Source organism: Schistocerca cancellata, chromosome 10 (genome assembly GCF_023864275.1).
Source record: "Schistocerca cancellata isolate TAMUIC-IGC-003103 chromosome 10, iqSchCanc2.1, whole genome shotgun sequence".
In the NCBI taxonomy this organism is placed as follows: Eukaryota; Metazoa; Arthropoda; class Insecta; order Orthoptera; family Acrididae; genus Schistocerca; species Schistocerca cancellata.
In genome coordinates, this window is record NC_064635.1 from 61245568 (window position 1) to 61317656 (window position 72089).

Genomic DNA, 72089 nt, shown 5'->3' on the forward strand with positions numbered 1-72089 from the left:
AATTCCAGCAGGACAATGCGACACCACACACGTCCATAATTGCTACAGAGTGGCTAAAAATACATCTACATCCATACTCCGCAAGACACCTGACGGTGTGTGGCGGAGGGTACCTTGAGTACCTCTATCGGTTCTCCCTTCTATTCCAGTCTCGTACTGTTCGTGGGAAGAAGGATTGTCGGTACGCCTCTGTGTGGGCTCTAATCTCTCTGATTTTATCCTCATGGTCTCTTCGCGAGATATACGTAGGAGGGAGCAATATACTGCTTGGCTCCTCGGTGAAGGTATGTTCTCGAAACTTCAGCAAAAGCCCGTACCGAGCTACTGAGCGTCTCTCCTGCAGAGTCTTCCACTGGAGTTTATCTATCATCTCCGTAACGCTTTTGCGATTACTAAATGATCCTGTAACGAAGCGCGCTGCTCTCCGTTGGATCTTCTCTATCTCTTCTATCAACCCTATCTGGTACGGATCCCACACTGCTGAGCGGTATTCGAGCAGTGGGCGAACAAGCGTACTGTAACCTACTTTCTTTGTTTTCGGATTGCATTTCCTTAGGATTCTTCCAATGAATCTCAGTCTGGCATCTGCTTTACCCACGATCAACTTGATATGATCATTCCATTTTAAATCACTCCTAATGCGTACTCCCAGATAATTTATGGAATTACCTGCTTCCAGTTGCTGACCTGTTATTTTGTAGCTAAATGGTAAGGGATCATTCTTTCTATATATTCGCAGCACATTACACTTGTCTACATTGAGATTCAATTGCCATTCCCTGCACCATGCGTCAATTCGCTGCAGATCCTCCTGCATTTCAGTACAATTTTCCATTGTTACAACCTCTCGATATACTACAGCATCATCCGCAAAAAGCCTCAGTGAACTTCCGATGTCATCCACAAGGTCATTTATGCATATTGTCAATAGCAACGGTCCTACGGCACTCCCCTGCGGCACACCGGAAATCACTCTTACTTCGGAAGACTTCTCTCCATTGAGAATGAGATGCTGCGTTCTGTTATCTAGGAACTCTTCAATTCAATCACACAATTGGTTTGATAGTCCATATGCTCTTACTTTGTACATTAAACAACTGTGGGGAACTGTATCGAACGCCTTGCGGAAATCAAGAAACACGGCATCTACCTGGGACCCGTGTCTATGGCCCTCTGAGTCTCGTGGACGAATAGCGCGAGCTGGGTTTCACACGATCGTCTTTTTCGAAACCTATGCTGTTTCCTACAGAGTAGATTTCTAGTCTCCAGAAAAGTCATTATGCTCGAACATAATAGGTGTTCCAAAATTCTACAACTAATCGACGTTAGAGGTATAGGTCTATAGTTCGACGTCCCTTCTTGAAAACGGGGATGACCTGTGCCCTTTTCCAATTCTTTGGAACGCTACGCTCTTCTAGAGACCTACGGTACAGCGCTGCAAGAAGGGGGCAAGTTCCTTCGCGTACTCTGTGTAAAATCAAACTGGTATCCCATCAGGTCCAGCGGCCTTTCCTCTTTTGAGCGATTTTAATTGTTTCTCTATCCCTCTGTCGTCTATTTAGATATCTAGCATTTTGTCATCTGTGCGACAATCTAGAGAAGGAACTACAGTGCAGTCTTCCTCTGTGAAACAGCTTTGGAAAAATACGTTTAGTATTTCGGCCTTTAGTCTGTCATCCTCTGTTTCAGTACCATTTTGGTCACAGAGTGTCTGGACAGTTTGTTTTGATCCACCTACCGCTTTGACAAAAGACCAACTCGAGGAACACTTTTCTGACTTTAAATACTTTCGGTGGCCACCAAATTCCCCAGACACGAACATTATTGAGCATATCTGGGATGCCTTGCAACGTGCTGTGCAGAAGAGATCTCTACCACCTCGTACTCTTACGGATTTATGGACAGCCCTACAGGATTCAAGATGTTAGTTCCCTCGAGCACTATTTCAGATGTTAGTAGAGTCCATGTCACGTCGTGTTGTGGCATTTCTGTGTGCTCGCAGGTTGGGGGGGGGGGGGGGGGGGTGTACACAATATTGGACAGGTGTATCAGTTTCTTTGGCCCTTCAGTGTAGAAGCTGTATAGTTGCGTGGTGTGGCAGGTGAGTGACGAGTATGCGGAAACAGCGGATCGGACTTGGTCGTGACGTCAGACACAGGGGAGGCAGGTTTTATAACGACGTACCCGAGGCGGCCGGAGTGTTTACCGGTCAGCGGGTGCAGCGAGATGGCGGCTCCAGGAACGTGGCTGGTGCTGGTGGTGGTCGCAGTTTCCGCCGCGAGCGCTGAGGTCGTCAGCTTCGGCCACTGCCCCGAGTACAGTCAGTATACGCCACGGCCGCTAACATTAGTTCTGTCGTTGTTATCATTGTTTTGTTTCTCGAATTACCACCGTTTTCTCGGCCTTAACTCGATTCCACGCCTTCTTAAATTCCGGTACGAGTCCGCGAGCTTCATGAATATTATGCCAGTGAACCAGCTTAGAACGCTAAATAAAATGTGTTTATTTATTACGACGTTTCGGTATATCTGCAACTAAGATGAAAAAAAAAAAATGGTTCAAATGGCTCTGAGCACTATGGGACTTCTGAGGTCATCAGACCCCTAGAACTTAGAACTACTTAAACCTAACTAAACCTAACTGAACCAGCCTATAACACTAAATAAAATGTGTTTATTTATTACGACGTTTCGGCATATATGGAAAAAAATGGTTGAAATGGCTCTGAGCACTATGGGACTTAACTTCTGAGGTCATCAGTCCCCTAGAACTTAGAACTACTTAAACCTAACTAACCTAAGGACATCACACACATCCATGCCCGAGGCAGGATTCGAACCTGCGACCGTAGTGGTCGCGCGGTTCCAGTCTGTAGCGCCTAGAACCGTTCGGCCACTTCGGCCAGCTAAGATGAAAGGACGCAGTTTTCGCATCATACAGATATCTCGCCTAAATCAAATTGCTAACTAGTTGTTAGATTTTAATACTGACACTGAATCTTGTTTCGAATTCAAAGTCTTCTGATGAGTGAATGTTGTAAAACATTTTTTAACTTTTTAAATATTTGTAGCCTGATGTATAACAAACCGCCTGTCGCTCTTTACGTTCCTTTTATCCTAACTGCAGATATCTGTGGCTGGTAACTGTCGAAACGTCATAATAAATAAAGACATCTTATTTAGTGATCGAAGAGGTTTTATTCATTAAATATTGGTTGCACATCTATGCACAACCCTTTTTTCGTGTCACATAATGCACACGATTTAAACACATAAATTAGTGGGATATTTGTCCAAGGTAATAATGTCAATACTGAATTTCATACACAAAAATTCTTGAGGGTATTTTTGTTCTGTTGTTGCATGTACAAAAATGCATGATTTTTTTTTCACCAGACGCTTTTCGCTTTATTGAGGTAAAGCACCATCGCTGATCTATAATTCAGTTATATATATTTTGATTTGCTTTTAGATCCAAAAACAGTTCGTTAAGACTATGTTGATTTGTACTTACGGTGATAATCGCTTGATTTCCGCTTACATCAGGAAACACCGTCGTTGACGTTTTTCTGCATTAGACACTGATAATTTTTGCCTGATTTTCAGTTGTTCTGCAGCACTGTGCGTTTCTTATGTTTTTCAGGCCACACTTTTACGCACACCACTGTTTTTTGTTTGTTTTTGTACCACTAAGTATGTGTCATGGTTTGAGTTTTGTGGTGTCGTCCTCATAATCTTTCCACTAGTCTGTCTTTGCCCTACAACCTTTTTTTTATTAGGTTATTGTTTGTGTGTAACTCTATTTAATTATGTCGTTGTGTATTTATATATTATGTAAGAGTAAGGAAGGAATGGTGATGGAAGGTGCTTATTTATTCATTCATTTTTATTTCTTTGTTTGGGGGAAGGAGAAACCATGATGAGTCGACATAAGTGTCATAAGTGTATAGTAGTGTGATGGAGTGTGAGTTAGAGGAGAAGGTGAGTAGCAAGAAGTTAAATGAAATTGGGTGGTGGTGGGGGGGGGGGGGGTGAAGGATGGTAAACGGTCTTTTCTTTTTCATGTAATTTCATCAGTTATTTTATATAGAGTCTGGTTTCGAATATTTATTTGGTCATTGAGCAACTGTGTTAATGCTTTCTGTACGTGGAAATTTTCTTGGAAAGGGAGGAGGTATCTCTCTTTACTGATTTTTGTGATATTCATATCTTTCTTTAATATTGCTTGGTCTATGGTGCTCTTGTTTTAGATGATCTGGAAATGTTGAATGGTTTGTACGGTATTTAAATGCACTGACGTGTTCTTTATATCTTGTGTCGAATGTCCTGCCAACCATTCCAATGCATATCTTTTGACAATCTCTGCAACTGAGTTTATAGATACCAGATTGTTGGTATCTGTCTGGTTTTGACTATTGTAGTGAGTTGTTTCTTTTATAAGCAATGGTAGTGCCTTGTTTTTTTGAATCTGTTAGCTATTTTAGGTGTGAATTTGTTGTGGTCGGTCATTGTATGCAATTTTTTTTTGTAGTAGTACAAGTCGTATATGGCCACACAAATGAAGAATACAATAAAAAGCACAGAGTCCGCATATATCGATGTCTGATCCGCTTTAATAGAATGCCTTCCTCAGTGCCAACCAGCACATCGATCATGTGAAACCCAACTCGCAGGGTGTACTGAAAACTTTGGATCAGGCACTCAAGTAGGTGCAGTATGCCTCGATTTCCGAAAAGCATTTGACTCTGTACCACATCTACGATCATTATCAAAACTACAGTCGCATGGGGTATCAAGCGAAATTTGTGACTGGACTGAGGATTTCTTGGTAGGGACGATGCAGTATATTATCTTGGATAAAGAGTCATCCGCAGATGTAGAAGTGATTTCAGGTGTGCCCCAGGGGAATGTATTGGAAACCTTGCTTTTCACATGGTACATCAGACCAGGCAGGCAATGTTAACAGTAACTTCAGAATTTTCGCAGATGGTGCAGTTATCTATAACGAAGTGTCATATGAAAAAATATGGACAAATATTCAAATAGGTCTCGGTAAAATTTCCAAGTGTTGCAATATGGGCAACACACTTTAAACGTTCAGGAAAGTAAAACTGATCACTTCACAAAACGAAAAAGCCGAGTATCCTCTGACTACAGGCTCAGTGAGTCTTAGATGGAATCACCAACTAACAGAAATACCTCAGTGGAACAATTTGTAGGGATACGAAATTGAACGAACACACATAGGCTGACTCGTGGGTAAAGAGGGTGGAGGACTTCAGTTCACTGGTGGTACACTAGGAAAATGCAGTCAGAGGAGACTGTTTATAAAACACTAGGGCGAGCTATCCTGGAATACTGCTCGAGTGTGTGGGACCCGTAACAAATACAGGCGCATGGTACTCTGAAAGTATACAGAGGAGGGCAGCACGAATGGTCACATCTTTGTCTGGCCCATGGGAGAGCGTCACTGAGATGCTGAAGAAATTGAACTGGCCGACGATCGAAGAAAGACGCGGACTATGCAGAGAAACACATTGAATGAGTTCGTAATTGCGAATAAGGACAGTTGTAGAATGGAATGACTACAATGAAAATTTCTGCCCGACCGGGACTCGAACCCGGATTTCCCGCTTGTCACGAGCGGTCGCCTTACCATTCGGCTATCCGTGCATGACTCACGGCCAAACTCAAACTTCCATATGTCGTCAACCATACGTCTACTTTCTGTACTCGTACATCCATTATGTACAGGGTGTTTCAAAAATGACCGGTATATTTGAAACGGCAATAAAAACTAAACGAGCAGCGATAGAAATACACCGTTTTTTGCAATATGCTTGGGACAACAGTACATTTTCAGGCAGACAAACTTTCGAAATTACAGTAGTTACAATTTTCAACAACAGATGGCGCTGCGGTCTGGGAAACTCTATAGTACGATATTTTCCACATATCCACCATGCGTAGCAATAATATGGCGTAGTCTCTGAATGAAATTACCCGAAACCTTTGACAACGTGTCTGGCGGAATGGCTTCACATGCAGATGAGATGTACTGCTTCAGCTGTTCAATTGTTTCTGGATTCTGGCGGTACACCTGGTCTTTCAAGTGTCCCCACAGAAAGAAGTCACAGGGGTTCATGTCTGGCGAATAGGGAGGCCAATCCACGCCGCCTCCTGTATGTTTCGGATAGCCCAAAGCAATCACACGATCATCGAAATATTCATTCAGGAAATTAAAGACGTCGGCCGTGCGATGTGGCCGAGCACCATCTTGCATAAACCACGAGGTGTTCGCAGTTTCGTCTAAGGCAGTTTGTACCGCCAAAAATTCACGAAGAATGTCCAGATAGCGTGATGCAGTAATCGTTTCGGATCTGAAAAATGGGCCAATGATTCCTTTGGAAGAAATGGCGGCCCAGACCAGTACTTTTTGAGGATGCAGGGACGATGGGACTGCAACATGGGGCTTTTCGGTTCCCCATAGGCGCCAGTTCTGTTTATTGACGAAGCCGTCCAGGTAAAAATAAGCTTCGTCAGTAAACCAAATGCTGCCCACATGCATATCGCCGTCATCAATCCTGTGCACTATATCGTTAGCGAATGTCTCTCGTGCAGCAATGGTAGCGGCGCTGAGGGGTTGCCGCGTTTGAATTTTGTACGGATAGAGGTGTAAACTCTGGCGCATGAGACGATACGTGGACGTTGGCGTCATTTGGACCGCAGCTGCAACACGGCGAACAGAAACCCGAGGCCGCTGTCGGATCACCTGCTGCACTAGCTGCGCGTTGCCCTCTGTGGTTGCCGTACGCAGTCGCCCTACCTTTCCAGCACGTTCATCCGTCACGCTCCCAGTCCGTTGAAATTTTTCAAACAGATCCTTTATTGTATCGCTTTTCGGTCCTTTGGTTACATTAAACCTCCGTTGAAAACTTCGTCTTGTTGCAACAACACTGTGTTCTAGGCAGTGGAATTCCAACACCAGAAACATCCTCTGTTCTAAGGGATAAACCATGTTGTCTACAGCACACTTGCACGTTGTGAACAGCACACGCTTACAGCAGAAAGACGACGTACAGAATGGCGCACCCACAGACTGCGTTGTCTTCTATATCTTTCACATCACTTGCAGCGCCATCTGTTGTTGAAAATTGTAACTACTGTAATTTCGAAAGTTTGTCCGCCTGAAAATGTACTGTTGTCCCAAGCATATTGCAACAAACGGTGTATTTGTATCGCTGCTCGTTTAGTTTGTATCGCCGTTTCAAATATACCGGTCATTTTTGAAACGCCCTGTAATTACACCTACTTTCATTTAGCCGTCTTATGTACAAACAAAGTCGAAAGGAACTTCGCATCGTAATTACAATAACACAGGCACAGCACTATCGTATATCCCGAGACAGTCTATTCGGTAAGGTCGCAGAATCAGTATGAAGTGAGGGCTCTATCAATATACTGCAAGCCCCTTCGCATCATTCCTGCAAAGATTGCAATCACAAGTGTAAACTAATTACAGATCGCACCGAGACGACTAAACAGTAATTCTTCACGTGCTCCATACGCAAACGGAACGAAAATAAAGCCGTGATGACTGGCAAAACGGGGAATAACCCTGCCACGCAATACACAGTGCTTGTATAGACGTAAATGCAAGGGTTTCCTACGATGTAATAGTTCGTTGCTTTATTTGTACTTAAGACGGCTAAATGGAAGTAGGTATAATTTTGTTTGCTGTTTTCTGTATCTAAGTGTACTAATATTAAGTGGTTTGAACAGGCTTCTTCACCAATGTTGTGGCCCCACATGGGAACGTCTAAAGGACACGACCGGGCCAACACGTCCCAATGTCAGTCGTATTACGTAGCTCTGATCCAGTTTCACCACACTCCAGATATAAATGTGGATGTGGTATGGTTTCTAAACTGGTCCACTCTCTTCTCTAATCTTCTTCTTGTCACTAATGTCGATTTCCAGTACGATTCTGGAACATATGCTGTCTTCGAACATTATGAAGTTCCTCGAAGGTAACGGTCTGTTGCCACAGGGTCAGCATGGATTCAGAAAATATCGTTGCTGTGAAACACGACTATCTTTTTATCCTCGTGAAGTAATGAATGCTATCGACAGGGGATGTCGAATTGATTTCATATTTCCAAAAGGCTTTTGACACCGTTCCTCAGACGCTGCTTCTAATCAAACTGTGTGCCTATAGAGTGTCGTTTCAGTTGCGCGACTGGGTTCGTCTCAGTTGTAGTAACTGATCATCGAGTAATACAGAAGTCATATCTGGCGTTCCCTAGGGAAGTGTTATGCACCCTCTACTGTTCCTAATCCGTATAAACGATTTAGGTGACAGTCTGAGCAGCTATGTTAGACTTTTTGCAGATGGTTCTGTCACTAACTGTCTAGTAATGACACCAGAAGATCAAGATCAATTTTACAATTATTCGCCAATATATCTGTATTTTGCGAAAAGTGACAATTGACTCTAAATAATGAAAAGTTGAGGTCATTCACACGAGTTCTAAAAGCAACTGTCTACTAAGTAACTATGGAAAACAATTATGAACAAGTTAAATTGGAACGATCACATAGGTAAAGTTGTGGAGAAGACGAATCAAAGACTGCATTTCTTTGACAGAACACTTAGAAGATGCGACATATTCAGTAAACGGACTGCCTACTCTACACTTCTCCATCCTCTGCTAGAGTACTGTCGTACCGTATGGGATCCTTACCAGATGGGACTGACGCAGGACATCGAAAAATTTCAAAGAAGGGCAGCTCGTTTCGTACTATCGCGAAATGGGGAATGAGTTGGGGTGGCAACCATTAAAAGAAAGGCGTTTTTCGTTGCACCGAGAACTTTTCACGAAACTTCAGTCTCCAACTTTCTCCTCCGAATGCGAAAATATTTTGTCGGCGTCGACCTACATAGGGGACAAATGACCATCGTAATAAAATAAGAGAAATCAGACCTTCCACGGAAAGATGTAACTGTTGGTTTTCCCCGTGCGATGTTAGAGACTCGAACAGTAGAGAAATAGTGCGAAGTTGTTCGATGAACCTTCTACCCGGCACTTAATAAATTTTTGGAAATATGTGGTAAGTACTAAGGGACCAAACTGCTGAGGTCATCAGTCCCTAACCTTACACACTACATAATCTAATTTAAACTAGCTTATGCTAAGGAAAACAGACACCCCCATGCCCGAGGGAGGACTCGAACCTCCGACGGGGGCAGCTGCGCGAACCGTGACACGGTTCCCAAGACCGCACAGCTACCCCCGAACGGCCGGCACTTAATAGTGGATTGCAGAGATGTAGATGTAGATATTTCCAGACTGAATTAAATCACTACTTTGCTATCTAATTTCTTGGATTTATTATCTTGTAATGGTTTCTGTAGCTTTCATGTCCGCCGCATCGTTCACTATGGTTCCAATGTGTCATTTGACCCACACCAAGTTCACCCCAATGTTGATGACAGTTCATTTTCATTCATCCGGATCTCTATGCCAGAGCACGACGTATTCAGAATTAATAAAAGAAAAAAATTTTAAACAGTACAACATTTGTCTTCACCGGCAAAATAACTTTATCATCTCTTGACGCGTTTTGATAGAACCCCATCATTAGATATTTTACAATCAATACAGGATATGTTTAGGACATAGATGGCGTTACGGAGCGAAGTAGGCAGTGACAAGATACTCTGTACAGATTTTAATACAGCTGGCGATGGGATTTTTCCAGGAATGCGTCATTAGGTAATAAATAAAATTATTTTGCCGATCAAGATAAGTATTTTACCATTTAGTGACAATATGGTCCCAGATCTCTTCACACGTCTCTTATCTATAGTGCTAATAAAGTCCTAATAATAAAACGTTGATCTAAAAAATCGCAGTATTTAATGAATTGTGAACACACATTATTATACAGGGTGTATCAAAAAGAATCAACCGATTTCAAAAAGTCATAACTATTATGTTATTTGAGATATGTGAGTGAACAACGTACTGTTGGAAAGAGCAAACTCTGAGTTCTACGTGGTTCCCGCCAGGTAGCAGCAGTGTGCGCCTACTTCAGGTCTAGTAAAAATTAATGGTGTCGGGATAACAGAAAGCGTTTTGTGTTCTACGTTTTGCGCAGTGCGGGTCAGTTATAGCTGCTCAGTGTGACTTTCGCACTACGTGTGGTGTGGATCCTCCTACAGCACAAAGCATTAGACGGTGGCATGAACAGTTCCGAAAAATAGGTTGGTTGTCTCTGTAGAGGCAAATCGCCGGGCAGTCGCCGAGTGTCTGACGCAGACGTCGAACGCATCCGCCATAGTTTCACAAGCAGTCCGCAGAAATCCGTTCGCCGTGCACCTCGACAGCCCAACATGCCCCCGATGTCCGTCTGGCGTGTGGTGCGTCGACGTTTACACATGAAACTGTACAAAACTCAGCTACTGCAAGATCTTCGTGAAGGTGACAAACAACAACGTGTGGAGTTCTGTAATTTCATTCTTGGCAAACGCTTTGCGTTTAGTGACGAGGCAACATTCCATTCGAATGGAAAGGTGAACCGTCATAATGCGAGAATATGGGGTACGGAACAACCACATGAAGTTGTACAGCATGAGAGGAACTCTTCAAAAATTAATGTATTGTGTGCAGTTTCACGGGAAAATGTGTACAGTCCATTCCTCTTTGCCGAGAACACCGTTACAGGAAGCACACATCTCGATATGCTTGAGAACTTTCTTTTCCCACAGTAGCAGACTAAATCGAACGACTTCATTTACCAACGGAACGGGGCACCGCCACACTAGCATCTGGAAATAAGGGAATGAGGGAATTTTTAAATCAAAGGATTACTGAACGTTGGGTCGGTCGCACTGGACCAAATGATTGAGTCTTACATTACAGGCCTCCAAGGTCAGCTGATCTGACTGTGTGTGATTCTTGGGGGGGGGGGGGGGTTCATAAAAAGACTGTGTTTATGTGCCTCCGTTAGCAACATTAATGAATGAACTGAAACATCGCATAACAGCAGCTGTGGAAACAGTACTCAAGAGACCATTTGGGATTCGTGCCAAGCATTTGCTTGAGTCCCTTGGTGTGGAGCGTGTGGCACCCCAACTCCAGGGTTTTACCCGTCTGCCATCCTGGTTGCTCCAGAGGCCCAGCGTCCTTTTAGACGTGTCAGAGTACCGGAGGAGCTGCACTCCTGCGTTTGTTTTTACCTCCTTATTTTATGATATTTTAAACCAGCATCCCGACCATGTACCAGTATTTACGGATGGCTCTAAACAGGGGGACTCTGTTGGTTGTGCTGTTGTTTTCCCTGATCGAGTCGTCAAGTTACGGCTTCCTGCAGCGTTTACCATCTTTGATGCCGAATTGTTTGCGATCTTGCGTGCATTGGAGCAGATGAGATGTGTTCCCAGTCTTAAGTTTCTCATCTGTTCTGACTCCCTGAGTGCCCTTCAGACCATGCAACACTTGTACCCAGCGGATACGATCGTCCAGAACATCCACGATGCCCTACTCCACCTGCAACGGCAGGGGAAGGAGGTTTCTTTCTGCTGGGTGCCGGGGCACGTGGGTATTAGGGGAAACGAACTGGCGGATGTGGCTGCCAAAGATGCATGTTCCCTCCCTCACGGTGTTGAATGTGCCGTCCCCCTCCATGCTGTTACCTCCCTTTTGCGTTTTCGTGTTATGCGTCAATGGGAGGAGGAGTGGCTGGCAGTCGGCGAAAATAAGCTGCGTCTGGTCAAGGCCACCACGCGGCCATGGCGTACGTCCTACCAGTCATGCAGGCGGGATGAGGTTCTCCTCACTCGCCTCCGCATCGGGCACAGCCCCTTAACGCACGGTTTTTTACTCCGGCGGGAGGACCCCCCAATCTGCAGTGCTTGTGGCGTCCAGATTACTGTCCGCCACATTTTACTTGACTGTCCTTTATTCTCTGACCAGAGGGCGGTGGTTTCCTTGCCACCGGATTTGCCCTCTATTTTGCAAGACGACGCAACGACTGTGGTTAAGGTCTTACGGTTTTGTGTCCTGTCCAATTTGTTGCCTCGGATTTTAGGGAGAGGATTTTAATGTGCTGTTGGGTGACTGGCTCACCCAGGCTTTAGGTAAGAGGTCCGCCAGTCACGATTACCTACTTGTTTCACTTCGCTTTCTGTTCTCTTTTCCTTGTGTTTCCTTTCCTCTTTTAGTGCGTTTCTTCTCCTCTTGTTTTGCCTCTGTATGTGAGGATTTGGAACTGCGTCAGGTCTGTGTCTTTTAGCTGTTCTCCTTGTTCGCTGTCCGTCTTCGTCCCTTCACTGCATGTGCTCCTGTTTCTATGCGTTTGGGCGCTGATGACCACGCTGTTTAGCGCCCGAAAACCTCAAACCACACACACACACACACACAGTACTCAAGACACGCTCCCTGCAGTGTGGGAACAATCTCAATACCGCATTGACATATGCCGTGCATCTCAAGGGGGGCGTACTGACCACAAAACGCTTTGTTGTCCCGACACCATATTTACTAGAACTGAAGTGGGCGCATACTGCTGCTATCTAGCGGGAACCATGTAAAACTCAAAGAGTTTGCTCTTTCCAACAGTACATTGTTCAAGCACATATCTCAAATAACATAGTAGTTATGATAATATTTAAATCGGATGATTCTTTTTGATACACCCTGTATTTGCTATTCCTCCTGAAGCAAGCTGTGTGTTATGGTATCATATTTCGGATCGGTTCTGTGGTTTCGCAAAGAATATAATATCTCGGCGCCGAAAATAGCAGTCAGGACGATCTGCGGTGCCAGTTCGCGAATTTTGTGCATGTCGTTCAGGCGGCGCTGTATTCCTACTCTGCTACCCTTATGCAACAAGCACCCACATGGGCTTTGTCGTCGATCATAATATGAACTCATTCAAAAGAAACTGTTACACTCAGTAAAGAATAGACGGAAAGACGGTCTGCAATTAGATAACATCTTTAACGTTTTACAGGGAGGCGATAGCTATTCTCCAGGTATCATTTTCATTAGGAGTACAGTATAAGTGAAAAATTGGAGTCATAAACCTCAGATTTTCAAGTCGAAGAGCTGCTTGGGGCACATTCCTTTTACCGTGTACAGGAGTTCAGGGCCTTGTACTGTAAGGTGCTATTTATTGTTTATATTATCGCAGATCTTGTCTCTTTTATTTTTTATCCTTTTTTCTGTTTTTTTTTTTAATTCACTTATCATTTTTCTGTTAATTACGCAAGACTCGTTCCTCTTATGGTCTCGCAGAGCCTGATCAATTAAAACTACAGTGGCAGAGGAGGTCACCTGATTTTAAAAACTTGCATTTTTTCATTTGCTGCCTTTCACGCTTAGGAAAAAATTTTAAACTTTTTTGTACGGTGGTTAAGAACTTGCCCGCAACAGATAAACGTTTCCTTTGTGTAGTGTCCACTGACTGTGTATTGGTATTCTTGTCAGTCAGCGATGTCAACCATTCCCACAAGCGAGGAGAAGTGTTACGATGTCATACAGAGACTCCGCCACTTATTTTGCAGGGGTCTACACGAGCTTTCGTGATTTAATACCAGGAATAGCCCACGTGGCTTGCTAATGCGCTAAGCACAGAATTTGTGCTTGAGTTTAGTGACCAACACTCTGTGTCGCGGGATATCGACGAATGAAGGTGCCCCAAGTTAAATCTCAATGCAGTGCCGGTGTTAACACTGGTAGGATGCTGTTTGGTGAGTCCCTTCCAACTGTTTCTTTGCGTGAACACAGATCACCGACAGCTTTAACCATCCTGAACGATATTTGAGGCGGAAACGTTATGAAGAGCATTCTACTGGTTGCGCAATTCAGAAGGGTGCTTACTGCCACTGTTTTTGTACATTCACACGGGCTCTCAAATCCGGTTTACTGTGACCCCATCACCCTTCCAGATGCTGCTAAAGAAGTATCGGATCGGCCAGGAAGTTATTCACTTCCTTCATTTAGCCAATGAGAAGCGCATTTTCTCTTAACTGAGACGAAAAGGGTACAAAAACGTCTTGCACCATTCTAAATTTGGAGAGTAATACTGAGTTGACAGACTTCACTAAAGAATATCAGCGTTTGTGAACTGAACTCTTATGCTTACCAAATTACACCGAAGCGCCAAGGAAACTGCTATAGGCATGCGTATTCAAATACAGAGATATGTAAACAGGCAGAACACGGCACTGCGGTCGGCAACGCCTATATAAAACAACTGTTGTTACTGCTGCTACAATGGCAGGTTATCAACATTTAAGTGAGTTTCAACGTGGTGTTATAGACTGTTGACTGCAAACATGTTACCTGGTCGGAGAGTCTCGTTTAAAATAATATCGGGCAGATGAACGTGTACGGGTATGGTGACAGCCTAATGAATCCATGGGCCCTGCGTGTCAGCAGGGGACTGTTCAAGATGGTGGAGGCTCTGTAATGGTGTGGGGGGTGTGCAGTAGAGTCCTGCATGACCGAGTAAGCGAGCACAAAATACGAGATGGGGCGAGCACACCCTAACTGGATAGGCTGCCCGCACTAGTTCTTGTGACCGAGCATAGAAGCCGTGACCGAATACGTAGCACGCAACTTCAAACACATTACACGTGTCATTATCCGTGTGAGACTGCAGCCAGTACGGGCTTCTCATTTGTGGTCTCTCTCTCTCTCTGCAATCATGCAGTGCGAGGAAACCAGTGCAGTAAGACGTAAGATTGAAATCAATGTTTACACGTTGAAGAGACGGGAAGGTCTAAAAAGCCAAGTACGGAGCATATTTTTGGTGGTTGTAGACGAAAACAGTGCGTCTACTGGGTACGTATCGTGCATAAACTGCTCCACATTATTGTGTTTTCAATCGCGAACCACTCTTTTAAAGAAACACAGTTGCAAGAAACCTCACAATGACACAGCTCCTTCAGGAATACCGGCAGTAATAAAAAATAGTATTACAGCAAAGTGTGTTGCAATGTGTGCTAAAGATATGAGACCTTTTAATGCTGTTTGCGGTGAAGGTTTCAGAGAACTAGGCCAAGAATTAATACATCTAGGTGCGCATTATGGAAAAGTTAACGTGGCAGATGTCATGCCACATCCCTCTACTATAAGCAGACATGTCAAAGAACAAGCTGATGCAATACGAAACAGTATAACGCCTTCTGTAATTGCGGAAGTTATTAATAAAACATGTGCTGCGACAGTTGATATGTGGACTGATTCGCATAATCAGGTGCACTATTTGACGCTTACATTTCATTACATTAACACAGATTGGTCTCTTGTGATCAATGTTTTCTTTACAACAAAATTCCTGGACGTTAGGAAGACGGGAGTAAATATTATAAAAGAAAGTGCTCTATGAATTTAGCTGTGTAACGTACCCGTTCTTGGAAACGTTACTTTTGTATTAAAAGAGAGAGAGAGAGAGGCGTTGGATTTGTAGAGTACAGAGCAGCGAGCCGTGGCGAGGCGAGGTGAGACGTCAGCGGTGGCCGGTCATGCTCGGTTATCCGCGTGTCCGGAATCCGGACATCAGACATGGGGCGAGTACGTGACCGAGCCGAGTCGTATGGGGCCGGACACGAGCTGCTCGGTCGCCCCGCCAACAGGCGAGCTGTGACCGGTCAAACATGGAGCGTTGCAGCACTCTAGTGTGCAGTTGGAGTGATATGGGACTCCTGATATGTCTAAATACGATTCTGACACGTGACACGTACGTAAGCATCCTGTGTTATCACCTGCATCCATTCATGTTCATTGTGCATTCCGACGGACTTGGGCAATTCTAGCAGAACAATGGGACACCCCACACGCTCAGAATTGCTACAGTCTCCAGGAACACTCTTGTAAGTTTAAACACTTCCGAGAGCCACCAAACTCAGAAGACATTAACATTATTGAGCATATCAGGGATAACTTGCAACGCGCTATTCAGAAGAGATATCCACCGCCTCGTACTCTTACGGATTTATGCACAGCCCTGCAGGGTTCATGGTGTCATTTCCCTCCAGAACTACTTCAGACGTTACTCGAATCCATGCCACGTCGTGTTGCGGCGCCCTACACGCTATTAGACAGGTGTACAGGTTTCTTTGACTCTTCAGTGTAGTTAGCAGCAACTCTGCTTTGCACAGCTGGTTGATACGTGATTTGCTATAAACGTCTTCTCTTCTTTTTAGTTGCACACACTTCCAACTGCTAGCTACAAAATATTTACTAATTCTGTATATAGGAATAGAGATGGCTGTTTCCTCATTCAGAAGTTTTCTAGGCATCCCAAGCCAACAAATTGTTGGAGTAATGTCTCATGAGTGATACCTTATGTCGCAACGCCTGTGATCTAGGCGGGTGTAATAAAACTCATTGCTTGGCGTTTCTCTTCCTGCGCCGCCTGCCCCCTCTCCCTCCCCCCCCCCCTCTCACTCCCTCACGCTTTCCCCTCCCTCCCTCTCTATTAAAAACATCACGAAATCACTGAGCTCCTCCCTTGTAAACACAGATCATTTTCAGAGCCCACAACAAGGAGTGGCGTAACTTCGGTAGTTGGCGGTCTGAGAGCTGCAGCCCCTATCGCTGGGCGGCAAACTTTCCAGTCATTAGGATCGCGGCAGATGTGTTTTGACGCATCCGCATAGATGTCACCAGGAAATACGATGGCATGATGGCCTTTAATGGCCGCCTGCACGAATTCTCTCGCTCTTATTCTAGGGACCAGTATCCTGTATGTTCTCATCACGTGTATCACTGGGGAAGAAAAGTAAAGGCCTCTTTAAATTGAACATTCAACAACGAACAAGAAGTTACTCATGTAAACGCCAGGCGCGCGTGAGGAAACGGCATTAGGTCGTGTTCGCTTCACATTCTCTTGTGTTCGCTAGTGTTCCGCTTTTTGTCGGCCTTTTAGCGAATTGCCAAAGGAACTTCGCGTTCTCTTCGATTCGGCCCCAGCATATAGAAAGCTTTCGTCTGCTGTCCCCTCTACATTCGTTTTTGCTGACTGGAGTTGCGGGAGCGACAGGTGGTCCGAAGAGAAAATACTGTTGCCGTTAGAAGAACATAGATATCATATGTGCTTCTGGGCTCCAAGGGATCTACAGCACGTATGTCCAAGGAAAAGAAATATGAATAGTAAAAAATTGCCGAAGCACTCATAGGTCCTACTCGGAACGTGAGAAACATAATACGCTACTCGCCATTAAAATAGCTACACCTCGAAGATGACGTGCTACAGACGCGAAATTTAACCGACAGGAAGAAGATGCTGTGATATGCAAATTATTAACTTTTCAGAGCATTCGCACAAGGTTGGCGCCGGTGGCGACACCTACAACGTGCTGACATGAGGAAAGTTTCCAACCGATTTCTCATACACAAACAGCAGTTGACCGGCGTTGCCTGGTGAAACGTTGTTGTGATGCCTCGTGTAAGGAGGAGAAATGCGTACCATCACGCTTCCGACTTTGATAAATGTCGGATTGTATCCTATCACAATGCGGTTTATCGTATAGCGACATTGCTGTTCGTGTTGCTCGAGATCCAATGACTGTTAGCAAAATATGGAATCGGGGGGTTCAGGAGGGTAATACGGAACGCCGTGCTGGATCCCAACGGCCTCGTATCACTAGCAGTCGAGATGACAGGCATCATATCCGCATGGCTGTAACGGATCGTGCAGCCACGTCTCGATCCCTGAGTCAACAGATGGGGACGTTTGCAAGACAACAACCATCTGCACGAACAGTTCGACGACGTTTGCAGCAGCATGGACTATCAACTCGGAGACCATTGCTGCGGTTACCCTTTACGCTGCATCACAGACAGGAGCGCCTGTGATGGTGTATGCATCGACGAACCTGGGTGACGGGTGGCAAAACGTCATTTTTTCGGATGAATCCAGGTTCTGTTCACAGCATCATTATGGTCGCATCCGTGTTTGGCGACATCGCGGTGAACGCACGTTGGAAGCGTGTATTCGTCATCGCCATACTGGCGTATCACCCGGCGTGATGGTATGGGGTGCCATTGGTTACTCGTCTCGGTCACCTATTGTTCGCACTGACGGCACTATGAACAGTGGACGTTACATTTCAGATGTGTTACGACCCGTGGCTCTACCCTTCGTTCGATCCCTGCGAAACCCTACATTTCAGCAGGATAATGCACGACCGCATGTTGCAGGTCCCGTACGGGCCTTTCTGGATACAGAAAATGTTCGACTGCTGCCCTGGCTAGCACATTCTCCAGATCTCTCACCATTGAAAAGGCCTGGTTAATGGTGGCCGAGCAACTGGCTCGTCACAATACGCCATTCACTACTCTTGATGAACTGTGGTATCGTGTTGAAGCTGCTCGGGCAGCTGCACCTGTACACGCCATCCAAGCTCTGTTTGACTCAATGCCCAGGTGTATCAAAGCCGTTATTACGGCCAGAGGTGGTTGTTCTGGGTACTGATTTCTCAGGATCTATGCACCCAAATTGCGTGAATGTAATCACATGTCAGTTCTAGTATAACATATTTGTCCAATGAATACCCGTTTATCATCTGCCTTACTTGTTGGTGTAGCAATTTTAATGGCCAGTAGTGTAAATTCGTTGAATACTTGCGTAAGGCGGGAACGGAGTGAATAAACACAAACTTAATCATTATTTTTGTTAAAAAGTAAAAGCAAAATAAAATTCCTTGAAAGTAAAGAAATGCGAACATGCATCTATTATGCTGATTAAAACATACGAGCCGCGCGGAGTGGTCGCTCAATTTGAGGCGCCGTGTTACTGACTGCGCGTCCCCTCCCGCCAGAGGCTCGAGTCCTCCCCTGGGCATGGGTGTGTGTGTTGTTCTTAGCATAATTTAGTTTAAGTAGTGTGTAAGTCTTGGGACCGATGACCTCAGCAGTTTGGTCTCATAGGAATTCACACACATTTAAAACAAACGAAAGAGTAAAGTCGAAACAAGGCCCCGGGAGTAGACAAAATTCCGTTAGAGCTACTGATAGCCTTGGGAGAGCCAGCCATGTCAAAACTGTTCAAAAATGGTTCAAATGGCTCTGAGCACTATGGGACTTAACTTCTGAGGTCATCAGTCCCCTAGAACTTAGAACTACTTAAACCTAACTAAGCTAAGGACATCACACACATCCATTCCCGAGGCAGGATTCGAACCTTCGACCTTAGCGGTCGCGCGGTTCCAGACTGTAGCGCCTATAACCGCTCGGCCACCCCGGCCGGCCAAAACTCTTCCACCTGGTGTGCAAGATGTATTAAATACCCGCAGACTTCAGGCGGGGTATAGTAATTCCAATTCCAAAGAAAGCAGGTTCTGACAGATGTAAAAATTACCGAACTATCAGTTTAATAAGTCACGGTTGCAAAATACTAATGCGAAACCTTTACAGAAGAATGCAAAAACCGGTAGCTGCCGACCTCGGGGAAGATCAGTTTGGACTGTGGAGAATGTAGGCACATTCGAGGCAATACTGACCCTACGACTTCCCCTAGAAGATAAGTTCAGAAGAAATAAACCTATGTTTATAGCATTTGTAGACTTAGAGAAAGCTTTTGACAATGTTGACTCGAATAATATCTTTTAAATTCTAAGGGTGGCAGGGGTAATACAGGGAGCGAAAGGCTATTTACAATTTGTACAGAAAGCAATGGCAGTTATAAGAGTCTACGGCCACGAAACGGAAGCAGTAGTTGAGAAGGGAGTGAGACAAAGTTGTTCAATCTGTATACTGAGCAAGCAGTAAAGGAAACAAAAGAAGGAATTAAAATCCAAGGAGAAGAAATAAAAACTTTGACGTTTGCCGATGACATTGTAATTCTATCAGAGACAGCAAAGTACTTGGAAGAGCAGCTAAACGGAATGGATAGTGTCTTGAAAGGAGGATATAAGATGAACATCAACAAAAGCAAAACAAGAATAATGGAATTTAGTCTAAATAAATCGGGTGATGCTGAGGGAGTTAGATTAGGAAACGAGACACTTAAAGTAACAGACGATTTTGGCTATTTGGGGAGCAAAATAACTGATGATGGTCGAAGTAGAGGGGATATAAGATGTAGACTGTCTATGGCAAGGAAAGTGCTTGTGAAGAAGTGAAATTTGTTAACATCTAGTATAGATTTAAGTGTCAGGAAGACTTCTCTGAAAATATTTGTATGGAGTGTAGCTATGTATGGACGTGAAACATGGGCGATAAATAGTTTAGACAAGAAGAGAATAGAAGCTTTTGAAATGTGCTGCTACGGAATAATGGTGAAGATTAGATGGGTAGATCACGTAACTAATGAGGAGGCACTGAATAGAACTGGGTATAAGAGAAATTTTTGGCAGAACTTGACTGTGGGGTGTCGCATTGTCCTGATGTAATTGCCCAAATCCGATGGAATGCACAATGGACATGAATGGATGCAGGTGATCAGACAGGATGCTTACGTATGTGTCATGTGTCGGTTCGTAGGACACATTCTGAGGGCTCAGTTAGTACTGGAGGGAAGCGTGGAGGGTAAAAATCGTAGAGGGAGACCAAGAGACGAATACACTAAGCAGATTCAGAAGGATCTGCGTTGCAGTTGTTACTCGGAGATGAAGAGGCTTGCACAGGATAGAGTGGCATGGAGAGCTGCAGCAAATCAGTCTTTGGACGAAGACCACAACAATACACGAAAGATCTGACTATTCTCTTTCCTTAATTTCATTGTATCTGTAAATACACGGCTATTGTATCGCCGTTATGTTACAGATTTTATTATGTTAAATAAAAATGGTTTAACTGGGATCACTTTAACTGCTCTCTAACGTACTATACGGAGTGGTCCATAGATTGTGACCGGGCCAAATATCTCACGAAATAAGCGTCAAACGAAAAATCTACAAAAAACGAAACTTGTCTAGCTTGAAGGGGGAAAACCAGATGGCGCTATGGTTGGCCCGCTAGATGGGGCTGCGGATATAAACTTCGTTTTTTTAAAATATGAACCCCCATTTTTTATTACATATTCGTGTAGTGCGTAAAGAAATATGAATGTTTTAGTTGGACCACTTTCTTCGCTTTGTGATAGATGGCGCTGTAATAGTCGCAAACGTATAAGTACGTGGTATCACGCAACATTCCGCCAGTGCGGACGGGATTTGATTCGTGATACATTACCCGTGTTAAAACGGACCGTTTACCAATTGCGGAAAAAGTCGATATCGTGTTGATGTATGGCTATTGTGATCAAAATACCCAACGGACGTGTGCTATGTATGCTGCTCAGTATCCTGGACGGCATCATCCAAGTGTCCAGACCATTTGCGGGATTGTTACGTTTTTTAAGGAAACAGGAAGTGTTCAGCCATGTGTGAAACGTCAACCACGACCTGCAACAAATGATGGTGCCCAAGTAGGTGTTTTAGCTGCTGTCGCGGCTAATCTGCACATCAGTAGCAGACAAATTGCGCGAGAATCGGGAATCTCAGAAACGTCGGTGTTGAGAATGCTACATCAACATCGATTGCACACGTACCATGGACATCACACACATTCACAGCCGAGGCAGGATACGAACCTACGACCGCAGCAGCCGCTTGGTTCCGGACTGAAGTACCTAGAACCGCTCGGCCACAACGGCCGGCGTTTGCAGATGATGCTGTCATTTACCGTCTAGTAAAGTCATCAGATGACCAAAATGAATTGCAAAATGATTTACATAAGACATCTGTATGGTGCGAAAAGTGGCAGTTGACCCTGAATAAAGAAAAGATGAAGTTATTAACGTGAGTACTAAAAGAAATCCGCTAAATTTCGATTACGCGATAAGTCACACAAATCTGAAGGGTGTAAATGCAACGAAATACTTGGGGATTACAATTTCAAATACCCTAAATTGGAACGATCACATAGATAATGTTGTGGGTAGAGCCAATCAAAGATTGCGACTCATTGGCAGAACACCTAGAAGGTGCAATAGGTCTACTAAAGAGACTGCTTACACCACGCTTGTCCGCCCTATTCTGGAGTACTGCTGTGCGGTGTGGGATCCGCATCAGGTGGGACTGACGGATGACATCGAAAAAGTACAAAGAAGGGCAGCTCGTTTTGTATTATCGCTAAGCAGGGCAGATAGTGTCACAGACATGATACGGGAATTGGAATGGTAACCATTAAAACAAAGACGAATCGTTGCGTCGGAATCTTCTCACGAAATTTCAATCACCACTTTTTTCCTCCGATTGCGAAAACATTCTGTTGGCACTGAGCTACATACGGAGAAATTATCATCATGATAAAATAAGAGAAATCAGGGCTCGCACAGAAAAATTTAAGTGCTCGTTTTTCCCGCGCCCCGTTCGAGAGTGGAACGGTAGAGAGACAGCTTGAAGGTGGTTCATTGAACCCTCTGCCAGGAACTTTATTGTGAATAGCAGAGTAATCACGTAGATGTAGATGTAGAACTGCCACTTACACATTTTGTTCAATATAAGTACCGGAGACGTCGGCCATATGCTCAATCCGTAAAACGACGTGAACAACCGTTGTTCGCAGCCGTTCTTCTGGAATCCGAGCAACGTGCCTCCAGGTCAGGTAGGGACCGAAAGCGTCTCTGGTAAACGTGTCCTTTTAGATATCCCCGGAGCAAAAAGTCACATGGGTTCAGATCAGGTGATCTCGCAGGCCCTGCATCAGTGAAACCTCTGGCGATAGCAAGCTCGTGAAAGGTTACTCTACGCGTTTCTTGCACTGCGCGAGCGTCATGAGGCCTTGTCCGATCTTGCAGGAAAAGAGTTGCACTCTTCCAAAGCAGGCCTCACATGCTGTACAAAGAGTTCTCGATAATGTGCGGACGTCACGTAACACTTGACAGGTGCACCCTCTTCAAGAAAGAACGGACCGAGAATGAACGCACTTGTGAATGCACGTTACACAGTCACGCAGGGCAAGTGTAATGGTTCCCCGTGCGCAATACGCCGTTTACCCCACGCTCGGCAATTCTGTGTATTCACTGCAACCTTCAGTGTGAAATGTGCCTCGTCACACTACAGAATCGTGCCCGACCACATGTCACCAACTTCAACCCGTGCCAGAAGTTGAAGGACAAATTCAGAATACTTGAAAAAAGAGACAGCATTGGTCGTATATTTTTTTACTATCGCAAAATCGATTTTCTGTCACTGAGTGACCATCTTCAGTGCTAGAAGTTAAAAATTTTTCACATTACGATCAGAGAGTATAACATAGAAATCACAATTACATCTGCATATGAACGTAACACTTGTTAGAAACAAACCTATATTGTATAACTTGAATTAGGATGCACTGTTGTCACTAAGCTTACGGCAATCACATAGACTGAGGTCGCTGTTTACCTGCACTTGTTCAGCAGACCTCGGTGTGACGGGGCTTGACACGCCCTCTATGTGACATGTGTCACGTGAAGACATAGTATTACTGGTTTTTCGAATTATTAACACTAAATAACTCTTGTACTTTTGTGAATGGTGTAGTAATTCAAATTTAAAATATACGTACAACACATGGCAGACGCAGGGGGTACAAGAGTTATTTAGTGTTAATAATTCGAACAACCAGTAATACTATGTCTTCACGTGACACATGTCACATAGAGGGCGTGTCAAGCCCCGTCACACCGAGGTCTGCTGAACAAGTGCAGGTAAACAGCGACCTCAGTCTATGTGATTGCCGTAAGCTTAGTGACAACAGTGCGTCCTAATTCAAGTTATACAATATAGGTTTGTTTCTAACAAGTGTTACGTTCATATGCAGATGTAATTGTGATTTCTATGTTATACTCTCTGATCGTAATGTGAAAAATTTTTAACTTCTAGCACTGAAGATGGTCACTCAGTGACAGAAAATCGATTTTGCGATAGTAAAAAAAATATACGACCAATGCTGTCTCTTTTTTCAAGAGTACCTGTTATCTGGTCGTAGCGCACAGGACAACATGGAGTCGCCAATCAATCAAATTCAGAATGTTGCTATGGTACATGATGTTTCAGTTGCTGCACCATCAGGATCTTGTACCGGTAGGAGTCTAAAATAGATAGTAAAATTTTCCATTCTGTTAACTGTGGAACAGGCAACTTTAGTGACACTGCACGAGCACCAGCCCTCCCCGGGGAACGGGCTGCACGGTCAGTTAGAGCAACCGCGACCTCGCGAGTAACTTCCACCGGGATATGACGCCTTCCTCTTCCAGGTGCCTCATCAAGTTACCAATGTTTTCGAAGTTCATAATCTTCTTTAAACCATTTAATGACATCGGGCCTTTCATCAGATCTTACAGCCAATGATACTCTCTCAATACAGCACTCTAATTGCTGCCGTTAACATAAAACAGTTTCACCAACAGCGCACGGACTCTCTTTCTGATAGTCACACTTTTCACTCACGTTATGGCTAGTCAAATGACAACGTGGATGTTGTACCGTCATACGAGCAGTGTACAGCCCCAGATTTGCATCTGGTGGCCACAATTGGAACTAACTTGTTTTCCAGCGCATGAACACATTAGCGTAACTACTAAGTTTGGGTGTCATTCGGTAATTACAACCCACGATGGACCTCTGTGAGTAGCTTCACCCGATAACAGGGACGCGTTGAACGACACTGGTAGAGCACAGAGGGTCCATAACAATCAGTGCGATGGTTTGAGGAGAGCAGAGGTTGAAGTTTGTTACATATGGACATGTGCTTGTGTTGCAGGGGTGAATGGCACAGTGCAGCCGAGGCGGTGTTCCGTGCAGACGGCAATGGTGCACCCGTGCAAGGAGGCGAGCAGCCACAGGCCGTGCAAGGTGCGCCAGACCAAGTCGGCCGGCATCTCCTTCACCTACACCACAGGTGAGGGCCAGTCTCCTAACCTACACCACAGGCGAGGGCCCCATCTCCTTCACCCACACCACAGGTGATGGCCCCATCTCCTTCACCTACACCACAAGTCAGGACCCAGTCTCCTCACCTACACCACAGGTGAGGGCCCAGTTTCCTTCACCTACAACACAGGTGATGGCCCAGTCTCCTCACCTACACCAAGGGTGAGGGCCCAGTCTCCTTCACCTACAATACAGGTGAGGCCCCTATAACCTTCACTTACATCACAGGTGAGGGCCCCATCTCCCTTACCTACACCACAGGTGATGGCCCCATCTCCCTTACCTACACCATCTCCCTTATCTACAGCACAGGTGGAGCCCCATCTCCTTCACCTACACCACAGGTGAGGGCCTCATCTCCGTTCCTTATGGCAAGGTGAGGGCCTCATCTCCTTCACCTACACCACAGGTGATGGGCCATTCTGTCGATTTCCGTCGCTTGTTGGTACACCAAACACTGCCTCTAGCAGGCCTCGTCAAAGAGCTCACAGGAAAGGAAGACTCTTACCAATAATCCTACAGGCTATCCTTTTAACATACTCTTTACTACAGTACCAGTATCACACTTCCCACACAGTTTATGAAAGAGTAAGGACATCAATTACAAACTATAGTAATTTATTGAAAGTCGTTGGTCACAGTACGCTTGTAGATACACATACGGCTCTGAAACAGAAGACGGACAGGTCACGCCTTCTTCAGCCCCTCTAACGGCGCCTATGACATTACTGCATCTCCACTTGATACTTCTACCTATAGCCGAGCTATTGGTCATAAGGGAGGCTATTTGAGGTAGAATACATACATTTGAGCTCGTGTTGGTACTCGTGGACTCCCAAGCTGTTACGCAGAAGGTACAGAACCCAAAGTTCGGCAAGCAGACCGAGAGTATACTGTAGACCATTATAGAATTATTTACATTCTCTTTCTAATTTTGTCCTTAGTTTTCTTTACTGTTTACACAACTTACAAATGGAATGGAATGTCTCAGTGGTGAGACATCGGACTTCCATTCCAGAGGACGATAGTTCAAATTTCCATTCGGCCATCCAGATATACGTACCTCGCAATTTTCGTAAATCACTCAATACAAATAGCAGGATGAACGCTTTAAAAATGACCTTGCCGACTTCCTTCCCCATCTATCTCCTATCCTATGTCTAATGACATATTACCGAGTGGGACGTTAATCCCTTTATTTTTTACGGCTCCTGATAAATAAACTGGCTTTTCCTGGATACATCAGGATATGCAACCTGCTCGTACAATTTAACGTGCAGCGCATTAGCCTGTGAGGGAAGAGGGGGATCCAGAACTGGATCGAACCCACGAGGCACATAAACGAGCGATGTTGCCAGTTTGAGTGTGGTTTTTAGATGGTTTTGCATGCTTGTTTGGGCAAACACTGGGCTATATCCCAGTCTCTGCCTTAGAAAATACGATACGCATGGAGTTAAAACACGATGAGTGACAGAACCAAACTTACTCCATACACAAACAGAAGGCGACCATGACTTCCGTGCTTTAGGTTAATCAATGGCTGCGATCACAGGCAGGGTATCCAGCCACAGAGTTATGATTAAATAAAGTCCCAAATCATGTGAACAAGGCACAACATACGCCGATACAGGCAGGCAGTAGGAATGAGCGATGTTTTGCTACTGTCGTATCTCGCTGGATAACGAAATCGGATTCACCCAGAAGGCATCGGTGTTTGGTCCTGCCACCTGTAAGCAGTAGCCAGGAGCTCAGTGAAACATCAATCGCTAAATGAAAACTGTTGACATCATCCTCGTGCCACGCTTAGAAACCTGACTGTTCGCTACTGGATTGCTACTTCTTCTTCTTTCTCAAATGTCACTGCTCATGCACGTAGCTCATAAAGCGTCTACCAAAGTTCTGTTTTTCCGGCAGTCTGTTGTTCAGTACTTCCTTCCATTGTAGTCCTCTTCAATCCACGTCGTCCTTGACCTCCCCTGTCCGTATTCTTCGCAGCCTTCCAAGTGCTCTTCTGCCAGATGCTGTCTATACCAGAGTACTGCATAATAGTATTTCTTTTCGTATTCTTTTAACGTGACCTAACCAGTTCAGCCTATTTCTACCCATACTTTCTTTTATGAGATTCATCTTAAGCGTGTTTCATATTGTTTGAAATCTAATCCTGTCCCTTCTAGTCTTATCCTGGATCCCTTGTAAGAAGCGCATCTCTGTTGCTTGTATTACACTCAGATCTTTCTCTGTCCAGCTCCAACATTCCTCGTCCATATGTCAAAATTGGTTGACAATATGGTTTGCATATCATGATTTTTGCTTTGACAGGCATTTTACAATTCCCAAATATATCTGATACACAATAACAAAATTTTGAGCAATTTTCAATCCTCTCCGAAATTTCTTTGTTGAAGTTCCCTTTTCTGCTTAGCTTATTTACTTGATATATGCAAGCATCTATTTCTTTGATTCTTTTGTTTACAATTTACAGCCTTCAATCCTTTTCATTTTCTCTGGTGATATTCATTACTTCACTTTTTGTTAAATTAATTTCCATGCCTGTTTCTTCAGATACCCTGTGCTAAGAACTTAGTTCTTCTTCCAATTTTTGCTCATTGTCTTTTTGTATCATTGCTCCGTGAGCATAAGCTATTATTTTCGCATCATCCGATGTTCCCCTTTGGCGAATATTCCATATCGTGTTGTCATAACTGTGTTGAAAACCGCTGGTGATAGGCACTTCTTGTCAAACTTCTCTATCCGTTCTAAACATTTCTGTTCTTTTTTTCTTTTTTGCCACATACACTATTGGCCATTAAAATTGCTACACCAAGAATAAGTGCAGATGATAAAAGGGTATTCATTGGACAAATATATTATGCTAGAACTGACATGTGATTACATTTTCACCGAATTTGGGTGCATAGATCCTGAGAAATCAGTACCCAGAACAACCACCTCCAGTCGTAATAACGGCCTTGATACGCCTGGGCATTGAGTCAAACAGAGCTTGGATGGCGTGTACAGATTCAGTTGCCCATGCAGCTTCAACACGATACCACAGTTCATCAAGAGTAGTGACTGGCGTATTGCGACGAGCCAGTTGCTCGGCCACCATGGCTCCGAACCGATAGTCCATGCTGCTGCAAATATCGTCGAACTGTTCGTGCAGATGGTTGTTGTCTTGCAAACGTCCCCATCTGTTGACTCAGGGATCGAGACGTGGTTGCACGATCCGTTACAGGCATGCGGATATGATGCCTGTCATCTCGACTGCTAGTGATACGAGGCCGTTGGGATCCAGCACGGCGTTCCGTATTACCCTCCTGAACCCACCGATTCCATATTCTACTAAGAGTCATTGGATCTGGACCAATGCGAGCAGCAATGTCGCGATACGATAAACCGCAATCGCGATAGGCTACAATCCGACCTTTATCAAAGTCGGAAACGTAATGGTACGCATTTCTCCTCCTTACACGAGGCATCACAACAACGTTTCACCAAGCAATGCCGGTCAACTGCTGGATGTGTATGAGAAATCGGTTGGAAACTTTCCTCATGTCAGCACGTTGTAGGTGTCGCCACCGGCGCCAACATTGTGTGAATGCTCTGAAAAGCTAATCATTTTTATATCACAGCATCTTCTTCCTGCGTTTGTAGCACGTCATCTTCGCAGTGTAGCAGTTGTAGTGGCCATTAGTGTATTATAACACAATTCAGGGATTTGTTGTATGTTACTAAAATGTAAACTTTCACGGCCGGAAATATCATGTCCATTATAATTATCCGGGCTGTTATGCCGTGGTCGGTTGATGAATTCTGTGGTGATTCCCAACGTTTCGTCTCCGACTGCGGGAGACATCTTCAAGGGGGTCCGTAGCTTGATGGAAGGTCCAACACACACACTGGCTCGCTACTGACAGTCAGTAGCGAGCCAGTGTGTGTGTTGGACCTTCCATCAAGCTACGGACCCCCTTGAAGATGTCTCCCGCAGTCGGAGACGAAACGTTGGGAATCACCACAGAATTCATCAACCGACCACGGCATAACAGCCCGGATAATTATAATGGACATTTGTTGTATGTGTTTAATTCTGAATTGCAATCCTTGTGACAGATCCAGTCTGTTCAGAGCGTGCAATATTCCTTCCCTTCTAACAGCCTCGTAGATTATGGATTGCTATACGGACATTTAGCTGCTGTGTTGACAACGACTAAGCGAGAGCTTGCGGTCATTCTGGTACTGTTCTTCCACCATCCAGTTCGTTTGCTGACGCCCACCCAGCTTGGCACTGACCTGTGGTGGTTCAATTGTCACTTGCCAAAAGATTGAGATTAGATTAGATTAATTATTCGTTCCATAGACCCATAAAAGACGGAGTCCCCCTGGATGTGGAACATGTCAGATAAACACATTACAAAAACGTAATTAGAAAAATTTGAGTTTCATTAATTTTAATGATTCTCAGTCAATAAACAGTAAAATTATGTACATGAATTAAATTTAAACTTCTAATATTTACAGGTTTAATACTTACATCTGCTTCCATTAAATCCATCATTCAGACATTTGCTAGTTTCTTGGCTATTACAACCAAGTATTGTCAAAAATTAAAGTAAAATACTCATTTCAGTGATCCTCCGTTAAGAGCAGTCAGATGATGTACAAGATTTAAAATTAAACTTCCTCTATTTACAGACTTAAGACTTACATCTGCTTTCCATACATCCATCATTCGCACAGTAGGTAGTTACTTGGCTGTTACAACTAAGTATCGTCAAAAATTAAAGTATAATAAATTTTCATTAAAATGGTCTACTGCACTTGTTGTGAAACTCATGGATGGAATAGAAGGAGTTGGCCACCAAAAATTCTTTTAAATTATGTTTAAATCGTGCCTTGTCTGAAACTGAACTCTTAATGGTTGCTGGTAACTTATTGAAAATATGCGTTGCTGAATACTGGACTCCTTTCTGGGCAAGAGGAAGTGATTTTAAATCTTTATGTATATTGTTCTTATTCCTAGTATTGATACTGTGTACTAAGCAGTTAGTTGGAGAAAAAGATGTATTATTTACAACAAACTTCATTGCTGTTGTTGTGGTCTTTAGTCCTGAGACTGGTTTGATGCAGCTCTCCATGCTACTCTATCCTGTGCAAGCTTCTTCATCTCCCAGTACCTACTGCAGCCTACATCCTTCTCAATCTGCTTAATGTATTCATCTCTTGGTCTCCCTCTACGATTTTTACCCTCCGCGCTGCCCTCCAGTACTAAATTGGTGATCCCTTGATGCCTCAGCATATGTCCTACCAAGCGATCCCTTCTTCTAGTCAAGTTGTGCCACAAACTCCTCTTCTCCCCAGTTCTACTCAATACCTCCTCATTAGTTATGTGATCTACCCATCTAAACTTCAGCATTCTTCTGTAGCACCACATTTCGAAAGCTTCTATTCTCTTCTTGTCCAAACTATTGATCGTCCATGTTTCACTACCATATATGGCTACACTCCATACAAATACTTTCGGAAACGACTTCCTGACACTTAAATCAATCCTCGATGTTAACAAATTTCTCTTCTTTAGAAACGCTTTCCTTACCATTGCCAGTCTACATTTTATATCCTCTCTGCTTCGACCATCATCAGTTATTTTGCTCCCCAAATAGCAAAACTCCTTTACTACTTTAAGTGTCTCATTTCCTAATCAATTCCCTCAGCATTACCCGACTTAATTCGACTACATTCCATTATCCTCGTTTTGCTTTTGTTGATGTTCATTTTACACCCTTCCTTGAAGACACTGTCCATTCCATTCAAGTGCTCTTCCAAATCCTTTGCTGTCTCTGACAGAACTACAATGTCATCGGCGAACCTCAAAGTTTTTATTTCTTCTCCATGGATTTTAATACCTATTCCGAATTTTTCTTTTGTTTCCTTCACTGCTTGCTCAATATACAGATTGAATAACATTGGGGAGAGGCTACAACCCTGTCTCACTCCCTTCCCAACCACTGCTTCCCTTTCATGCCCCTCGCCTCTTATAACTGCCATCTGGTTTCTGTACAAATTGTAAGTAGCCTTTCGCCCCGCTGTATTTTACCCCCGCCACCTTTAGCTGTGGTTAATATGCCCAATTCTTTGAATACGTTTCGACACGATGTTCTTGGATTTACACTACTCATTACTCTTACTACAATCCTGGAAATGGAAAAAAGAACACATTGACACCGGTGTGTCAGACCCACCATACTTGCTCCGGACACTGCGAGAGGGCTGTACAAGCAATGATCACACGCACGGCACAGCGGACACACCAGGAACCACGGTGTTGGCCGTCGAATGGCGCTAGCTGCGCAGCATTTGTGCACCGCCGCAGTCAGTGTCAGCCAGTTTGCCGTGGCATACGGAGCTCCATCGCAGTCTTTAACACTGGTAGCATGCCGCGACAGCGTAGACGTGAACCGTATGTGCAGTTGACGGACTTTGAGCGAGGGCGTATAGTGGGCATGCGGGAGGCCGGGTGAACGTACCGCCGAATTGCTCAACACGTGGGGCGTGAGGTGTCCACAGTACATCGATGTTGTCGCCAGTGGTCGGCGGAAGGTGCACGTGCCCGTCGACCTGGGACCGGACCGCAGCGACGCACGGATGCACGCCAAGACCGTAGGATCCTACGCAGTGCCGTAGGAGACCGCACCGCCACTTCCCAGCAAATTAGGGACACTGTTGCTCCTGGGGTATCGGCGACGACCATTCGCAACCGTCTCCATGAAGCTGGGCTACGGTCCCGCACACCGTTAGGCCGTCTTCCGCTCACGCCCCAACATCGTGCAGCCCGCCTCCAGTGGTGTCGCGACAGGCGTGAATGGAGGGACGAATGGAGACGTGTCGTCTTCAGCGATGAGAGTCGCTTCTGCCTTGGTGCCAATGATGGTCGTATGCGTGTTTGGCGCCGTGCAGGTGAGCGCCACAATCAGGACTGCATACGACCGAGGCACACAGGGCCAACACCCGGCATCATGGTGTGGGGAGCGATCTCCTACACTGGCCGTACACCACTGGTGATCGTCGAGGGGACACTGAATAGTGCACGGTACATCCAAACCGTCATCGAACCCATCGTTCTACCATTCCTAGACCGGCAAGGGAACTTGCTGTTCCAACAGGACAATGCACGTCCGCATGTATCCCGTGCCACCCAACGTGCTCTAGAAGGTGTAAGTCAACTACCCTGGCCAGCAAGATCTCCGGATCTGTCCCCTATTGAGCATGTTTGGGACTGGATGAAGCGTCGTCTCACGCGGTCTGCACGTCCAGCACGAACGCTGGTCCAACTGAGGCGCCAGGTGGAAATGGCATGGGAAGCCGTTCCACAGGACTACATCCAGCATCTCTACGATCGTCTCCATGGGAGAATAGCAGCCTGCATTGCTGCGAAAGGTGGATATACACTGTACTAGTGCTGACATTGTGCATGCTCTGTTGCCTGTGTCTATGTGCCTGTGGTTCTGTCAGTGTGATCATGTGATGTATCTGACCCCAGGAATGTGTCAATAAAGTTTCCCCTTCCTGGGACAATGAATTCACGGTGTTCTTATTTCAATTTCCAGGAGTGTATACGCTTCTGTACTCTAAAAATTTTTTCTCTGTTTGTGGAGTTACCGCAAAATATGATACCGTATGACATAATGGAGTGAAAATAAGCAAAATATGCCAGTTTTTTTTATATTTATATCTCCTATGTCTGACATCGTTCGCATTGCAAACACAGACTTGTTTAGGCGCTTTAGCAGTTCGTTAGTAAGTTGCTCCCAACTGCATTTATTATCAAGTTGTAATCCCAAGAATTTTACACTCTCAACTTCCCCTGTTTCCATATCACCATACAGGGTGATTCAAAAAGAATACCACAACTTTAAAAATGTGTATTTAATGAAAGAAACATAATATAACCTTCTGTTATACATCATTACAAAGAGTATTTAAAAAGGTTTTTTTTTTCACTCAAAAACAAGTTCAGAGATGTTCAATATGGCCCCCTCCAGACACTCGAGCAATACCAACCTGATACTCCAACTCGTTCCACACTCTCTGTAGCATATCAGGCGTAACAGTTTGGATAGCTGCTGTTATTTCTCGTTTCAAATCATCAATGGTGGCTGGGAGAGGTGGCCGAAACACCATATCCTTAACATACCCCCATAAGAAAAAATCGCAGGGGGTAAGATCAGGGCTTCTTGGAGGCCAGTGATGAAGAGCTCTGTCACGGGCTGCCTGGCGGCCGATCAATCGCCTCGGGTAGTTGACGTTCGGGTAGTTACGGACAGATAAGTGCCAATGTGGTGGCGCTCCATCCTGCTGAAATATGAATTGTTGTGCTTCTTGTTCGAGCTGAGGGAACAGCCAATTCTCTAACATCCCCAGATACTGTAGTCCAGTTACAGTAGCACCTTCGAAGAAAAAGGGACCAAAAACTTTATTGGCTGAAATGGCACAGAAAACGTTCACCTTAGGCGAGTCACGTTAATACTGAGTTGTTTCCCGCGGATTCTCAGTCGATTCACTTCTGCCGTACTCAATAACACAAAAAGCTTTCTGTTGAGCGGTCGCCATCTTAGCATCAACTGACGCTGACGCCTAGTGAACAGCGCCTCAAGCGAACAAATGTACAACTAAATGAAACTTTATAGCTCCCTTAATTCGCCGACAGATAGTGCTTAGCTCTGCCTTTTGTCGTTGCAGAGTTTTAAATTCCTAAAGTTGTGGTATTCTTTTTGAATCACCCTGTACTTTATACACACACCAGAAGGAAATCTCTTGGAAGTTCTGCACTGCATATAGTGGGTCTTTTCAAAGCTTAATGACAGTGAATTGGGTATGAACCACTATTTAATGTCAGTAAACATTTGATTAGCTGCCGTTTCTAAATTTATATTTGATTTACTATTTATTGGAATGCACGTTCGGTCCACAGGAACAGAAAAACCTGACCAATAACTGTGGGTACTGCGTTTCGCACCGTTTTCATTTTGAGTGTGTGACGGCGTGTTTCAGAGTCGGCGGCAGAGGAGCTGGTGAGCCAGGCGTTCTGGCACAGCCCGCACGGAGACCTGCCCTTCCTCGGGATGGACACGCACGCCTGCCGGTACACGCACTGCCCCGCCGTGCCCGGCGCAAGGGGGAACTACACGTACAACCTCAACATCAGCAGGGCCTACCCCACGGTCAGTACGATACTCTGTGCTGTCGAGCACCTGGCTTTTTGCGCTTTGCCGAGCATTTACGCACATTACGAGATCAAATGGAAATGGAAGAGGAGGTAGATGAAGATGAATGGGAGATATGATACTGCGTGAAGAGTTTGACAGAGCACTGAAAGACCTAAGGAGAAACAAGGCCCCGGGAGTAGACAACATTCCATTAGAACTACTGACAGCCTTGGGAGAGCCAGCCATGATGAAACTCTACCATCTGGTGAGCAAGATGTATGAGACATGCGAAATTCTCTCAGACTTCAAGAAGAATACAATAATTCCAATCCCAAAGAAAGCAGGTGTTGACAGATGTGAAAATTACCGAACTATCAGTTTAATAAGTCACAGCTGCAAAATACTAACGCGAATTCTTTGCAGACGAATGGAAAAGCTGGTAGAAGCCGACCTTGGGGAAGATGAGTTTGGATTCCGTAGAAATGTTGGAACACGTGAGGCAATACTGACCCTACGACTTATCTTAGCAGAAAGATTAAGGAAAGGCAAACCTACGTTTCTAGCATTTGTAGACTTAAGGAACCTTTTGACAATGTTGAGTGGAATACTCTCTTTCAAATTCTGAAGGTGGCAGGAGTAAAATACAGGGAGCGAAAGGCTATTTACAATTTGTACAGAAACCAGATGGCAGTTACAAGAGTCGAGGGGCATGAAAGGGAAGCAGTGGTTGGAAAGGGAGTGAGACAGGGTTGTAGCCTCTCTCCAATGTTATTCAATCTGTATATTGAGCAAGCAGTAAAGGAAACAAAGGGAAAGTTCGGAGTAGGTATTAAAATCCATGGAGAAGAAATAAAAACTGTCAGAGACAGCAAAGGACTTGGAAAAGCAGTTGAACGGAATGGACAGTGTCTTGAAAGGAGGGTATAAGATGAACATCAACAAAAGCAAAACGAGGATAATGGAATATAGTCGAATTAAGTCGGGTGATGCTAAGGGAATTAGATTAGGAAATGAGACACTTAAAGTAGTAAAGGAGTTTTGCTATTTGGGGAGCAAAATAACTGATGATGGTCGAAGTAGAGAGGATATAAAATGTAGACTGGCAATGGTAAGGAAAGCGTTTCTAAAGAAGAGAAATTTGTTAACATCGAGGATTGATTTAAGTGTCAGGAAGTCGTTTCTGAAAGTATTTGTATGGAGTGTAGCCATATATGGAAGTGAATCATGGACGATCAATAGTTTGGACAAGAAGAGAATAGAAGCTTTCGAAATGTGGTGCTACAGAAGAATGCTGAAGATTAGATGGGTAGATCACATAACTAATGAGGAGATATTGAATAGAACTGGGGAGAAGAGGAGTTTTTGGCACAACTTGACTAGAAGAAGGGATCGGTTGGTAGGACATATGCTGAGGCATCAAGGGATCACCAATTTAGTACTGGAGGGTAGCGTGGAGAGTAAAAATCGTAGAGGGAGACCAAGAGATGAATACACTAAGCAGATTGAGAAGGATGTAGGTTGCAGTAGGTACTGGGAGATGAAGAAGCTTGCACAGGATAGAGTAGCAGATCAAAAGTACCTAGACACCCTCGTGTAATGCGGATCTGACCTCTAGACATCACCAGAGGCAGACCCCCGTGAGCATCAAAAGGAGGTGGGGAGTACTGTGTTGCGAGTAAAGCAGCAGAGCAGAAGAATGGCTCCGTCAAGGGAGCTCATTTACTTCACACGTGGTCGTCGGATGTCACCTGAGTAACATATCCATGAGGGACATGTAAACCCCTACAAAGGCCGGCCTCTGTGACCGAGCGGTTCTAGGTGCTTCAGTCCGGAACCGCGCTGCTGCTACGGTCGCAGGTTCGAATCCTGCCTCGGGCATGGATGTGTTAGGTTAGTTAGGTTTAAGTAATTCTAAGTCTAGGGGACTGATGACCTCCGATGTTAAGTCTCATAGTGCTCAGAGCTATTTGAACCCCTACAAAGCTATTCAAATCGACTTATGGTGATGTGACTGTGTAATAGAAAGGCGAAGGAACAATCATAGCTAAACCAAGGCCACACATACACTGAAGCACCAAAGAAACTGATGCAGGCATGCCTATTCAAATACAGAGATATGGATACAGGCAGATTACGGCACTGCGGTTGGCAACGCTTATATAAGATAACAAGTGTCTGGCACAGTTGTTAGGTCGGTTACTGCTCCTACAATGGCAGATTATCCAGATTTAAGTGAGTTTGAACGTGTTGTTATAGTCGGCGCACGAGCAATGGGACACAGCACCTCCGAAATAACGATGAAATGGGAATTTTCCCGTACGACTTGAAACGTTCCCTTAAAAAAATTAATGAATTAATGTGCTGGTAAACCCCTTACGTTATTTGATTTTCAAACAGCTGAGCAAAACTGAACGTACTCAGACATTTCTCTCTTTACTTATTCTGATCATCGCTAAACTGACACACAGTATTTTTAGCGCAACGAAATCTGACTTTCAATAAGCCCTAGGAAAGAATGGCCCTGACTAACAATAACCTATACCTTTCATGAATCACTTACCTCACAAAAATCTTCGTTACACGAACTACTACAATACAGCGAGCGCCAATACTGCCAGCTAAATAAAAGGTTCTAACTACTGAAGCCACTAACTACTGATAGGCATAGTTGGCAAATGAAAGATTTTGATAGAAAACGAACAATGTATTTACCTTAATAATGTTCAAAAGTCATCATATATACACTCCTGGAAATGGAAAAAAGAACACATTGACACCGGTGTGTCAGACCCACCATACTTGCTCCGGACACTGCGAGAGGGCTGTACAAGCAATGATCACACGCACGGCACAGCGGACACACCAGGAACCGCGGTGTTGGCCGTCGAATGGCGGTAGCTGCGCAGCATTTGTGCACCGCCGCCGTCAGTGTCAGCCAGTTTGCCGTGGCATACGGAGCTCCATCGCAGTCTTTAACACTGGTAGCATGCCGCGACAGCGTGGACGTGAACCGTATGTGCAGTTGACGGACTTTGAGCGAGGGCGTATAGTGGGCATGCGGGAGGCCGGGTGGACGTACCGCCGAATTGCTCAACACGTGGGGCGTGAGGTCTCCACAGTACATCGATGTTGTCGCCAGTGGTCGGCGGAAGGTGCACGTGCCCGTCGACCTGGGACCGGACCGCAGCGATGCACGCCAAGACCGTAGGATCCTACGCAGTGCCGTAGGGGACCGCACCGCCACTTCCCAGCAGATTAGGGACACTGTTGCTCCTGGGGTATCGGCGAGGACCATTCGCAACCGTCTCCATGAAGCTGGGCTACGGTCCCGCACACCGTTAGGCCGTCTTCCGCTCACGCCCCAACATCGTGCAGCCCGCCTCCAGTGGTGTCGCGACAGGCGTGAATGGAGGGACGAATGGAGACGTGTCGTCTTCAGCGATGAGAGTCGCTTCTGCCTTGGTGCCAATGATGGTCGTATGCGTGTTTGGCGCCGTGCAGGTGAGCGCCACAATCAGGACTGCATACGACCGAGGCACACAGGGCCAACACCCGGCATCATGGTGTGGGGAGCGATCTCCTACACTGGCCGTACACCACTGGTGATCGTCGAGGGGACACTGAATAGTGCACGGTACATCCAAACCGTCATCGAACCCATCGTTCTACCATTCCTAGACCGGCAAGGGAACTTGCTGTTCCAACAGGACAATGCACGTCCGCATGTATCCCGTGCCACCCAACGTGCTCTAGAAGGTGTAAGTCAACTACCCTGGCCAGCAAGATCTCCGGATCTGTCCCCTATTGAGCATGTTTGGGACTGGATGAAGCGTCGTCTCACGCGGTCTGCACGTCCAGCACGAACGCTGGTCCAACTGAGGCGCCAGGTGGAAATGGCATGGGAAGCCGTTCCACAGGACTACATCCAGCATCTCTACGATCGTCTCCATGGGAGAATAGCAGCCTGCATTGCTGCGAAAGGTGGATATACACTGTACTAGTGCCGACATTGTGCATGCTCTGTTGCCTGTGTCTATGTGCCTGTGGTTCTGTCAGTGTGATCATGTGATGTATCTGACCCCAGGATCAATAAACTTTCCCCTTCCTGGGACAATGAATTCACGGTGTTCTTATTTCAATTTCCAGGAGTGTATATATCAGTTCATGATATCCAGTATTACAAATTTACTCTTTCTGATGGACACACGTCCAGATGGTCCGCTCTCAAAATTCTGCCGTCTCTCTCCCCACATCCACCACTGCTGGCGGCACACCTCCAACTGCGCAACGCTACGTGCTGTTCGTATCCAACTGTCCAACACTATAATAGCCAATATTCCAACAATGCAAACCAGCCCAGACTTCACACAGCACAGTCAGTGATTTTCATATGGAGCGCTACGTGGCGTTACCAACATAAAAATCTAAACAGCCTACTTACCAACATAAAAATCTAAACAGACTACTTACAGACTATTGCACGAATGTACTGTGAATATCAGGAATCAGGTAAAACATGTAATCTCCGACATCGCTGCGGCCGATAAAAGATCCTGCAAGAACGGGACCAACGACGACTGAAGAGAATCGTTCAACGTGACAGAAGAGCAATACTTCCGCAAATTGCTGAGGATTTCAGTGCTGGGCCATCAGGAAGTGTCAGCGTGCGAACCATTCAACGAAACATCACCGATACGGGCTTTCGGACCAGAAGGCCACTCGTCTACCCTTGATGACTGCCCTACGCAAACCTTGACGCCTCGCCTGGGTCCGTCAACACTGACGATGGACTGTTGATGACTGGAAACATGTTACCTGATCGGACGAGTGTCGTTTCAAATTGTATCGAAAGGATGCAGACAACCTCATGAATCCATGGACCCTCGATGTCAGCAGGGGACTGTTGAAGTTGTTGGACGCTCTGTAATGGTTTGGGGCATAATCCTCATGAATCCATGGACCCTGCATGTCAGCAGGGGACTGTTGAAGCTGGTTGACGCACTGTAATGGTTTGGGGCATATTCAGTCTGAGTGATATGCGACCCCTGATCCATCTAGATACGATTCGGACGGGTGACACAAACGTAAGCGTTCTGTCTGGACACCTGTGAAATCTGGTTTCACAGGACAGAGCGGATCAGGTTGTGGAAAGGGGCCCAAATCAGTTGCTGCTAGTTGCACAAACATACAAACTTTATTTTGCTAAAACACTTAATCACACATGATCTTAAAAGAATTCAGAAACAATACGGCTGAAGACCAGAACACAAGTTGGTAAAATTCCCTTAAGGAATACACACGGCTGAAGGCCTTAGTTACAAAACAGAAGAACTGAGGGCTTAAAGCCTGGATAACAAGAATTTCAGTAAGAAAATTTTAAAAGGTTTTGAACCAATGATCTTTTAAATTTTAATTTAAGTCGGCTGAAGGCCTTGTTGTTGTTGTTGTTGTTGTTGTTGTGGTCTTCAGTCCTGAGACTGGTTTGAAGCAGCTCTCCATGCTACTCTATCCTGTGCAAGCTTCTTCATCTCCCAGTACCTACTGCAACCTACATCCTTCTGAATCTGCTTAGTGTATTCATCTCTTTGTCTCCCCCTACGATTTTTACCCTCCACGCTGCCCTCTAATACTAAATTGGTGATCCCTTGATGCCTCAGAACATGTCCTACCAACCGATCCCTTCTTCTGGTCAAGTTGTGCCACAAACTTCTTTTCTCCCCAATCCTATTCAATACTTCCTCATTAGTTGTGTGATCTACCCATCTAATCTTCAGCATTCTTCTGTAGCACCACATTTCGAAAGCTTCTATTCTCTTCTTGTCCAAACTATTTATCATCCATGTTTCACTTCCATACATGGCTACACTCCATACAAATACTTTCAGAAATGACTTCCTGACACTTAAATCTATACTCGATATTAACAAATTCCATTTCTTCAGAAAAGCTTTCCTTGCTATTGCCAGTCTACATTTTATATCCTCTCTACTTCGACCATCATCAGTTATTTTGCTCCCCAAATAGCAAAACTCCTTTACTACTTTAAGTGTCTTATTTCCTAATCTAATTCCCTCAGCATCACCCGACTTAATTCTACTACATTCCATTATCCTCGTTTTGCTTTTGTTGATTTCCATCTTATATCCTCCCTTCAAGACACCATCCATTCCGTTCAACTGCTCTTCCAAGTCCTTTGCTGTCTCTGACAGAATTACAATGTCATCGGCGAACCTCAAAGTTTTTATTTCTTCTCCGTGGATTTTAATACCTACTCCGACTTTTTCTTTTGTTTCCTTTACTGCTTGCTCAATACACAGATTGAATAACATCGGGGAGATGCTACAACCCTGAAGGCCTTATCTTAAAATATTTCACATAAAGTTTGGCTGAAGACCATATACTGAACATGGAACAACTCAAGGCTTAAGGTATGGATAACAAAAATTAAGATAGAGAGGAGAAGGGAGAAGTTTCAAATTTTCAAATGATTATTCAAATTTTAATTTAAGACGGCTGGAGACCTTATCTTAAAATATTTCACGTAGAAGTTCGGCTGAAGGCCACATACTGAACATTAAAAACGAACTAAATTAATACTCGGCTGAAGGCCTTGCACAGTACTTGAGACTAAAAGAAAATCACAGTCCAAAACAACAGAACAGTAGTGCTCAGAAGTGTTCCAAGGGTCAGCCTGGGGAGGAAACTCTGTTTAGGTGAGACAGGCAGCCAAGCGTAATACTAAATAACCAGATGGGAACACGATCTAGGGATGACTGAAGAACCAGCCAACAACCTAATCAATTCCATTCGACCTGACCAACAGCACGACAACCGAAAATATCAACGAGGACGAAGATACCAGCAGCACTACATCTTGACAATTGGCGTCTAAATACCACTCAAACAAATATGAACAGCACCAAGGCTGTCGAACTACACGCCGTGCCAGGCAGCATCAACCCAGCAAGGAAAACACACTGCCGGGAAACTACGTGTGGTGTCACCGCCAGACACCACACTTGCTAGGTGGTAGCTTTTCAATCGGCCGCGGTCCGGTAGTATACGACGGACCCGCGTGTCGCCACTGTCAGTGATTGCAGACCGAGCGCCGCCACACGGCAGGTCTAGAGACACTTACTAGCACTCGCCCCAGTTGTACAGCCGACTTAGCCAGAGATGGATCACTGACAACTACGCTCTCATTTGCCGAGACGATAGTTAGCATAGCCTTCAGCTACGTCATTTGCTACGACCTAACAAGGCGCCATAGCATTTGATATTGAGATTATAACATGTACCGTCAAGAGCGATGTACACCAATTGTGGATTAAAGTTAAGTATTATATCAACTACGTACTTTATTTGCTACTATTAATTCCCTTAACTGTTCCAGACCTCACGCCAGTCAGCGTGTAATTAAACGCGTGCATTTCGGCCTCCTCTAGCAACACAGTGTTGGCTCTTCTGCCAACATTTCACTACGCTAGGGCAGGTAACTGGAACGTTAACGGCCACAAGGCAGAAGATACCGCTGGTGCACTCCACTAATAAGTTACAATCAATTCAATAGTTAAACACCATACAAGAAGACGGCTGCAAAATTTTTCTGACTCCAGCACACCTTGCAGGGAGGCCCAGAAAGCAACCGGCAGTGAACGAAGACATGTCACAGTAGTTGAGGTTTCGTAACAGGTTAACTGATTGAAACTTCCTGGCAGATTAAAACTGTGTGCCCGACCGAGACTCGAACTCGGGACCTTTGCCTTTCGCGGGCAAGTGCTCTACCATCTGAGCTACCGAAGCACGACTCACGCCCGGCACTCACAGCTTTACTTCTGCCAGTATCTCGTCTCCTACCTTCCAGACTTTACAGAAGCTCTCGTGCGAACCTTGCAGAACTAGCACTCCTGAAAGAAAGGATATAGCGGAGACATGGCTTAGCCACAGCCTGGGGGATGTTTCCAGAATGAGATTTTCACTCTGCAGCGGAGTGTGCGCTGATATGAAACTTCCTGGCAGATTAAAACTGTGTGCCCGACCGAGACTCGAACTCGGGACCTTTGCCTTTCGCGGGCAAGTGCTCTACCATCTGAGCTACCGAAGCACGACTCACGCCCGGCACTCACAGCTTTACTTCTGCCAGTATCTCGTCTCCTACCTTCCAAACTTTCCAAAGCTGTGAGTGCCGAGCGTGAGTCGTGCTTTGGTAGCTCAGATGGTAGAGCACTTGCCCGCGAAAGGCAAAGGTCCCGAGTTCGAGTCTCGGTCGGGCACACAGTTTTAATCTGCCAGGAAGTTTCATATCAGCGCACACTCCGCTGCAGAGTGAAAATCTCATTCAGGTTAACTGATTACTCAACTCCAGTATCCAGATTCGGTGGGCGACGAACTTTGCAGCTCTCACAGCTAGTGCTTCACGAATGCGACCGCGCGTGCACGCCGCCAGCGGCCCCGGCGCGACCCTCACGCCGCGGAGACTTCCTCACTGCACTGTCGCAACCGACCGACTGTCTAACACACACCACCACACGGAAATATAGCGGTCACACCAAATATGGTACAGCACTAAGCAGTACTAATATCGATAAGCACTGCTGTTGCCATTGACAGAGGCGAGTCAGCAAGTCGTTACAGTGGTAACTCAGGGACAATAAGACGCCACTCAGTTGTGAGAAAATGCCAAAGAAGAAACGGCATCAACGCGAGCTGGCCACAGCTCAGTCTGCATCCATTTATGTCAATTGTGCATACTGTAATGGTCGCCTAGTCGTAGATATAGCTAATTGCTACAATCGCACTATTTCACTCCCATTTACGGAGCTTGTTAGCACTTGATGTTAGGTTGGCGCCATTAAAATGCGTTGTGTTGTGGTAATCGCTGCTACTTGCTGGATCGCTGCTGTGTCTCGATGCTGATGCTGGCTCTAAATCTGGTTGTCTAGGGTTAAAAACATGAGGTCCCGTGTTTTTTATGTGCTTTTGATGATAAAGAGCGAGCGAAACCAACAAATATGTAAACTTCAAATATTTATTACTCTGGTGGCCATCTTAATTCCACTGTCCACCAAAGACCATGACTCAACACAAAGTAGTACTTCCGTTACATGTTCTTTGCATTGTTTATCCACCTCAAACAATAACACACAAACACACTTTACCAAAGTGACATTCCGACTGACTCCCGACCCTTCTTGCTGCTTGTATTTATAACATTGTCAAAGAACTACTAAAAAGAGATATAGTTTATAAGTCACATGTACATCTGTTATCATAATTTGTGCAGAAAAGTTATTAATTTGCATCGAGTGACATAATTTAACATGTTATTAAAATGACTTAACATGTTATTAAAATGACTTGACAGAATAATTCTTTGTTACAAAAAGGCCGTTTTTTAGAAGTTTGTCAATTGACTTCTCTAATTTGCATAAATAAGTAAATAACATGAATTATTAAGAATTACATTGGTTTTCGTCTAAAATAGGATTGATTTCGTGAATACTGAGTGAAACCGCTCCTAGTGAACAAATAGGTTTCACTGGGTGATTTTTATTTAAGGAGATCTAAAATACCAAAGTTGGCCACTATTTTTCGTACTTCATATTAATTATTTAAGATGAACTTAGTGTTTTTACATGATGACATTTGCTGCATCAGTGATCAAGTGATATAAACTTTTGTGTGGGTCAGTTACTCAGTATAATTTAATGGGTTGACTGTTTATGCAGACATGTTATGCAATCATTGTTAACATACACAATAACTCTTCTATAATCATAAATACTCGTTAAACTGGTTGAATTTGGAGGGTATCGCATACTTCGGTAAAGTAAAGCCTTTAATATGTTCCGTTACAATACTAACAGACTTGGGCAATTTCAGCAGGACACTGCGACACACCACACGTCCAGAACTGTTACAGACTGGCTCCAGGAAAACTGTCCTGAGTTCAAAGACTTCCGCTGGCCACCAAACTCCACAGACATGAACATTATTGAGCATATGTGGGATGCCCTGCAACGTTCTGTTCACAAGAGCACTCCACCCCGTCGTCCTCTCTCGGCTTTATGGACAGCCTTGCAGGATTCATGGTGTCAGTTCCCTCCAGCACTACTGCAGACATTAGTCTACTGCATGCCACATCGTATTGCGGCAGGGGTCAGGGGGAAGGGGAGGGGGGGGGGGGCTACACGGTATTAGGCATTGTGGAGCAGTTTCTTTAGCTCTGCAGTGTATAAGGAGAGATCGAAAAGTTTCCGTTTGAGGGTCGTACAATCCAGAATCTGTATGCCAATCAGGTAAAATTGCCGTGAACAAGGAAGCAATCGCCCTGCTAACGCACCAAATTTAAGTTACCCCGATGGTTAGGACACCGTGTCCTGCTGCGTAAAGAAGTCCGTAACTGTCTGCTGTACGTCCTCGTCGACCCTCCAAGGCCTTATTTAACGGACCGAAGGCGCGGTAATCGCATGGGGAGAGATCATTATTTCATTGTTTCATAGTCATTCAATTTATTTGTATTCGGAAGGTTAAAGTGCAGTTTACATGTCGTCAGTTGCTGCTTGAATTGTAGATGTTGGTAGCGGTGCGTCGAATGAAGGGAGATAAATGGTCTTACGTTTTTTCGCTTTGTAAACAATTCCGTGTTGTTGACATAACAAAACAATTGACGCCACACTGTCACCACAATCAATGTTTTTAATTCTTTTATATTGCTCATTTAATCACCACCTGACCATCAGTAACAATTAACTACTAGTTTTACCGGTAATTCACGGCAGTCACGTGACTTGCCCAAAGCTGACGGGTGGTATCCACATCTGCAGTTGACCCGTTTGGTGTGTCCTCTTTTTTTTCTTCCTTTGTCCTCCTTTTTGAAGCTGTTTGTCCTCCTTTTTAAATAATTGTATCTGGTCACCCTACCACGCACAATAAGTGAGAGGTTAGCGTAGAAAAATTCTACGGACAAAGTTCCGGAATTTTTTGAACAGACCTCATATGTTGCGAAAAGCAATGGTCCTATAACAACACTCTCTTGGAATACGTTCGAACTTACTTTCTCTCCGCTACGAATAACGCGCTATGTCGTATGCAGGGAACCTGCTGTGAAGTTTGGAAAGTAGAAGACGAAGTGCTGGCAGGGGCAAAGCTTTGAAGGCGGGTCGAGAGTCGTGCCTGAATAACTCAGCCAGTAAGAGCGCTGCACTTGAAATGCAAGGACCAGTCCGGCATACAGTTTTAATCTGGCAGGAAGTTTGACGACAGCGCACACTCCGCTACAGACCGAAAGATTCGCTCTGGAGTAAGGGCGCCGGCAGAATACTGTGCCACGGTTCCCCGCGGAGAATGCTAAGTTCACCGGACTTGGATACGATGTGACGTCATTATGACGTATACACGCTACATCGAAAACGATAGAAACCGTATATCGACTATTCGACTTTTGTGAACTTTTGAGAGGTTGTGACAGGGTAGCGCTGTGCTCTGCGCCATTCGTTTAAATGTGTTTTGCGTTCCTTGCGTTTAAATCGTGTATTGTACTGTGCGTGTGTCCTGTGCGTTGTTTTTCGTTGCTCGTCTCTAATTATGTGTTCAGCATTCGAGAGACTAATGAGAGAAAAGCTGAAAAGAGTTCAGCATCGATGACGACGGGCAATTGCGTGGTTATTGTGAATCTCAAGCAGAAATTGATGTACTTCTGACCCAGCTGAAGTTATTCGTACTCGGTGAGAAGAAGCACTCAGCAACCAAAATCTTTAGATGCGTCAAGACACTAACCTTTGGTTAAGATTACATTGAGAAATCCACTTCCCCTCGTATTTCATCTCCGGTCGACGATTTTTCTTCAACAATGCCTCATATTTTTCTTTTTAAGTTCGAAATTCAATCATTCTACACACCAGTCATTACTGGACACTAAGGTACCTGTCTCTGCAGTCCGAGTGTAAAATTACTTGGAATTATGGTTGATAAAAGACTATCTTGGGATGCACATATAAATTACTTACCTAACAAACTTGCACGAGTTCTCTTTCAGCTATATAAATTAAGAAAAAAAAAGTCAGCAAGAGTATGCTGCTACAATCTAATATGTACTGACAAGACCAATTCGATGAAACCATACTAAAATATTGATAATAAATAAATATTATTTTCGGCGTAAGCATTCAATACAACAATCACACAATCTAATCTGGTCGGGACATAAGAAGACCTCACTTTTTCACGAAACGTGTTGTCCGTGGTGTTTTCAAGGCCACGTGCAGGAATATTTCTATTAATATCCAGCTCTTTTATTTTGGCGATATACATATACGCTGCCACACTGAGCTGTTATCAGAATCGAACGTGTCAAAACAAACCACTAGCTGACGACAGTCAAGACCACCTACAATAAATCAGACCTTAAGGCAGGTATCGATAGTTGACAATATGGCGGCAATCGTGGGGGAAACAAACCAGCGTGCTTGTGTTTCCATAACGCGTGTGTGTAACATTGTATATGTGCCGTTCAAGAGAAGTGAAAGCATTTATTACTAGCTGTTATTTATGCTATATGCTGTGAATGTCGTCAAAAGTGCAACGCTAGTATTTATTTTCTAGATTCTGTAGTAAGTTTGGCATAATTTAAAGTGTAAACTGTTCTTGCGATGGGTCGTAGCTGTTGTGTACCAGGATGTAAATCCAATTACGGCAAAACATACGATACCTCAACATTTAAGTTTCCCAAGGAAACAGCATTGAGGAACAAATGGATTAAACTAATTCATAGGGATAATTTTTAAGTGAACGATAAAGCTGTGGTATGCATTAAGCATTTTGAACCTAAGTTTGTGGTTAGGGAAGACATTTTTCCTGTGGAAAATAGTGAACCAATACGTGTGCCACGAAAAATACCAAAACTAACAAATGATGCATTTCCAACCATCTTTCCCAATCAACCTTCTTATCACACAGTACCAGTTCCTAAGCAAAGGACGAATCCTGAAGATCGTGTTCAACAGCTACTGGAACGTGATGAATGTAGTTTCAGTAAGTGGTGCGAAAATGAAATTATACCTGACTTTCAGCATTTTAAAAGCGAAGTGCAGAAAAAGAATGTTTGTCCATTTACAATTTTAGTAAAGGATGACTACGTATCTTTCATTAAATTAAAGGATGATTCAGTCAGTGATGTGCCATTAGTTTCAATGTGCTTCAAGATATCAAGTTCCTTGGAAGTAAAAGTGTTTCACAAAAATGTGTGTTTTCCTACGGAAACCTTGAAATGGCTACTACAGTCTGGGGAGGAAGAAAAGTTGAAATGTGACAAGTGGACAAAATTTGATAATCTGGTGAGTCACCTAAATGGTTTCACAGATAACTCTACTGGCACCATAGATAAGATTATAATTTTAGTCAGTATTCTCAAACAAGCACTAAAAGCTGGTAGTGATTTTGACGCTGAAATAGCTCCTAAAATAGAATTTGTTTTGGAGCAATTACAACTCGCAATAACAAAGCAGTGTAGATATTCTCCTGAGCTTTTGATATGGGCAGCAACCATTTGCTTTTCATTTCCTGGTGCCTACCATCACTTGAGAAAAACAAATGTGTTAACATTATCTCATACTGTCTATTTAAGGCAGTTTCTATGCAAAATGGGTCCAAATAAACCTTGTATTGGATCATCACAGGTAGCTTTTTTGAGGGAAAAAAATAAATTTCTTCAGGGAAGTGACAGGGTAATTTCAGTGATGCTAGATGAAGTTTATGTTAATTCAAAATTCTCTTACAAGGCAGGAAAGATACTTGGTGTTGCTGAGAATACTTCAGATACTACAACAGCAGGTACAATGCAGGTTTTCATGGCATCATCTTTACATTCTGATTATAAAGAAGTGATAGCTCTCTTTCCTGTAAAAAATGTTAATGCTGATACTCTACTGAAAATGACAATTGATGTATTAAAGTTAATGCATGAGCTTCAGTATGATGTTATATGCCTGTTAACAGATAACCATAGCACTAATAGGAAAATGTATCAGCTTATGTGTGGTGGCACTTTACAGCCGTGTATTACAAATCCAGTCGCTCCATCCAAATTTCTCTTTCTTCTGTTTGACTATGTGTATCAGAAATAACTGGTTGAATCGAAAAAATGAATCCTTCATAATGCCAAATATTGAGGATACATTTGCTTTCATCAATACCTTTCTACACAATGATGAAGGGAATGCTGCATGTGAATATACTGTCAGTGAAGCAAAGTTTTCAGATTTGAGGAACCTGTTTCATTCTGAGAAAAATAAACTGTTGAAACCAGTGAGAAAGGCAGTATATCCAACTTCTATTGAGAGACAGAATGTTACCCTTGCTCTCAGTGTTTTTGATTCTGAAAAATGTGGCAGCACTAGAAAAGTCAGGGGATTGAGATTTCTGATGGCACTATTAAGTTTTTGAAATTAATCATTAAGTGGTGGACAGTTTCTAATGTACAGCATCCCATGAAAGGCAGATACACATCAAATGATAATTCTAGCCGAATCACTGGACCTACTGACTCCAAACTTGTGTTTCTTGAAAATTTGAAAACATTTCTTGATATCTGGCATGCATTGCCTACTAATGGAAAATTAACGAATGAAACATTTACTGCTTTCTCTCACACACTTGCAACAACAGTTCAGTTATGCAGATACATTTTTAACACTTACAACTGGTGCTATATTCTTACAGCAAAATTACAAACTGATGCTTTGGAAGCAAGATTTTGAGCTTATAGAAGGCTAAGTGGTTGCACATATAATGTTTCAGTTGAGCAAATCTTGGAATCTGAGAGGAAACTGAAAGTAATAAGTCTACTAAAGCTCAGATCTACTAAACATGGTGAATTTACATTAAATGATTTTGCAGCAAAAGTAAAATACAGCATAAAACACCAAATGTATGAAAATTTAGATAAATTAGAACCTGCTCTAGAGGAACTAGCAAACATTCCCATGATGGATGAAGACTTGAAAGTCTTGGTTTGTATTGCTAGCTACACCAGCAAAACAGTGCTTGAGAAGCTACAAAAAGGTGGAAAATGTTCAGGCTGTGAAGAAATGTTGCAGACACAGGATGAAATTTTTTTGCAGTGAGAAACCAAAGAACTCCTTTCCTATTTCAACCAACTGAATCATGGGGGATTGAAGCGTCCTTCTTCTATAATGATTTCCTCGTGTTGTAATACATATAAACTTTTTCAAGTTCTGATTAGCAGCACATATGAACCAGAATTCCTAAAACTTGAAAATCAGAGAGATGCAGTACTTGCCTTAGGAACTGAATTGTGTGAAAATGCCGTTAGTAACCTCAGTGATGTGTGCAAATGTGGCATTCCTTTAAAGACAATAATCAAGAAAAGTATTAAAGTGCTTTCAAATATTGTTATTAATAACTACACGAAACTGTTGAATGAAAAGTGTGTTTCAAAGGAAATTGCTCGAACACAAGTCAAACAAAAAAGAGGAACTCATGAAGACACTGCAGCAAAAATAACAAAACGCAAATTGGCCAAGCTGAGCAGCAAATAAATCCAACAGGTACTCAAAATCAAACACTTCTAACATATTACGTAATGACAGTGACTAGAATTATCTGCATATTGTTTAATACAATTCTGAGCTTTAGTTACACGCTTCATGTATTATTGCTATGTAGCTTCTATTGTGCAAGTTATTATTAGTGTCCAAATATGCCATTTACATGTGTTTTGTAGTAGTTTTTTGGATTTGATTTTGAGTTGCATCTCATAACTTTACTTCGTCATAGTTTCTATTACGTAATTTGTGGCTTTAGTGACAACTTTTTATTTAAGTTTGAAGATAGAAAAATACATAACAATACATTTCTTATGCAATTTAAAATTTGCTTTCCATTTATGAAGTTTGTTAATTATTCGTATTAGGGTAGCGCCGAAATACTTGGCCTAAGACGGCCGCCATCTTGGTTTCTGTGTTGTGGTCTGCTGTATTGTAGGTGGTCTTGCGACAGTTTAGAATCTCGAACGTTCGTAAAAGTCGATAGGTGTCTTAATCGACTAAAGAAGCGTATATACGTCATAATGACCTCACATCATATCCAGGTTGGGTGAACTTAGCATCCTCCGTTCCCCGCCTGCACAGAAGCTGGGGTACCCCATTGCCGACAGCTCTTGTCAATGCAGCACCTGTCTCCAATGGAGCAGGTAAATAAAATTATTACAAAAAATGTGTCTTATTAGATTTTTATAATAGTCAACTGACTAAGGATGTGCACGATATTTTCTAGTTTTTACTTATAACTTTTCATTCAGTGGTTTGAGAACCTCGGTGTCTTACCTCAGTACCATACTTTGACCCTTACTCCGCCGTCCCTAAACGTTTGTATCATTATCATAGAAACATATTGTGCGTAAACTGCTTTGTTTGTGCTGTCCGTAATGGAGCATATTTCCATTTTTTTCAGCGTGAAAATCCTTCTGATTCAGTACTTTATTGTCAGATGAGTTGTATGTGTACTTCTGGTTCTTGGAAATTACCTCTTTGCATAGTTCTCTGTGTTCACTCATTCTGTCTCCATATAAACATTACGGTCTAGCAACCGCAGCGAAGAGCCGTGATTTTGTGTTTTAATAGATAAATATCTTCTTATAGTTGATTTTACTTAAACCACATTTTCCTTTCACTTCGGTGATTGTTTCTCCGATACACAGTCCGCCCAAATTTTCACAGACTGATTTTACTCCAGGTTTATAAGTGACGTCACTGCAGTATCTGAGGTGGCAGCTTGAATTAACAACTGTGAACATCATCTACCAGTCAGTTGTGAGGTGGCAGTGTTAAATAGTGGCCGTGTGGCCGTAGTGTGTCAATGTTTTTGTGTCACAAATCGCAATGGGGCAACATTTCTAAACCAAGTTGTGACGAAGCAAGCTGGGATCTCTTTACTTCCTCTCTTATTTTGCCGTCTGCTCCCTTAAATTCATTTTTTCATTTTGACTAATTATCATTAACATACATGAGTATAATCTGCATTTTCATAAAAGAGAAAGGTTGGCCCTCAGTCGTAAGAAATATAGCACCAGGTCAAATTTTGTGCTTACTCTTGTGTATGTAATTAATTTCCTAATTTATTTTGACTATTTCTAGTTAATATGCTGTGTTACAGGGCGAAATCAGTAATTGTTTCGTGACTTAGATTCTATTGTTGACCTATAAACAAATATAAGTTCTATAGTAATTGTTAACATTTGGAAGAAGAACTACTAGGATTCTTAAGGTGTTTATTTGGCACCATTCGAAAACATTAACAAAGCCAGACCTTAATTAATTCCAAAATAGTTACCAGGTTTGTCAAAAGTATTGTTTGTATAACTATATCTGTTAATTTCGTTATTAAAACAAAAAATTCGGGCTAACCTTTGTAGCAGAAGAAACTGTTAAAAAGAACCAATTTTTCGATGTATTCAGTTAACTGAATGAGTAATGTTTTAATTGTAATTTCTGTAAATGCCGGCCGCGGTGGTCTAGCGGTTCTAGGCGCTCAGTCCGGAGCCGCGCGACTGCTACGGTCGCAGGTTCGAATCCTGCCTCGGGCATGGATGTGTGTGATGTCCTTAGGTTAGTTAGGTTTAAGTAGTTCTAAGTTCTAGGGGACTGATGACCATAGATGTTAAGTCCCATAGTGCTCAGAGCCATTTGAACCATTTTTTTCTGTAACTTATACATCGGACAATATGTAGTTTCAGTGCCTATTATTGTGACGATATATAAAGGTTCCATTTTTGGTCCCGAGTCAGTCAGTCCACGGCCGATTTTCAGACGGAAAGTCAGAATCAAGTAGAGTAATGTGTCAACTGAACAGTGGAATTTGTGTAACATAAACAGGCTGTGTGTTAAAACAATGACAGTGTCTGTTCAATTTATATGAGAAATAGTGAACTGTGTGGTTAGGTATTTACTGCTTATAGATGTTCAACAGCAAACTGTTGTAGCATTATGCTGATGTTTGTCTGCAAAGTATTAATGAGGCTTATCAAAAATTAACCAATAGTGAACTGGCCATATAACTGTGTAATATTGGGGGTTGTGAACTGAAGTAAAGAACTGTCAAATGCAACTGTACAACTGTCGGCTACATCATTTACAGTAGTCAGTGTTGAACTTGCACCCCCCCCCCCCCCCCCGCCACCCCCATTTTTTAAGCCAGTCAGCCAGTATAACAATGCTGTACGTCAACACCGAGGACTATCTACATCTACATTACATCTACATGATTACTCTGCAATTCACATTTAAATGCTTGGCAGAGGGTTCATCGAACCACAATCATACTCTCTCTCTACCATTCCACTCCCGAACAGCGCGCGGGAAAAACGAACACCTAATCCTTTCTGTTCGAGCTCTGATTTCTCTTATTTTATTTTGATGATCATTCCTACCAATGTATGTTGGACTCAACAAAATATTATCGCATTCGGAAGAGAAAGTTGGTGACTGAAATTTCGTAAATAGATCTCGCCGCGACGAAAAACGTCCTTGCTTTAATGACTTCCATCCCAACTCGCGTATCATATCTGCCACACTCTCTCCCCTATTACGTGATAATACAAAAGGAGCTGCCCTTTTTTGCACCTCCGTCAATCCCACCTGGTAAGGATCCCACACCGCGCAGCAATATTCTAACAGAGGACGAACGAGTGTGGTGTAAGCTGTCTCTTTAGTGGACTTGTTGCATCTTCTAAGTGTCCTGCCAATGAAACGCAACCTTTGGCTCGCCTTCCCCACAATATTATCTATGTGGTCTTTCCAACTGAAGTTGTTCGTAATTTTAACACCCAGGTACTTAGTTGAATTGACAGCCTTGAGAATTGTACTATTTATCGAGTAATCGAATTCCAACGGATTTCTTTTGGAACTCATGTGGATCACCTCACACTTTTCGTTATTTAGCGTCAACTGCCACCTGCCACACCATACAGCAATCTTTTCTAAATCGCTTTGCAACTGATACTGGTCTTCGGATGACCTTACTAGACGGTAAATTACAGCATCATCTGCGAACAACCTAAGAGAACTGCTCAGATTGTCACCCAGGTCATTTATATAGATCAGGAACAGCAGAGGTCCCAGGACGCTTCCCTGGGGAACACCTGATATCACTTCAATTTTACTCGATGATTTGCCGTCTATTACTACGAACTGCGACGTTCCTGACAGGAAATCACCAATCCAGTCGCACAACTGAGACGATACCACGTAAGCCCGCAGCTTGATTAGAAGTCGCTTGTGAGGAACGGTGTCAAAAGCTTTCCGGAAATCTAGAAATACGGAATCAACTTGAGATCCCCTGTCGATAGCGGCCATTACTTCGTGCGAATAAAGAGCTAGCTGCGTTGCACAAGAACGATGTTTTCTGAAACCATGCTGATTTCGTATCAATAGATCGTTGCCTTCGAGGTGATTCATAATGTTTGAATACAATATATACTCCAAAACCCTACTGAAAACCGACGTCAATGATATAGGTCTGTAGTTCGATGGATTACTCCTACTACCCTTCTTAAACACTGGTGTGACCTGCGCAATTTTCCAATCTGTAGGTACAGATCTGTCGGTGAGCGAGCGGTTGTATATGATGGCTAAGTAGGGAACTATTGTATCAGCGTAATCTGAAAGGAACCAAATCGGTATACAATATGGACCTGAAGACTTGCCCGCATCAAGCGATCCGAGTTGCTTCGCAACCCCTAAGGCATCTACTTCTAAGAAACTCATGCTAGCAGCTGTTCGTGTTTCAAATTCTGGAATATTCCATTCGTCTTCCCTGGTGAAGGAATTTCGGAAAACTGCGTTCAATAACTCCGCTTTAGCGGCACAGTCGTCGGTAACAGTACCATCGGCACTGCGTAGGGCAGATATTGACTGCGTCTTGCCGCTTGTGTACTTTACATACAACCAGGATTTCTTCGGATTTTCTACCAAATTTCGAGACAATGTTTCGTTGTGGAACCTATTAAAGGTATCTCGCACTGAAGTCCGTGCCCTATTTCGCGCGTCAATGAAGGAATAAAGCAGGCAAACGTCACAAAGTGTTTCAGACATTCTCCAGAATGCTCTGAAGAAGGGAAAAGTATATGCTACTTTGTCCCGCACACCTTGACTTCCGAACAAGGGACAAGACCCCTGGATGCCTCCTGTGACTTGATCGAAATGCAAAATGCGGACAATTGTTTTCTGGAAGAAAATCATGACCTGTGATAATCCTTGGAGTTATGAATACGTATCTACGTATCTACCATTTTTCCCGAGGGCATGCAGCTTTACTGTATGATTAAATGATGATGGCGTCCTCTTGGGTAAAATATTCCGGAGGTAAAATAGTCCCCCATTCGGATCTCCGGGCGGGGACTACTCAAGAGGATGTCTTATCAGGAGAAAGAAAACTGGCGTTCTACGGATCGGAGCGTGGAATATCAGATCCCTTAATCGGGCAGGTAGGTTAGAAAATTTAAAAAGGGAAATGGATAGGTTAAAGTTAGATATAATGGGAATTAGTGAAGTTCGGTGGCAGGAGGAACAAGACTTCTGGTCAGGTGACTACAGGGTTATAAACGCAAAGTCAAATAGGGATAATGCAGGAGTAGGTTTAATAATGAATAGGAAAATAGGAGTGCGGGTAAGCTACCACAAACAGCATAGTGAACGAATTATTGTGGCCAAGATAGATACGAAGCCCACACCTACTACAGTAGTACAGGTTTATATGCCAACTAGCTCTGCAGATGACGAAGAAATTGAAGAAATGTATGATGAAATAAAAGAAATTATTCAGATAGTGAAGGGAGACGAAAATTTAATAGTCATGGGTGACTGGAATTCGAGTGTAGGAAAAGGGAGAGAAGGAAACGTAGTAGGTGAATATGGATTGGGGCTAAGAAATGAAAGAGGGAGCCGCCTGGTAGAATTTTGCACAGAGCACAACTTAATCATAGCTAACACTTGGTTTAAGAATCATGATAGAAGGTTGTATACATGGAAGAACCCTGGAGATACTAAAAGGTATCAGATAGATTATATAATGATAAGACAGAGATTTAGGAACCAGGTTTTAAATTGTAATACATTTCCAGGGGCAGATGTGGACTCTGACCACAATCTGTTGGTTATGACCTGTAGATTAAAACTGAAGAAACTGCAAAAAGGTGGGAATTTAAGGAGATGGGACCTGGATAAACTGAAAGAACCAGAGGTTGTACAGAGTTTCAGGGAGAGCATAAGGGAACAATTGACAGGAATGGGGGAAATAAATACAGTAGAAGAAGAATGGGTAGCTTTGAGGGATGAAGTAGTGAAGGCAGCAGACGATCAAGTAGGTAAAAAGACGAGGGCTAGTAGAAATCCTTGGGTAACAGAAGAAATATTGAATTTAATTGATGAAAGGAGAAAATATAAAAATGCAGTAAGTGAAGCAAGCAAAAAGGAATACAAACGTCTCAAAAATGAGATCGACAGGAAGTGCAAAATGGCTAAGCAGGGATGGCTAGAGGACAAATGTAAGGATGTAGAGGCTTATCTCACTAGGGGTAAGATAGATACTGCCTACAGGAAAATTAAAGAGACCTTTGGAGATAAGAGAACCACTTGTATGAACATCAAGAGCTCAGATGGAAACCCAGTTCTAAGCAAAGAAGGGAAAGCAGAAAGGTGGAAGGAGTATATAGAGGGTCTATACAAGGGCGATGAACTTGAGGACAATATTATGGAAATGGAAGAGGATGTAGATGAAGACGAAATGGGAGATACGATACTGCGTGAAGAGTTTGACAGAGCACTGAAAGACCTGAGTCGAAACAAGGCCCCCGGAGTAGACAACATTCCATTGGAACTACTGACGGCCTTGGGAGAGCCAGTCCTGACAAAACTCTACCATCTGGTGAGCAAGATGTATGAAACAGGCGAAATACCCTCAGACTTCAAGAAGAATATAATAATTCCAATCCCAAAGAAAGCAGGTGTTGACAGATGTGAAAATTACCGAACAATCAGTTTAATAAGCCACAGCTGCAAAATACTAACACGAATTCTTTACAGACGAATGGAAAAACTGGTAGAAGCCGACCTCGGGGAAGATCAGTTTGGATTCCGTAGAAATGTTGGAACACGTGAGGCAATACTGACCTTACGACTTATCTTAGAAGAAAGATTAAGGAAAGGCAAACCTACGTTTCTAGCATTTGTAGACTTAGAGAAAGCTTTTGACAATGTTGACTGGAATACTCTCTTTCAAATTCTAAAGGTGGAAGTGGTAAAATACAGGGAGCGAAAGGCTATTTACAATTTGTACAGAAACCAGATGGCAGTTATAAGAGTCGAGGGGCATGAAAGGGAAGCAGTGGTTGGGAAGGGAGTAAGACAGGGTTGTAGCCTCTCCCCGATGTTATTCAATCTGTATATTGAGCAAGCAGTAAAGGAAACAAAAGAAAAATTCGGAGTAGGTATTAAAATCCATGGAGAAGAAATAAAAAGGTTGAGGTTCGCCGATGACATTGTAATTCTGTCAGAGACAGCAAAGGACTTGGAAGAGCAGTTGAATGGAATGGATGGTGTCTTGAAGGGAGGATATAAGATGAACATCAACAAAAGCAAAACGAGGATAATGGAATGTAGTCGAATTAAGTCGGGTGATGTTGAGGGTATTAGATTAGGAAATGAGACACTTAAAGTAGTAAAGGAGTTTTGCTATTTGGGGAGCAAAATAACTGATGATGGTCGAAGTAGAGAGGATATAAAATGTAGACTGGCAATGGCAAGGAAAGCGTTTCTGAAGAAGAGAAATTTGTTAACATCGACTATAGATTTAAGTGTCAGGAAGTCATTTCTGAAAGTATTTGTATGGAGTGTAGTATTGTATGGAAGTGAAACATGGACGGTAAATAATTTGGACAAGAAGAGAATAGAAGCTTTCGAAATGTGGTGCTACAGAAGAATGCTGAAGATTAGATGGGTAGATCACGTAACTAATGAGGAAGTATTGAATAGGATTGGGGAGAAGAGAAGTTTGTGGCACAACTTGACCAGAAGAAGGGATCGGTTGGTAGGACATGTTCTGAGGCATCAAGGGATCACCAATTTAGTATTGGAGGGCAGCGTGGAGGGTAAAAATCGTAGGGGGAGACCAAGAGATGAATACACTAAGCAGATTCAGAAGGATGTAGGTTGCAGTAGGTACCGGGAGATGAAGAAGCTTGCACAGGATAGAGTAGCATGGAGAGCTGCATCAAACCAGTCTCAGGACTGAAGACCATAACAACAACAACATCTACCATAAAACGACGAAGCGCTTAAAGTGACTTGAAGTCTGAACGCTTTGACGACATAGGCGACATTCAAGTCAGTATGACCCGCGAAACGAACAAAATTCCAAAGAAGAAATTTTATGACAGTTTCACATGGTTGTATGAACGTTCTGTACGTTGTACTAAAATGGGGACAGGATTGGGTAGAAAACGTGAAGCATTAAAACAGCCATCTCAATCTTTCTTCATTATTTTATTAATCCAGCCTTGAACTTTTTGGAGTGACAGGGTAGACGATATTTTAATACTTTGCTGGTAAATATCTCCAAGGTGCTTGAACTTGTACATTTCTTTACATTTTTGCTTTACAAATGACTGCAATGTCTACTTCTTCACCGTTTTTCGCTTCACTCTTTAAAAGTTTTACTTCTGTAACTACTCCTGTCAGATTCTCTTGGAGTATTCTAAGGTATTGTGCGAAGTCTACACAGTCTATGTAAATTCTATTCGATGTACTAATTTCTTTGTTTTAATGCAGACAGTTACAGTTTGCTTACGTTTTTTTTCTTTCTCTTTGTAGGGTGTCTACGATGTTATGTGGAAGCTATGGGGCAAAGGAAAACCGACCGCCAAGTTTGAGTGCTGCTTCATAGTGCAGATTAAGATAACCTCTCCCAAGGCAGGCTGAAGAAACATCGCAGGAATGAAGCAGGACCACCTCACAGTCGTCTCTCTTATCCTTCTGCTGACGTTAGCATTAGTTCTAATCTAGGTGTTACACATTTTAGTTTTAAGGATGATCAACGTGCGTTGCCCCCTGTAAGAGTAGTTGTCTAAAGTCTGTTTGTGGAAACACCTATTTTTAGGTGATGATGAAGAAAAGAAAACAGTTTAAAGTGAGAATGAACATGTAAGTTTCCCCTAAGAAGTATGTTGAGTAGATGCAAAGAAATCTTTGGTTTCCTTCAGTGGCTGTAAAACACTTTTGAGAACATTAATAAAGTTGTTGAAAACTACCAGCGAAGGCTTTTCTCTACTATCGACTGAAGAATTAATTGCACACGCCTTCGAGTGTCCGTAATAATTTTTGGCAGCCAATACAGTATTTGATTGTTTGCTGGAAATCGCCTTAGATGCTTAATTATATCATTTTGTGCTCATAACATGCTTTTTTGCTCATGAATTTTAGTATTTGGAAGAAAAACTGAAATTAAATTCGAATAATTTCAAAACCTGCTAAAACGTTCCAAGTGATGCATGCGATGCCTGTGAGGTCACTGGCTAGCATGCTGTTTCTACTGTTGTAAAACTCATTCGCAGCGTAATCTTGTTTTGGAATTTACGTTTCGGAAAATGGGTTACAAATAGTATATAGTAACACACTGCACAAATACGTCTATAAAAAATCTTGAAACATTCTTTTTGTGTGCTCCAAAGAATGAGAAGGTGCATGAAATGAAATGATCGTATGGCATTGTTGGCCGGGAGTCCCCATGCGGGGTTGTTCGTCCGCCGTATTGCAAGTCCTTTTTAGCTGACGCCACTTCGGCGACTTGCGAGTCAATGATGATGAAGACACACAACACCCAGTCATCTCAATCGCACAGACGAAGGTCAATGGCCTGGTAGCCTTTAACTATATATGAAGATAGTAACTGTTCCCGACAGAACAGATACCATTGAAGACTGTGCAACTTCTCTAGAATAAATGATAATTAACTAAAACCGTCAGCTGCGAATGCGTACAGGTTGCCCGAACTCTTACGAGGATCGTCACCTTAGTTGGCGCGAGTAATGAGTGGATGGGCAAATATCTATTAGGAACATTACGCATGTAGATTGTGGACAATTAGGAATGTGGGTCTCACGGGAAGCATGCAACGGATAAGTCACTGCGGTTCGCACTGTTCATCTGTGTCCTTGGTGGTTCAGCTGGATAGAGCGTCTGCCATGTAAGCAGGAGATCCCGGGTTCGATTCCCGCTCGGGGCACACGTTTACAGCTGTCTCCATCGAGGTATATCAACAACACCTGTCGGCAGCTGAGGGTTTCAATTAATTATCATTTATTCTAGAGAAGCTGTACAGTCTTCAGTGGTATCTGTTCTTTTGGGAGCAGTTACTATCTTCACACAAGAATTGTATTAAAAAACTTTTTTTTGTACCTGATGTACCTCTTATTCTGAAATATCCGCGAAACCATTTAAAAATTCCCAACAACGTTTATTCTTTCAAAACAAGGCAATAGCCCATTTTTAAAAGATCTTCATGAATATCTATTTTAACACAGTTCTTGGGCTCTTGTTGGTAACACAAGCGCTCGTCTCTGCTAATAACACAAGACACTCTTCACATTTTCTGAGTACCGTAACAAAATCGTTTTGCTTTTTTTTTCACAGCTTCTTCCAAGTTTTGATGCTTGATCTGTGTTCAGTTTTTGACGGTCTATCCACTGGGCTATCTTTCCACTACCGTAAATCTGAGGGGGTTGGGATAAGGAGTTACACTTGTCAGATGTTACTGAAAAATAAAAGAAAATATCTGTTACGATCGAGTTTCCGAAAAATACCGGTTATTCAGAACTAAAATAATAGCCATCGGTTTTAACGAGTCGGTTTTTCGCATCGCGAACGTCACGTCCGCACTCTGTTTTTGAATGATTGTTCATTCAGTCTTCTTCCGTCCGTGACGTTATGTGGAAGAGGGGGGGGGGGTGCTGTTTGTGGTTGCCTTGGCGTGGAGCAGCTTTCGGCACTTGGCAGCCAGGGGTACAGCCGGTGCGAGGAGGTGGCGCGATCGCAAGCACAGAGCATGCAGCTACTTCCTACCTCCTCGCGTCGGCTGTGTCCCTGGTAGCGGACGGGACGCACGCGCAATCTCAGTGCTGGCGCGGTCCGAGGGGGTCCGTGCGACAGAGCCAATGAAAAAAATCTGATTAGACTAATACTTGTTCCATAGATCATGATGTGGAACGTGTCAGGTTAATAAAAGATGTCTGTACAAGATATTACATTACTCAAGATATTGCATGATACTAATGTTTAAGTTGTTGTTGGTTTTTTTTTTCTCTTAATTTATATCTAAAAATTCAGCCAATGAGTAGGAGTTGTCATCTAGAAATTATTTTAATTTATTTTTAATTGTTAGAAATCTGTCAGGCTTTTGATGCTGTTTGGTAGGTGACCAAAGACTTTTGTGGCAGCATAATTTACCCCTTTCTGTGCCAAAGTCAGATTTAACCCTGCATAGTGAAGATCATCCTTTCTCCTGGTGTTATAGCTATGCACACTGCTATTACTTTTGAACTGGGTTGGATTATTAACAATAAATTTCATAAGTAAATATATATACTGTGAGGTTACTGTGAGGATCCCTAGATCCTTAAATAGATGTCTGCAGGATGACTGTGGGTGGGCTCCAGCAATTATTCTGATTACACGTTTTTGAGCAATGAATACTTTTTTACTCAACGATGAATTACCCCAGAATATGACGCCATACGAAAGCAGTGAATGAAAGTAGGCATAGTAAGCTAATTTACTGAGATTCTTACCACCAAAATTTGCAATAACCCTAATAGCATACGTAGCTGAACTCAGACGTTTCAGCAGACCATCAAGGTGTTGCTTCCAGTTTAATCTCTCATCAATGGACACACCTAAAAATTTTGAAAATTATACCTTAGCTACAGACTTCTGTTCAAAGTCTATATTTATTACTGGAGTTATGCCATTTACTGTACGGAACTGTATATACTGTGTTATATCAAAATTTAAAGAGAGTCCATTTGCTGAGAACCACTTAATAATTTTGTGAAAAACATCATTTACAATTACATCACTTAGATCTTGGTTTTTTGATGTTATTACTATACTTGTATCATCAGCAAAAAGAACTAACTTTACATCTTCATCAATGTGGAATGGTAAGTCATTAATGTATATCAATAACAGTAAAGATTTCACTCAGAGAAATATATGTGTGGCTCACTCGGACTCCTTTAAAAACATCAAAGAGTGTTTTCGTTTGAAAGGACGGTCGGTGTTTCAATCGACAGAATCCCTACAAATTGGTTTCAGTTCAAAAGAAAGAACGAGTAATTCAGTCAATGTGCAAAAGTGCAATGGACTATATAGTTTGTTTTCATTCGGTTCCTACCACAGACTGGTTTCACTCAAAAGAAATGAAGGACACTTCAACCGACTACATAACAACCAAATGAGCCGATTTTTTTCCGACAACGGACTCAGTTATTTTCATTCGGTTGTTCCCATCACAAGTGCAGACGTATGAATAGCCCAGATGCAAAAGCCGCTAAACGCATTTGTTGTGGATTCTGAGTTGAGCACACTGTCGTGTAGATTTTTTCAGCGCCGACACGATGGAATAGGTTTCAGGGTGCAAAACCCGCTATAAACGGTTGAAATAGGCAGTAGAAAATAGTGTTCGGTTGCAAAATGCGCTAACTGCACGTTGTCTTCGGGTGCAAAGCCCGCTAAATGTCCAACGTTTGCGAAACCCACCAAGTTCTTCTATAGGCATGGCAGGAACCGTGGCATGTCCGGATGCAAGTGCAAGGAGCGCCAATTGACATCAGGCTTACCAATCTACACATTCAAGGCTACCTTCCAGTTTGTTGCGAGTCGAAGGCATATTTTCGCTCTTCAGAGTTAGGTTGGCTGCGCTGTAGCAAACGCTTCTGCAACAATGAAACTCTCGCTGCTGATGCGTTGTCGAAATATACGCCGGTAAGCAAAGTTCAGGTTATCAGATGGATGTTTGTTGACGTTCTTGCGTGAGTGTTTTGAAGAAAATAAGCGATTTTGTGGACGGTTTAACCCTTCTAATACCGAGTGTTTTATGTTACACTGAGTACCATTCGGGTCTTCAGTTACCCCAACGGAATTTATTTTTTATTGAGGATAGTTTTAATAATGGTAGAATAAAATCACATTCCTTATTTTTTCCACAATCTAAAACATGATGTCAGTGGCATTACATTAAATTAAAATGCATTTTTTAATTGTTTATTTCCGTAAAATTTACAAACGATTCTCATGAAACTACAAACATTTTTGATTAAATTCCGAATTGACATTTATGACTTAGAGCAATAAATTGCAGAGTGGTTTTTACACACAGGACATCCACATTTTGAACATTTATCGGTGAATTTTCTATCCTCAGACCTTTTACAAAATGGACACCTTCCTTTTTTTTTTTGTCTGTACTGTTGATGTAAGTAATAGGGTAATAATTTTGTCTGGCTTTCTTCCGACGAGCCGCTTTCCTAATTCTATGAGAAATCCCTGTCTCTTGTAGTTGGTCCTTTCTGCCCAGTCTAGTGTAACATGTAGCCATATGATAAACGCATTCAGTGACATGATATCAATCATGTTGTAAAATAATACAATTGGCCACCTTCTGCTCATCCTCTTTGTAGTGTACGTTCTAACCAGCTTGTCCATGGTATCTACTCCTGTTTTTGTTTTATTATAATCCAGAATCATTACTGGCTTGCATTCTTCACGATCTTCCACTTCCTTCCTTTAATGCATTGTACTGAGCAAAGTTACAACTTTTCCCTTTTTCGGACAATATGAAAAAATTGAAGCAAGTTCTTGAAATCCAAAAACAGATGAATATTTGACTCGACCTTTGGTCTGAGCGAAAGCTTGTGGTAGTACTCTTTTATTTTTTCTAATTGTTCCTAAGAGTGTGAGATTGATTTTCAGAAGTTCTCTCGCCAACAAAGGCTGTGAAAAAATTGTCAGCTGTTACATTTCTGCCACTGTTTTCTAAGCCTTTCACCATATCTAAAGCAACCCTCTTGCCTTGACCAACTTCAAGACATTCATTTTCTTGTCGACCAGTGTAAACTTGCAGATTGACAACGTAAGATGTTGCACTATCACATACAGACCATAATTTCAACACATATTTTCCTGGTTTTGAAGGAATATATTGCCATAATGAACATCTACCACGAAATGCCACAAGCTGTTCATCAATTGTTATGTTGCTGTGAGGAACATATGCGTCTTGAAATGTGTGTACCCATACTTCAAACATTTCTCTAATGGGAGCCAGCTTGTCAGGAGCACGGTTGTGACGTCTCACATCTGCGTCATCAAATCGGATGCACCTTGAAATTTGCTTTAAGTGATTTCTAGCCATTGCTTCACTAAACATGGGTCTACCATCCTCTCTTTTCCGCAGATGTGTAACTGCATCATTATGGGCCTTGTAAGCACCTGCTAGGATCAAGACACCGATAAAGCACTTCAGTTCAATGGCATCTACTGGTTTCCATTTACTACCATAAAGAAGACTACTCTCTTTGTTAGTCCATTTTAGAATTACATCAACAACGTTTCTCCTAAGAAACAACTGAAAAGCTGATTCTATGGAGTCTACATTTTTCACTGCGAATTTCTCAACTCGTGTTTGTGCCACAATTCTTCTTTGTTTTTAGACCTACACAAAATAAAAAGAATACAAAATAGAAAGGGTATATGTTGGCGCTAGACCCTAATGTACATTTACAAAAATACACTGTGTACTTACATATAACAGTCAGAAATATGTGTTACTTTCTGTTCAGGCTGGGCATCTGTGCTGTCCAAATCTTGTTCTGAACTTCCGTCTGATTGACGAATATTCTCTTCTAAGACGTCAATCCCCCCCCCCCCCCCCCCCATGAACCATGGACCTTGCCGTTGGTGGGGAGGCTTGCGTACCTCAGCGATACAGATAGCCGTACCGTAGGTACAACCACAACGGAGGGGTATCTGTTGAGAGGCCAGACAAACGTGTTGTTCCTGAAGAGGGGCAGCAGCCTTTTCAGTAGTTGCAAGGGCAACAGTCTGGATGATTGACTGATCTGGCCTTGTAACAATAACCAAAACAGCCTTGCTGTGCTGGTACTGCGAACGGCTGAAAGCAAGGGGAAACTACGGCCGTAATTTTTCCCGAGGCATGCAGCTTTACTGTATGATTAAATGATGATGGCGTCCTCTTGGGTAAAATATTCCGGAGGTAAAATAGTCCCCCATTCGGATCTCCGGGCGGGGACTACTCAAGAGGATGTCGTTATCAGGAGAAAGAAAACTGGCGTTCTATGGATCGGAGCGTGGAATGACAGATCCCTTAATCGGGCAGGTAGGTTAGAAAACTTAAAAAGGGAAATGGATAGGTTAAAGTTAGTTATAGTGGGAATTAGTGAAGTTCGGTGGCAGGAGGAACAAGACTTTTCGTCAGGCGAATACAGGGTTATAAATACAAAGTCAAATAGGGGTAATGCAGGAGTAGGTTTAATAATGAATAGGAAAATAGGAATGCGGGTAAGCTACTACAAACAGCATAGTGAACGCATTATTGTGGCCAAGATAGATACGAAGCCCACACCTACTACAGTAGTACAAGTTTATATGCCAACTAGCTCTGCAGATGATGAAGAAATTGAAGAAATGTATGATGAAATAAAAGAAATTATTCAGATACTGAAGGGAGATGAAAATTTAATAGTCATGGGTGACTGGAATTCGAGTGTAGGAAAAGGGAGAGAAGGAAACGTAGTAGGTGAATATGGATTGGGGCTAAGAAATGAAAGAGGAAGCCGCCTGGTAGAATTTTGCACAGAGCACAACTTAATCATAGCTAACACTTGGTTTAAGAATCATGATAGAAGGTTGTATACATGGAAGAACCCTGGAGATACTAAAAGGTATCAGATAGATTATATAATGGTAAGACAGAGATTTAGGAACCTGGTTTTAAATTGTAAGACATTTCCAGGGGCAGATATGGACTCTGACCACAATCTATTGGTTATGACTTGTAGATTAAAACTGAAGAAACTGCAAAAAGGTGGAAATTTAAGGAGATGGGACCTGGATAAACTGAAAGAACCAGAGGTTGTACAGAGTTTCAGGGAGAGCATAAGGGAACAACTGACAGGCATGGGGGAAAGAAATACAGTAGAAGAAGAATGGGTAGCTTTGAGGGATGAAGTAGTGAAGGCAGCAGAGGATCAAGTTGGTAAAAAGACGAGGGCTAGTAGGAATCGTTGGGTAACAGAAGAAATATTGAATTTAATTGATGAAAGGAGAAAATATAAAAATGCAGTAAATGAAGCAGGCAAAAAGGAATACAAACGTCTCAAAAATGAGATCGACAGGAAGTGCAAAATGGCTAAGCAGGGATGGCTAGAGGACAAATGTAAAGATGTAGAGGCTTATCTCACTAGGGGTAAGATAGATACTGCCTACAGGAAAATTAGAGAGACCTTTGGAGATAAGAGAACCACTTGTATGAACATCAAGAGCTCAGATGGAAACCCAGTTCTAAGCAAAGAAGGGAAAGCAGAAAGGTGGAAGGAGTATGTAGATGGTCTATACAAGGGCGATGCACTTGAGGACAATATTATGGAAATGTAAGAGGATGTAGATGAAGATGAAATGAGAGATACGATACTGCGTGAAGAGTTTGACAGAGCACTGAAAGACCTGAGTCGAAACAGGGCCCTCGGAGTAGACAACATTCCATTGGAACTACTGACGGCCTTGGGAGAGCCAGTCCTGACAAAACTCTACCATCTGGTGAGCAAGATGTATGAAACAGGCGAAATACCCTCAGACTTCAAGAAGAATATAATAATTCCTATCCCAAAGAAAGCAGGTGTTGACAGATGTGAAAATTACCGAACAATCAGTTTAATAAGCCACAGCTGCAAAGTACTGACACGAATTCTTTACAGACGAATGGAAAAACTAGTAGAAGCCGACCTCGGGGAAGATCAGTTTGGATTCCATATAAATGCTGGAACACGTGAGGCAATACTGACCTTACGACTTATCTTAGAAGAAAGATTAAGGAAAGGCAAACCTACGTTTCTAGCATTTGTAGACTTAGAGAAAGCTTTTGACAATGTTGACTGGAATACTCTCTTTCAAATTCTAAAGGTGGCAGGGGTAAAATACAGGGAGCGAAAGGCTATTTACAATTTGTACAGAAACCAGATGGCAGTTACAAGAGTCGAGGGGCATGAAAAGGAAGCAGTGGTTGGGAAGGGAGGGAGACAGGGTTGTAGCCTATCCCCGATGTTATTCAATCTGTATATTGAGCAAGCAGTAAAGGAAACAAAAGAAAAATTTGGAGTAGGAATTAAAATCCATGGAGAAGAAATAAAAACTTTGAGGTTCGCCGATGACATTGTAATTCTGTCAGAGACAGCAAAGGACTTCAGTTGAACGGAATGGATGGTGTCTTGAAGGGAGGATATAAGATGAACATCAACAAAAACAAAACGATAATAATGGAATGTAGTCGAATTTAGTCGTGTGATGTTGAGGGTATTAGATTAGGAAATGAGACACTTAAAGTAGTAAAGGAGTTTTGCTATTTGGGGAGCAAAATAACTGATGATGGTCGAAGTAGAGAGGATATAAAATGTAGACTAGCAATGGCAAGGAAAGCGTTTCTGAGGAAGAGAAATCTGTTAACATCGAGTATAGATTTAAGTGTCAGGAAGTCATTTCTGAAAGTATTTGTATGGAGTGTAGCCATGTATGGAAGTGAAACATGGACGGTAAATAGTTTGGACAAGAAGAGAATAGAAGCTTTCGAAATGTGGTGCTACAGAAGAATGCTGAAGATTAGATGGGTAGATCACATAACTAATGAGGAAGTATTGAATAGGATTGGGGAGAAGAGAAGTTTGTGGCGCAACTTGACCAGAAGAAGGGATCGGTTGGTAGGACATGTTCTGAGGCATCAAGGGATCACCAATTTAGTATTGGAGGGCAGCGTGGAGGGTAAAAATCGTAGGGGGAGACCAAGAGATGAATACACTAAGCAGATTCAGAAGGATGTAGGTTGCAGTAGGTACTGGGAGATGAAGAAGCTTGCACAGGATAGAGTAGCATGGAGAGCTGCATCAAACCAGTCTCAGGACTGAAGACCACAACAACAACAACAACAAGACGTCAATTTCTCCATCGCTGCATGAGACATCAGCTATATAGCTGATATCACTGTTTGATTCTCCATATAGTGGATTATCCTGCAGTAATATTTCAAGCGCTTCGTCTTCGGAAAGGTGACGAGACATTTTCCACTAAATGCAACACACACAATAGTAGTCTCCACTTGTATAGAACAAATAACTGTTGGCAACAATCACACCTTACAACAATATTTACAAGAATAAAACAAAGGAAATACAGCAACAGTTACGGATTCAATGCAGCATTATTGTGATTCATAATACCGTAAGAGAGAAATGGGGTCGCATTTAACCCCAATGGTATTCAGTGGTTCTCTCTTGATTTTCTGCAAAACTAAATATTTTCAAAAATTTATATTAATATATTACGAACCCATTACTTAATTCAGGATAAGTACGCATTTTTCATAATTTTTAGGAATAGGAAATAAGGTATATTTTACAGAAAATTACGGCCTGGAGTCATTATAGACCCCACGGTATTAGGAGGGATAAATGTAGAAGATGGTACAAACGAAGTGGGAGTAATTGAAACAGTAGGAATTCTGCGGGAAGTCGAATCCATTGAACGAGATCGAGACCGACGGTCCCTCCCAAAAAAGGAAGAGGCGGTCTGTTCAGTAGCAAATAAATGTTTCCAACACAAAGGTAAGAATGTGAAAAGTATTATTAACCCTTAACTACTATGGTCATTCACAGGAACACAATTACTATGGAGGGGTCTCACAGACAGCAATTTTCTATTTTATGTATCAAACCAGAATTTTGCTGACTATATGTAGTTTCTTGACTTCCAGCCATTCATTACAGTTCTTGGAGGTGGCTTTTGTAGAAATTTGAATTTTTTTAAACACTGCGGTATTTTAAATCAATGTAATGCAATGAAAATTGTGTTGACACTAATTGTTGTGATATACGTGGAAGGATTAGTGAATGTTACTGATAACTGGCATCTGAGAAGGGGAAAAAATTTCTGCAAAGGAAACGGCCCAACACCAATCTCATCTGGTATAAAACTTTCAGAAGCAAAACTCGGAGATGCTTTTGGAGCTCCACTGGGGTGAACTGGGGTGAACACTGGGCGACCAACGACGATTAAATTCTCCACCGAGGTGTTGGACGAGCAGGAAGGCACTCCCAGAGTCGCTCCAGCAGCTGCCAACCATCTGTAGAAGCCGGAAGCGATTTTGAGTTGATGGACAGTGCTGAGGTCGATGTCACATAAAAGAAATTCTCAGTTAATTTCATTTTCGAGGATTTTTTTGTCGCTGTTTTCGCTAAGATGCAATTGTTCCGCCAGTTTTATTATTTTCTAAAATTTTGTCGACGTTTTATTAAGATGCAATTTTATTTTCTACAATATCTTGTAATGTCAAAAACGCGATAGTGTATTTTTTAATCTACTCCTGAGCATTCATTTCTGTTCTCTTTTTGACTTTAAATATGTTAGTTTTTCCTGGTAAAATAATGACACTTTCGTATTTCTATTCGCCAGTCTTGTAGCCTTTCCAGACTTCTCTTTGAAATAAAACCGGTTTTGTTTGTATTTACAATAATTAAATTCCACCTTTCTGTCATTCCTAACATATCACCGAATAGCCAGTTTTGCAACCGAATGTTTGTTTTGTAATTGGATCGACACATTTGCAAAACCCGCTAACTGAATAAATCGGGTGCAAAAATCGCTAAGTCAATATTTCATTTACGATTTTAACGTATAAAACTTTCAGATTTTAGCCATTAATACTGTGTAATTAGTTCGTTTTTACCTACTTTTAGAAAAGAAATTATGTGTTTATATTTGATCGATTGCATTGGACGGTTTTTCGTGATTATCTCAGTTTCGCTATCATGCAGTTAGCAGCTTTTGCATCTGGGCTACTTGTATGTATTAATAACCCAGTTGCAAAGTCACTTGAGCAGTGAACACATATATACCATATCAGTCAGGCAGGAGTGAACACTAAACACAGCTACTAACACACTGCATACTGTTAATGGAACCTGTCAACAAGTATCTGATTTTCCGCAAGTTCCTGAGGAGTAAGAACGCCATCCACGGGGTTTAATGGCCAGGATAGGAGAACCACTCATCTGTACCAGCCACACAGTCGAGAACTGCTTGTCTGTAGTAGTACTAATACTATAAATCTTCTTATATATGTAGTGTCTGACCTTTTGGACAGTTCCGAAAGAGCAGACACCATTTTGATCCTGCAGCCATTACGAATCAAGACACAAAGGGATCAGTGATATTTAGCTGCTAGAGGGAATTGATTTACATCAATGGGGAACACTGAAAACTTGTACTGGACCAGGCTTTGAACCCGGGCCACCTGCTCACTGATCAGATGCTCTGACCACAAGCCAACCCTTGCAACTGCACGGACTGCCCGTGGAGGCGTACCATCTGACCCACATTCTCAACTGAGCCACACACAACTGATGTAGTGCCTCTACCCAATATTCTCATTACTCGTGGTATTTCGCCTATTCCTGTAAGAGCTTGAGTGTGGTGTGCACCTACACAGAAGGGATCATCAGCCAGCTTCACCTCCCAGTCTGGCACAAATTTTCAATTTCTTTGTATCTAGAAATCTTCTGTTGTATTTGAATCCTATCATTTTATTCATTGTCACTGTAAGAAGTGTGTATTGCTTAATATGTGTGGCAGAACTGCAACACAATGGTTGCTGGAATAACCTTCCCCCTCACCCATGTGTAGAGAACGAAAGTAGCAATAAGGGAGACTGACTGAAACTTTTGTTGTTGTTCAGTGCAATGTGAGGTGTCATGTTGAATGATGTCATTGGTTCTGAATGTCTCTCACATTCTCTTTGCTGTATATCTGACACACTCTCTCTCTATCTCACAAACACACACACACACACACACACACACACACACACACACACACACAGATGATGCAGGATGTAATAAATCCACAGCGAAGGTGATTCAGGAAGAAACTTTAATGCCAAAAACTGAGGACTGACACAGTGTCAGGAGCTGCCGACCTCCTACCCGATCAGGGGTCTTGCTGCACTCAGTACACAACATTTACCCTGTTGATGAGACAACACTCGAACTTGATGGCCTCGCCCATGTTCCACAGTTTCCACCTCAAGCTGTGCTCTCTCTGTAAAATGAGAAAAAAAATAGAATTAGCAGCCTGGTACTAAAAAAAAATAAAAATAAAAAATAAAAATAAAAAAGAAGAAAAGAAACAGACCCATTTACTATCTGATCCAAGTGGACTTTAATATGGGATGTGACCACTCTTCCCTCTTATGACAGGATGAACTCTGTTAGGCACACTTTCCGTGAGGTGCCTCAATGTCTGCAGGGGAATGGCAGCCCATTCTTCCTCAAGAGCCGAAACCAGAGAAGATAGAGACGTCGGATGCCGGGGTCTGGAGCGAAGTAGACGCTCCAACTCACCACAGAGGCATTCCGTTGGGTTCAGGTCAGGACTCAGGATAGGCCAGTAAATTTCACAAATGTAATTGTCCACCTCACAGATGCTGCTTTACGACAGGGTGCACGTCATGCTGATGCGATCAATGATCATCTCCTTCTATTCCTGTATTGTACACAGTGCCATAAAATGTGTTTGTATCCTTATGCACTCAGCGTTTTCTTAAACTCGATAGGCAGACCACACCCTAATCGTGAAAAACACCCCTATACTGTAACGCCACCTCCTCCGTACTTCACTGCTGGAACAGTATATGATGACAGCCAAACCCAAACCCGTGCATCGGGTTTGCAAGGCATTATTCATCACTCCAAATCATTCATTTCCAGTCATCAGTGCTTAGCAGTGTCACTCTTTAACAATAAGTGTTGCTCGGCATCGAGTAGAGAAATGTGTGGCTCGTCAGGAGCTGCTCGACAATTATAGATCATTATCTTTATCGCCCTACGCGCAGCTGTTATGCTAGCTGGACTGCTTGTAGTCCTTTTGGAACTTGCAAGTGATTCCTTCCCCAGAGTAAAGCGAGTTTTTATAATGACCCTCTGCAGTGCACCCTCCCTGTCCATCAGATGATGAGCTGTGTCTGGTCTCAGTTAAGCTGTGGTCTTTCCTCTGTATTTCCATGCTCACATCTCCAACAGTCAACTTGGACAAATTTACAAGGGCTGAAATGTCTCTAATGGATTTGTTATCAAGTGACATCGAATGACTAGTCCACATTCGAAGACACTGAACTTCCCTTGCAAACCCATTCTGCTGTTGCTGCTACTGACAACACAATACTGCTCATCTTCTCTCACACTAGTGGATCTAGTTGTGAATACTGCATTACACAGGGGTGTCCAGAAACATTTGATCAGATATTGTATGACAATTACCAACACAGTCTACCACAGGTCACTGGAGGTGTGAAGCCTTTCAAATCATTGAAAAAATGCACCGGTCTTTAACATTTTCAAGAAAGGGTTCTCAAACACATTTATGCAACTATACGCCTACACTGCTGGTGTCATTCTCTTGTAGAACTTTGGCACACTTAATACCTCGTATTTTAAGTCCCTTGTGAAGGCCGAAAATCTCCTCTGTAGGAATCGACACGAATTCCCCAAACAACGATTGTGTGAAACCCGGCTCAGTCTGTTCGTAAATGAGACCGAGAAAGCAGTAGATACTTGTGCCCAGGTGG

At 43.0% G+C, this 72089-nt stretch overlaps 1 protein-coding gene across 1 annotated transcript; it reads left to right on the forward strand.

Annotated features, from left to right (window-relative positions):
* Positions 1 to 2226: 2226 nt before the first annotated feature.
* On the forward strand, positions 2227 to 48890 carry LOC126106109 (MD-2-related lipid-recognition protein-like). The gene is made up of 4 exons (XM_049912356.1): positions 2227 to 2320; positions 24746 to 24883; positions 33964 to 34133; positions 48837 to 48890. Exons 1-4 carry the CDS (start codon positions 2227 to 2229, stop codon positions 48888 to 48890), a joined length of 456 nt encoding a protein of 151 aa, XP_049768313.1.
* The last annotated feature ends 23199 nt before the right edge of the window (positions 48891 to 72089 follow it).

Excerpts from the sequence above, each read along its gene's own strand:
- LOC126106109 (XM_049912356.1), top strand. The coding sequence starts at position 2,227 with ATGGCGGCTCCAGGAACGTGGCTGGTGCTGGTGGTGGTCGCAGTTTCC. Across the intron at positions 2,321-24,745 it reads CGGCCACTGCCCCGAGTACA|GGGTGAATGGCACAGTGCAG; the intron begins GTCAGTATACGC and ends CTTGTGTTGCAG. Across the intron at positions 24,884-33,963 it reads CTCCTTCACCTACACCACAG|AGTCGGCGGCAGAGGAGCTG; the intron begins GTGAGGGCCAGT and ends GGCGTGTTTCAG.